General features: G+C 44.7%; 1 protein-coding gene and 1 long non-coding RNA gene across 3 annotated transcripts in view; both read left to right on the top strand.

The window, feature by feature from the left end:
• NXT2 (nuclear transport factor 2 like export factor 2) overlaps positions 1-4,749 on the top strand; it is a 16,291-nt gene extending 11,542 nt beyond the window's left edge. The window contains exon 4 of the mRNA XM_073641119.1: positions 4,269-4,749. Coding sequence (XP_073497220.1) covers positions 4,269-4,450 — 182 coding nt within the window. The 3' untranslated portion in view covers positions 4,451-4,749. The remainder of the gene's footprint in view (positions 1-4,268) is intronic.
• A 6,900-nt stretch (positions 4,750-11,649) lies between these two features.
• On the top strand, positions 11,650-59,414 carry LOC141154744 (uncharacterized). 2 transcript variants are annotated; one of them, XR_012247469.1, is made up of 4 exons: positions 11,650-12,868; positions 31,574-31,687; positions 55,546-55,590; positions 55,681-59,414. It is a non-coding gene; the product is annotated as an uncharacterized lncRNA (long non-coding RNA). The 2 variants fall into 2 exon arrangements; XR_012247468.1 differs by having other exon boundaries at positions 55,546-59,414.
• Positions 59,415-72,089: the final 12,675 nt, after the last annotated feature.

Genomic DNA, 72,089 nt, shown 5'->3' on the forward strand with positions numbered 1-72,089 from the left:
ATGTCCCAGATGTGCTCAATCGGATTCAGGTCTGGGGAACGGGCGGGCCAGTCCATAGCTTCAATGCCTTCATCTTGCAGGAACTGCTGACACACTCCAGCCACATGAGGTCTGGCATTGTCCTGCATTAGGAGGAACCCAGAGCCAACCGCACCAGCATATGGTCTCACAAGGGGTCTGAGGATCTCATCTCGGTACCTAATGGCAGTCAGGCTACCTCTGGCGAGCACATGGAGGGCTGTGCGGCCCTCCAAAGGAATGCCACCCCACGCCATTACTGACCCACTGCCAAACCGGTCATGCTGAAGGAAGTTGCAGGCAGCAGATCGCTCTCCATGGCGTCTCCAGACTCTGTCACGTCTGTCACATGTGCTCAATGTGAACCTGCTTTCATCTGTGAAGGGCACAGGGCGCCCGTGGCGACTTTACAAATCCTGGTGTTCTGTGGCAAATGCCAAGCTTCCTGCACGGTGTTGGGCTGTGAGCACAACCCCCATCTGTGGACGTCGGGCCCTCATACCACCCTCATGGAGTCGGTTTCTAACCGTTTGTGCAGACACATGCACATTTGTGGCCTGCTGGAGGTCATTTTGCAGGGCTCTGGCAGTGTTCCTCCTGTTCCTCCTTGCACAAAGGCAGAGGTAGCGGTCCTGCTGCTGGGTTGTTGCCCTCCTACGGCCCCCTCCACGTCTCCTGGTGTACTGGCCTGTCTCCTGGTAGCGCCTCCAGCCTCTGGCTACTACGCTGACAGACACCGCAAACCTTCTTGCCACAGCTCGCATTGATGTGCCATCCTGGATGAGCTGCACTACCTGAGCAACTTCTGTGGGTTGCAGAGTCCGTCTCATGCTACCACGAGTGTGAAAGCACAACCAACATTCTAGTGACTGAAACATCAGCCAGAAAGCATTGGTACTGAGATGTGGTCTGTGGTCCCCACCTGCAGAACCACTCCTTTACTGAGGGTGTCTTGATAATTGCCAATAATTTCCATCTATTGTCTATTCCATTTGCACAACAGCATGTGAAATTGATTGTCAATCAGTGTTGCTTCCTAAGTGGACAGTTTGATTTCACAGAAGTTTGATTTATTTGGAGTTATATTCTGTTGTTTGTGTTCCCTTTATTTTTTTGAGCAGTGTAGTTTAAGCTATCAGACAATCGTAGGTTCAAGTCCTTCAGACTAAAAAAAAAGTTTTTAAAAATTTGAATCACCCAATTTTAAATATACTTTTTTTAATTCTTTATTTAGTGAATTTTAATACAACAATCAGAAGTGTTGATAAACATCAGATAACAAAAATTAAACCATAAACAAAACAAGTACAAACAGCAGCATGATAATTACTAAGATCCAAATTAAAATTTCACAAACAATTGAAGGCTTTGATCAAAATAAGCATCATAAATTTTTGATGTCCATCAAAGCGACAGAATTTAGTTATAATAAATTATATATATAATATATATATATATATATATATATATATAATAATGTGTGTGTGTTTCACATAACTGCTCATGGCTGAGCAACCATGAGCATTTATGAGCATTAAATTTAAAAAAAAAAAAAACGTATTCGGTATCGCAGTGTCAATAAAATGTAAAATGAATGGTGATTAGTGTTGAGCGAGTATGTTCTGTCCGAGTATGCTTGGGCCGAGCTCCGAGTATTTATAGCTGCTCGGTGATAAGGTTAAATCGCTCCCGTGTACATGATTTGCAACTGTTTGACAGCTTTATTACATGTGAGGAATGTGTAAGAAATAGACATTCCTCACATGTATTAAAAGGGAGCAATTTAACCTTATCACCGAGCAGCTATAAATACTCGGTGCTCGGCTCGAGCATACTCGGCGAAAGGGTTAATAGAACATACTCACTCATCACTAATGGTGATCATTAAAGTAGCATGCGCTAAGAATTGTGGAAAGGGGTTGTCTGGAACCAACGTATTAATGACCTATACATTGGGTCAGGTTGGCACCCCCACCAATCAGTTGTTATCTGCTCTGGTAATGGCTGGCTGTAAGCAATGTATGGAGCAGAGCTCCACAGCCCGTACAGATAGTGGCTGCGGCCCGGTCTTTACATGTACCCACCATGCTAGTGAACAATGTATGGAGTGCGATGTTCTGCTCTGTATGCTGCTGCCATCCGGAGGATAGGTCATTAGTATGTTAAACCCGGGCAACTCCTTTAAAGTGTTTTTTCTTTTATTTAAATACTGAACTAAATTCAAGGAAATATAGCTTTAAAGGGGAAGTCCACTGCTGAGACAACCACATCAATTGAAAGAATTACAGTAGATACCTCCTGCATCGGCGGTGATGTGACTTGTGTTATGTCCAGGCTGCAGCCAATGAGCAGTCGCTCGTCAGCAGCCTCCTTTACTACTTTGTCAGAGCGGACATCTCCACTGACGACAAAATATTGATGAGCGCTCGCTCATTGGCTGCTGCTGGCACGTGACACAACAAGTCACATCACTCTCTGGGACCAGCGGTGCTGTTTATTTTAAGTGGGATCCTGTATTGATTAACTAGAGGTTGTTAACTACTGAGCAACCCCTTTAATGCCTCTTACCTGCTGCATAGTTACCAGCCATTCACCCTCTTTCAGTGTACGGTTACTTGGCTTAAGCGGTCTGCCAGCACGATACCTGCTGGAACTTCAGTTCCTTTAGTGCAGTGGCAAGTAGAACTTCAACTCAAACAGAAATCCCTCCTCTGTTTTCTTGTATGACTTGTGACAAACAAGAGAAATCATGCTGACAGACATACTGAGACGAGAGATCCAGTTGAGACATGGAGGAGATATGGGCTGACAGTGAATATATTGAAACAGAAGAGAATGAGCTGAGAGGCAGCACAAATAGTTCGGGTCAGTGTCCCCTGTTTGATCCAATTCTTTTACAACCCCATCTGTATCTGTAAAAAAATGAGATAAAAATTCCTTAGTTCAAAATCACATATCCCACGCATTTTAAACCCCTACAAGGGTTCTTATCCCAGCAACGGTGTAATTTAAGAGCTTAAAGGAGTATTCTCAAGTTGCTAAATTGTTTAATTAAAACAGCATGAAAATAAGCAAGTTTGCAATTGACTTTATTTTTTTCTATCTGCTGTCATTCTCCTGCAATGAGAGCTTTTATCTTTCGTAGTGTACAGCTGGTTCCATGGAGCTCGGCCACTATTGACAGCTGAATGTGTTACAGCAAAACTTGTGCTGAGCTTTATAGTTCTATTAATACTACAACTCTGCTACTCACCAGAACTGTCAATCAAGGAGCGCCTGCCCACCTAGAAACCAGAAATTGAGAAGACTGTTCGAGACAGCAGAGTTGTGAGATGCTGAAGAGATATCTTCAGAATACCCTTTTAAATAGCTCATACAGGAGGTGACAATCACAACGTTCACCTCCAACTCAACTAACACAACTTTTACAATAACATTTTTTATTAACTGTTATACTAGCCATGTTATGTATAATTGAATGCCACCTATATCGACTACAGTATATTGGCTGCACAACCCATAAACTGAACATTACCGAATCAGCACAGAATCAAGGCTCATCCCAATAAAATGCAGCTTTCCCTTTCTGAAATATGCCACCGTTTTTTAGAACAGCATGCAGGAGACACATCACACTTGGCAAAGGGAAGTATATTGGGTTTTGCTGTGGAGACTGGGGCTCCCTTGGAATTAAACTATAGGAGTGATATATCATGCTGTTACTAAAGTATGTGCTTCTTTTGCCTTTAACTTAGAAATGCATAGCTTACATTTTCTTTTTGCTGCCTTTACATCATCCAGTCAGCAGCTATTATGTTCCGTGTCACCTCCTGTATTAGCTATTAAGATGCATATGAAAAGAATTAGTAAGGCACCAGTCACACTATGCAGCCTTCAATTGTCGAGCACTAATTGCTGCATTCTGCATATGAAAGAGTGTTAGCCTGAAAACCACGTAGACAGGGCACTAGCCGTGTGCATGCGAGCCAGGTGGTGCAAATTCCATATATAGTGAAACCTGAGCCGTCAAAGCTATAGAAATGAAACAGATAATGCACTCACCAACAGTGTTGCTTGATAATAGTCCTGTTTATTTGGGATTACACATGCGGAGTGGTGGTGCAGGTTCTGGGGTGCGGGGGTGAGAGGTGGGACCATCTAAGTCACACACAGCCAAGCAGATCTAGCCCTAGATATTTGTAGAAACTGGAGTAAATTTACTTGTTTCTTTTTCTTTCTTTCTTTTAAAGAAATGGCTACTCAAGGACAGAAGACTGTGCTGGTGGTTGCACATGGATCTGTCAAATTTGAAGGAAATAAGCATCACTACTTTAACCAAATTTTCCTCCTGACACTGCACACCACACCATCAAACAGCGTGTGGAAGATCGCAAGTGACTGCTTTCGTTTTCAGGATTGGGCAAACTCCTAGACTGGGGCTGTGTGACATGGAGCGTCGGAGCCGGACTGGATACAAGAGACTTTAATATGAGCAAAGATTTCTGCCTTCAGTAGAGCTGATTTAAAAACTTGAAATTTTTTTTTTTTTTTTTTTTTGTACAATAACTTGACAATTGTGTGTTGTTTTTTTTCCCCCTCATTGCTGATTGTACATGGTGTGAATATTTCATGTTTTCCTTATCAATGTCCAAAACATGAAATTTTGTAACACAGCGTATAATTCTTACTGATGTAATGACATGTTCAGAAAAACAACTATTAAGATACCAGACAAGACTTGACCATTTCATAGAACTTGTGGCTTTCCTGTCTTTATTACAGTTTATCAATTTCTATCGCAAGTTGTGTGTCCTACCTATGAAAATCAAGTGTATAGATGAAATCCATTCTTAGTGACAGCACCTGATGCACGAGGTCGGGTGCCCTGACACTTGGCACCTGAGATGTGAAGTGGCTAAAAACCAAATTAATTCTGTTTTCTGGGGCAAATTGCTGTATACCTGCAAACCAAACATTAACATTCAGTTTGCAATAGCACGTCTGGATGCAGTTTTTATGTGCCCGCTACATGTGATCATTATTGTACCGTTACCCTTGCTTGCTGTGATCATCTAGGAAGTTGCTTTCAAGCCCTGTCTCACTTTTGGGGCTCTGTCATTACTGTGACACCCCTTTTTTTTTTTTTCCTTTTTTTTTAAAAAAAATTCATTTCTGACAGGTGATTTTTAGCTGGTTATCAGTATTTTTTTCTGCACATTTTAGCCCTAGGAATAAATCAACTCTAAAAATAAATGCCATTATTGATGTGAATGAAGAAATTTTTTTTGTAGCATTTGGAGAGGCAAAGCAGGGCTTGGGACTATAAAGGTATGTTTACACGTCACGTTTTTGCTGAGTGTGATGAACCCGTAGCCGCCATCTTGGTAATGATAAATCATATCCAGGGATGGCCACACTTCAGCAGCCCCCACCCTTGGGACCTTCTGTTAAAACGTCAACTAGATAGTTTCCCCCCATCCAGGCTCCTGTAAGATAAGAAGCCCCAGGGCCTACTTAACACTTGAATGCTAGGAGCTTCAAAGACTTCGAGAGGAAACACAGCCAGCAGGGGGGGGTGCTTCGTCCATCTGTAACTGACCATTTGTCCCATAGGACTAGTTTCTTTGTCTGTCACAAGCATGGAGGCATAAGATATAGAAACATGAATAGTACACGCATGTTGCGTGGGATGGGCCAATAAAAAATATCACGGCGTCCCGGAGCCATTGCGTACACAAGCCTCCGCGGTAGACGTTGGTACGTGCTCTGGAAGCCAAGATATAGCGCTGAGCCATTCCTGAGGACCGTATGGTATCATAATTGATATCAAAAGGTCGGTTACGGCGGCCCGAATCCATGGGAACCCCTGGGGGTATCCTGAGACCATCCCAGAAGAAGTTATTGGGTTCCTTAGAATTTGGGCTTCTGATCGAAGTTAGACCTGAGGGTGGAGACTGAGCCAGCTGACCTCACCAGCAGTGGGCAGGACGGGGCAGGTAAGATAGCAGGACAGACAAGAGACAAGGCAGTCTTGACCCAAGAGTGGGGTGCTGAACATCTGAGCACCAGCTGAGGCCACCAAGGGGAGGAGCAGTTTGACCATGCGGTGGTAGGCCTCAGTCTGTAACAAAGAACTGTGCCTGCGACCGCAGAATCCTCTCCCTGCGTCACAAGAAAATCAAGAAACCGGTAACTGATATGCTGTGGTGATTCTGTGTGTTGTATTCCATTGTTGTATAGTTTAGCCTGACCTTATACCTGTGTATATTTAGTTGTATATCGTGTATCTAGTGTATTATTATAATCAATTATCTCAAGTAATTGTGGGCCTGCCTTTTATTCTGCATAACGAACGTACGTCCGTGTGAGCTCGGCTCAAGCCAAAAACGCTACCCAGGGTTGGTTCCTGACCCGATATAGGCCCATTCACGGACTGGGCGTATATCTAAAATAGGGACTGGTGGCAGCATACCAACTGGGGATTGGGGAAGGCTGGTAGTGACGGTCGGAGGTTCAGATATATATATTCCTGGCGCGGCCAAGGAAGATATATATACCGCCCTCACTACAGAGGGCCCCGATATCCAGTAGGTTACAGGACAGTCTCTCTGGCGACCGCTTATCCTAGGTGCAGTTCCTTGACTGACCTGAGGCTAAGAGGGCGCTAGCGAGTTGTGCTGTGTAGTGACGTTACGGTTTAGTGACGTTGAAGGGATAACACACTACCGGGTTCCCTGCGCTGGTTGCAGCTACCTGGCACTACTTTCTCTAGGTGCAGTACCTTGACTGACCTGAGAGGTAAGGGGGCGCCAGAGAGCTGCACCCACCGGCCGGCTTTCATCACATTGGTGGCAGCGGTGGGATTGCAGAATAATAGTGTTGTGGGACCCCTACTCCCAGGCACTAAAGACTGCCAGTGGTAACTTCCACTGCTGGAGTCTTAAGGTCAGCCCAACGTTAGACGGTCAGGCTAAAAGTATAACAAGGTGTGTGCAAACTCAGGGTTGCAGCGGTGTCGGTTACCAAGATGGCAGATGGCACCAGGAGCAAGACCCTGCAGGAGGCTAATGCTACGGTCCGTGTGGCAGGAGGGGAGGACATTGTTACTCATGGCGAGGAGGAGTCCAGCCCGGGCACCTCAGGGAGCCAGTCCCCAGTATACGGTCCCGCAGTGGGCTGCCCACCACCTACCCAGCCCAGCCTGTCCAGATCACAAGCCCTTTTACAAGCGGCTATGGCAAGTCTCCAGTCTCATGGCGATGCCGTCTACAAAACCCTCCTGGCAGCATCAGAGAAGGCAGCTGAGGAGGAGCGCAAGGCAGCGGAGGAGGAGCATGCAGAGCGGGCTGCGGAGCGTGAAGCTGCAGAGCGCCGGGAGGCTGCGGAGCGTGCAGAGCGAGCTGCGGAGCGCCAGCACCGACTGGACCTGGCCCAGCGGGGGCTTCCGCTAGAGCAACCAACCCATCAGGAGACCAAGTCGTCCAAAGTCCGAGCTGAGGACTTCCCTCTACTGGAGAAGGATGGGGACCTGGACTCCTTTCTGGTGGCATTTGAACGGACCTGTCTTCAGCACCATCTGGCCCGGGATCAGTGGGCCAGATACCTGACCCCCCGTTTGAGGGGTAAGTCCCTGGATGCCTTGGGGGACTTACCTGCCGGGGAGGTACAGAACTACGACTGCATCAAGCGGGCCCTGATTCGGCAGTACAACCTCACTCCCGAGTCGTACCGCCAGAAGTTCCGGAGCCTGCTGCGTGGCCCCAAGGACACCTGGACCGATCATATGCGGGCGCTGTTGAGAGCCGCAGAGCACTGGACCTCGGGTCTAGCGCTTACTACCCGCCAGGAGGTCCAGGAACTGTTCGTCACGGAGCAGTTCTTGTGGAACTGCCCAGAGGACCTCCGACAGTTCCTCCGTGACCGAAAACCAACAGGGGCTTCTGCTACAGCCTCCCTGGCAGACGAGTATGCCAATATCAGGGCGCCTGAGCTGAAGAAGTCTGCCAGCAGCACCTGGAGAGGGGGTAAGCCCAATCATGCCCCTGTTTCCCCGGCCCCTAGAACACAAGGGGTGTATCCCCCTGTTGCCCTCTCCAGGCAAGGACCAGACGTAAGACGTTGTCATCTATGCAACAAACCAGGACACTTTAGGGCTGAGTGTCCCCAGCGCCAAAAGACCCCATCCCAGTCCCAGAGAGCGCCCAATGTTTTGTGTGTGGGAGGGGGTGGTGGTAGGTCCCTGGACAACATCCAACCCGTCACCATAGGCCGTTCTGCGGTCATGGGACTGCGGGACACTGGCGCTGAACGAACACTGGTACGGCCTGAGGTGGTGTCCCCCCAGGACTTGGTACCAGGAAAGACTCTTTCCGTCTCCGGGGTTGGAGGCGTGGAGCCGGCACTTCCCGTTGCCATGGTGTATTTGGACTGGGGTGCCGGGAGGGGGATGCGGGAGGTGGGAGTAACGCCAAATATTCCCGCAAATGTTTTATTAGGGACCGACTTGGGGCATCTAGTATCGCAGTATGTACCCTCTGAACCCCCAAGTTCGGCCCCCCAAGAGTGTATTGATTTGTCTGCTGCTAATGCCAACCATGTTGTATGTAGTGTGCGTCCTGCTGAGGAGGAGGGAGTGAAACCTGAGGGTAACACCTGCACAGACACAACACAAACAGGGTTAGTGAGAGCAGGTGGGGAGTGTGGAGATGCCCGCAGAGGTGCTCAGCCGGCGTGCCGTGACCTCTTGTCCTCCGGTGAGGGAGGGGGCGGGCAGGATTCTGTAGAGGGAAGCTCAGGGATGGAGAGGGGGGCAGCTACCGGCAGTGTAGGGCTCCCAGGGGTATCCAGGCTGCTGAGTATAGGCCCACTGCAGGGGGAGGAACAGGCCATGGGGGGTGGGGGTGTCCCAAGAGAGGAGCCGCCAGGTAAGACCCCAGGGCAGGAGTTCCCCACATCCGAGATGTCCAAAGGCCTAGGAAGCCTGCCTGATCGGACGGCTTGGTCAGAAACAGAGGGGAAGCGGGCACTACCCACGGTCACAGCGGCCATAGCCGCTGTCACCAGGAGCGCCGGAGCCCAAGGAGCCTTGCAGAGGTCCGACGGCTTCCCCACTTCTGACCAAGTGTCTGCCGGGTCAGACAGCGGCCAGGTGACATGCCCGGAGGGGCTGACGGAGGATGTGGCAGTTTCGTCGATTCTGGCCACATCAAGTCAGGAATTTCAGGCTGCGTTGGAAGCAGACGACAGCCTGAAAGCTCTCAAGGAACAGGCGGCACAGCCTCCCATGGAGTCAGACTGCGAGCGTGTGGTCTGGGACCAGGGACGGCTGTACCGGGTAACGGTCCAGCAGGGTTCACCGGAGGCGTGGCCCAGGGACCGACAGTTAGTGGTACCCTATCCGTTCAGGGCGGAATTGCGGATCGCACACGAGATTCCGATGGCCGGACACCTAGGGATCGCTAAAACCAAGGCCAGGATAGCTCAGCATTTCTACTGGCCTGGGATGGGAGCCGCGGTGGGTGCCTACTGCCGTTCGTGTGACACCTGTCAGAGGGTGGGGAAGGCGGGGCCGCGCCCCAAAGCCCCACTGGTAACTCTGCCAATCATCGAAGAGCCTTTCTCGAGGGTCGCTGTGGATCTTATTGGACCTCTGTCCACTCCCAGCCACTCCGGGAAATGCTTCATACTCACGGTAGTGGACTATGCCACCCGGTACCCGGAAGCGGTAGCTTTGTCGTCCATTCGGGCCGACAAGGTGGCTACCGCCTTACTGGAGATCTTCTCCAGAGTGGGTTTCCCCCAGGAAATGCTCACCGACCGAGGGACCCAGTTCATGTCGCGGCTGATGGAGTCCCTCTGTAAGCAAATGCAGGTGCAACATCTGGTGGCCAGCCCGTATCACCCACAGACTAATGGCCTGTGTGAGCGGTTCAATGGCACCTTAAAGCAGATGCTTAAGATGTTGGTCGACTCCCACGGGAGAGACTGGGAGCGTTACCTCCCACACCTCCTATTTGCTTACCGGGAGGTTCCGCAGGCCTCAACGGGGTTCTCCCCCTTTGAGCTCCTGTACGGGCGATGGGTACGGGGCCCCCTGGCTCTGGTGAAGGAAGCATGGGAAGGGGATTTGGCCACCCCCGAGGTGTCGGTCATCGAGTATGTCGTGCGCCACCGGGACAGGATGATGGCCTTGGCAAAGCTGGTGCAGGACAATATGGCCCAGGCCGACCAGAAGCGGTGGTACGACCAGAATGCTTGTGAGAGGACCTACGAGGTGGGTCAAAAGGTGTGGGTACTGTTCCCCGTACCACAGAACAAGCTTCAGGCAGCCTGGGAAGGTCCCTACTTCGTGCACCAGAAACTCAACGCCGTCACCTATCTGGTCACCCTGGATCACGCCCGTGGAAGGAGGAAGGCCTTCCACGTGAACATGATGAAGGCTCATCATGAGCGGGAAGCGACTGCCCACCCAGTGTGCAACCTTCCCGAGGAAGGAGAGGTAGAAACCCTCCTGGATCTGCTCACCCAAGCCAAGGCGGGTGGGTCCATCGAGGATGTGGGGGTTGGCCACCAGCTCACGGAGGACCAACGGTCCCAGCTGGGGACCACCCTGCACCCCTTCCGGGGGCTGTTCAGCAGCCTGCCCGGAAGGACTGAGATGGCTGTCCACGACGTGGACACTGGCGATCACCCGCCGATCCGGCGTTCAGCATATCGGGTCTCTTTCGAGGTGCAGGGAAACATGCGCCAAGAGATAGACGAGATGCTGAAGCTGGGGGTGATCCAGGCATCCAGCAGCGCGTGGGCCTCGCCTGTAGTCCTCGTTCCAAAAAAGGACCGAACTACACGGTTCTGCGTGGACTACCGGGGGCTCAACGCTGTAACGGCCACCGATGCGTTCCCCATACCACGCATCGATGACCTGCTCGATCGGATGGCCGGGGCTAAGTACCTGACCATCATGGATCTGAGCCGGGGGTACTGGCAGATTCCTCTGACCCCCGCGGCAAGGGAACGCTCTGCCTTTATCACCCCTTTTGGACTGTACGAGTCCACAGTGATGCCTTTCGGCATGAAGAATGCCCCTGCCACTTTTCAGCGGATGGTCAATACGCTGCTTGAGGGACTTGAAGGGTACGCGGCTGCGTACTTGGACGATATTGCAGTCTTCAGTCCCACTTGGGAGGATCACCTAGAGCACCTGCGGCAGGTGCTCGGTCGGATCCACCGGGCAGGCTTGACCATCAAGCCGGAAAAGTGCCAGCTGGGCATGAGTGAGGTCCTCTACCTGGGTCACCGGGTAGGCGGGGGGTTCTGAAGCCAGAACCTGGGAAAGTGGATGCCATCGCATCCTGGCTCACTCCTAGGACCAAAAAGCAGGTGATGTCCTTCTTGGGGACCGCCGGGTACTATAGGAGGTTCGTCCCACACTATAGCACCCTGGCCAAGCCCCTGACGGACCTCACCAAGAAGAAGCTGCCCGTCGCAGTCGACTGGACAGTCGCCTGCGAGACAGCTTTCGGGGCACTCAAGGCCGCCCTAAGTAGCTCCCCTGTACTGCAAGCTGCCGACTTCGACCGGCCGTTTGTGGTACAGACCGACGCCAGTGACTTTGGCCTCGGTGCTATGCTAAGTCAGGTCAACACGACAGGCCAGGAACATCCTGTCTTGTACCTGAGCAGGAAGCTACTGCCCCGGGAGGTGGCTTACTCCACGGTGGAAAAAGAATGCCTGGCAATTGTATGGGCCCTGCAGCGTCTGCAGCCCTACTTGTACGGGAGCCATTTCACCGTGGAGACGGACGACAACCCCCTCAGCTGGTTACACACGGTCTCTGGGTCGAATGGCAGGTTGCTACGCTGGAGCCTCGCTCTCCAGCAGTACCACTTCTCCATTCGCCACAGAAGAGGCCGTGACCACGGTAACGCTGACGGGTTATCCCGGCAAGGGGAGGGTGCAGAAGGACGCACGGGGGAACACAGGAATGTGCTACCCCCTCGCGCCCTCGTATAGGGGGAGGTGTGATGAACCCGTAGCCGCCATCTTGGTAATGATAAATCATATCCAGGGATGGCCACACTTCAGCAGCCCCCACCCTGGGACCTTCTGTTAAAACGTCAACTAGATAGTTTCCCCCCATCCAGGCTCCTGTAAGATAAGAAGCCCCAGGGCCTACTTAACACTTGAATGCTAGGAGCTTCAAAGACTTCGAGAGGAAACACAGCCAGCAGGGGGGGGTGCTTCGTCCATCTGTAACTGACCATTTGTCCCATAGGACTAGTTTCTTTGTCTGTCACAAGCATGGAGGCATAAGATATAGAAACATGAATAGTACACGCATGTTGCGTGGGATGGGCCAATAAAAAATATCACGGCGTCCCGGAGCCATTGCGTACACAAGCCTCCGCGGTAGACGTTGGTACGTGCTCTGGAAGCCAAGATATAGCGCTGAGCCATTCCTGAGGACCGTATGGTATCATAATTGATATCAAAAGGTCGGTTACGGCGGCCCGAATCCATGGGAACCCCTCGGGGTATCCTGAGACCATCCCAGAAGAAGTTATTGGGTTCCTTAGAATTTGGGCTTCTGATCGAAGTTAGACCTGAGGGTGGAGACTGAGCCAGCTGACCTCACCAGCAGTGGGCGGGACGGGGCAGGTAAGATAGCAGGACAGACAAGAGATAAGTCAGTCTTGACCCAAGAGTGGGGTGCTGAACATCTGAGCACCAGCTGAGGCCACCAAGGGGAGGAGCAGTTTGACCATGTGGTGGTAGGCCTCAGTCTGTAACAAAGAACCGTGCCTGCGACCGCAGAATCCTCTCCCTGCGTCACAAGAAAATCAAGAAACCGGTAACTGATATGCTGTGGTGATTCTGTGTGTTGTATTCCATTGTTGTATAGTTTAGCCTGACCTTATACCTGTGTATATTTAGTTGTATATCGTGTATCTAGTGTATTATTATAATCAATTACCTCAAGTAATTGTGGGCCTGCCTTTTATTCTGCATAACGAACGCACGTCCGTGTGAGCTCGGCTCAAGCCAAAAACGCTTCCCAGGGTTGGTTCCTGACCCGATATAGGCCCATTCACGGACTGGGCGTATATCTAAAATAGGGACTGGTGGCAGCATACCAACTGGGGATTGGGGAAGGCTGGTAGTGACGGTCGGAGGTTCAGATATATATATTCCTGGCGCGGCCAAGGAAGATATATATACCGCCCTCACTACAGAGGGCCCCGATACCCAGTAGGTTACAGGACAGTCTCTCTGGCGACCGCTTATCCTAGGTGCAGTTCCTTGACTGACCTGAGGCTAAGAGGGCGCTAGCGAGTTGTGCTGTGTAGTGACGTTACGGTTTAGTGACGTTGAAGGGATAACACACTACCGGGTTCCCTGCGCTGGTTGCAGCTACCTGGCACTACTTTCTCTAGGTGCAGTACCTTGACTGACCTGAGAGGTAAGGGGGCGCCAGAGAGCTGCACCCACCAGCCGGCTTTCATCACACTGAGGTATGCGTAGCATTTTACTGTCTTAGAAAAGTGAATCATCTGCAATGTTGTGCACACGCTGCTTATTGTTTCCTTGCAAACTTAACGCAGTTTCAACCCTCCAGCATGGCTAATTCAGCCATTCTAATAAATGGGGAAAATGCATAAAAAAACAGTTTTTTTTATGCAGCATTTTCCCGGCCGAGACACTCTTTACTACTGCAGCCCTAATACACTCCTCAAAAAATAAAGGGAACACTCAAATAACACATCCTAGATCTGAATGAATGAAATATTCTCATTGAATACTTTGTTCTGTACAAAGTTGAATGTGCTGACAGCAAAATCACACAAAAATCATCAATGGAAATCAAATTTATTAATCAATGGAGGCCTGGATTTGGAGTCACCCCCAAAATTAAAGTGGAAAAACACACTACAGGCTGATCCAACTTTGATGTAATGTCCTTAAAACAAGTCAAAATGAGGCTCAGTATTGTGTGTGGCCTCCACGTGCCTGTATGACCTCCCTACACCGCCTGGGCATGCTCCTGATAAGGTTGCGGATGGTCTCCTGTGGGATCTCCTCCTAGACCTGAACTAAAGCATCCGCCAACTCCTGGACAGTCTGTGGTGCAACGTGACGTTGGTGGATGGAGCGAGACATGATGTCCCAGATGTGCTCAATCGGATTCAGGTCTGGGGAACGGGCGGGCCAGTCCATAGCTTCAATGCCTTCATCTTGCAGGAACTGCTGACACACTCCAGCCACATGAGGTCTGGCATTGTCCTGCATTAGGAGGAACCCAGGGCCAACCGCACCAGCATATGGTCTCACAAGGGGTCTGAGGATCTCATCTCGGTACCTAATGGCAGTCAGGCTACCTCTGGTGAGCACATGGTGGGCTGTGCAGCCATCCAAAGAAATGCCACCCCACACCATTACTGACCCACTGCCAAACCGGTCATGCTGAAGGATGTTGCAGGCAGCAGATCGCTCTCTACGGCGTCTCCAGACTCTGTCACGTGCTCAATGTGAACCTGCTTTCATCTGTGAAGAGCACAAGGCACCAGTGGCGACTTAGCCAATCCTGGTGTTCTGTGGCAAATGCCAGCGTTCTGCACGGTGTTGGGCTGTGAGCACAACCCCCATCTGTGGATGTCGGGCCCTCATACCACCCTCATGGAGTCGGTTTCTAACCGTTTGTGCAGACACATGCACATTTGGGGCCTGCTGGAGGTCATTTTGCAGGGCTCTGGCAGTGCTCCTCCTGTTCCTCCTTGCACAAAGGTGGAGGTAGCGGTCCTGCTGCTGGGTTGTTGACCTCCTACGGACTCCTCCACGTCTCCTGGTGTAGTGGCCTGTCTCCTGGTAGCGCCTCTGGACACTACGCTGACAGACACAGCAAACCTTCTTGCCACAGCTCACATTGATGTGCCATCCTGGATGAGCTGCACTACCTGAGCAACTTCTGTGGGTTATAGAGTCCGTCTCATGCTACCACAAATGTGAAAGCACAACCAACATTCAAAAGTGACCAAAACAGCCAGAAAGCATTGGTACTGAGATGTGGTCTGTGGTCCCCACCTGCAGAACCACTCCTTTATTGAGTGTGTCTTGATAATTGCCAATAATTTCCATCTATTGTCTATTCCATTTGCACAACAGCATGTGAAATTGATTGTCAATCAGTGTTGCTTCCTAAGTGGACAGTTTGATTTCACAGAAGTTTGATTCACTTGGAGTTATATTCTGTTGTTTAAGTGTTCCCTTAATTTTTTTGAGCAGTGTATATATAGTACAATGCCAAAGATTTCACTTCTTACATTACATGAGCGATATCTATAGTAAATTCTACAATAGCTCAGAAACCGGTGAATACTTACAGTGCAGACCGGACAGTATAGTCCTCCATACAGTATTATAGGCCCCATATAACGCTCCATAAAGAATACTGGCCCCCATATAATGCCCCATGCAGGATGTCATTCCCCCCCATATGTACTGGGAGACTAGGTCACAGATATATGGGGGAGACAGGTTGTGGGTGGCTTTGTATGCCATGGTTAGGGTTTTGAACTTGAGTCTCTGGGCAATGGGGAGCCAGTGAAGGGATTGACAGAGGGGAGAGGCCAGAGAATAGTGGGGGACAGGTGGATTAGTCAAGCAGCATAAGGAGTTTAGGATAGATTGGAGAGGACGCGAGAATGTTAGAAGGGAGGCCACAGAGCAGGAGGTTGCAGTAGTCAAGGCGGGAAATGATGAGGGCGTGCACTAGTGTTTTTGCAGAATCTTTGCTGAGGAATGTGCGGATGCGGGAGATATTTTTGAGTTGGAGTCGGCAGGAAGTGGAAAGGGTTTGGATATGTGGTTTGAAGGAGAGATCAGAGTCCAGGGTTACCCCGAGACATCGAGCTTGTGGGACTGGGGAGAGCGGGCCGCCATTAACTTTGATGGATAGGTCAGATGGGGGGGGTTGATTGGGGTGGGGGAAAGATGATGAATTCAGTTTTTTCAATGTTAAGTTTTAGAAATCTAGCAGAGAAGAAGGATGAAATAGCAGACAGACATTGTGGGATTCTGGTTAGTAAGGAGTTGATATCGGGTCCAGAGAGGTAGAGCTGTGTGTCATCAGCATAGAGGTGGTACTGAAAGCCGTGAGACTCTGAGCTGTCCCAGGCCAAAGGTATAGATGGAGAAGAGCAGGGGCCCTAAAACTGAACCTTGGGGGACACCGACAGATAGGGGGTGAGATGAGGTGGTGGTGGTGTGTGTGAGTGGGAGATGCTAAATGTCCGATCTGTTAGGTATGAAGAGATGTAAGATAGGGCCATGTCCTTGATGCCAAGAGATGAGAGAGTCTGTAGTAAGAGGGAATGGTCGACTGTCGAAAGCAGATGACAGGGCCAGGAGGAGGAGGACGGAGTAGTGTCGCTTGAATTTGGCGGTTAGTAGGTCGTTGGTGACTTTAGTCAGGGCAGTTTCAGTGGAGTCATGCAGTCGGAAGCCAGATTGTAAGCGGTCAAAGAGGGAACATGAGGAGAGGTGGGAGGACAGTTCAAGGTGGACGTGTTGTTCCAACAGTTTTGAGGCATAGGGGAGAAGTGATATAGGGCGAGAGCTAGTCGGAGAGGATGGGTCAAGGGAGGGCTTTTTGAGGATAGCAGTGATTGAGGCGTGTTTGAAACATGAGCGGAAGACACCGGTTGTTAGTGACAGGTTGAAGAGGTGGGTTAGGGATGGGATGAAGACTGTAGCAAGGTTAGGGATGAGGTGGGAAGGGATTGGGTCAAGTTCGCAGGTGGTGAGGTGTGATTTGGAAAGTAAAGAGGAGACAATCTGTAACAGCGGAGAAGTTGGGTTTGAAGGAGGAAGGTTGAGTAGATATGAGGGGCTGTGGGGACTTTAGGCAAAAGCTTTGTCTGATGTCAATCTTCTGCTTGAAGAATGAGGTAAACTCTTCAGATAAAAGGAGAGGGAGGAGGTGCTGGGGGATGAATGAGAGAATTGCAAGTGTTGAATCGCTGGTTAGCGTTGTGAGAAAGGGAGGATATGAGAGATGAGAAATAGGTTTGTTTTGCTGCTGTGAGTGTGGACTTGAAAATAGTGAGGTATTGTTTGAATGCGATGAAGTGCTCATTGGAGTGGGACCTTTTCCATCTCCTCTCAGCAACCCTGAAGGCCTGTCGCAGTTCTTTAGTCAGGTTGGTGTGCCAGGGTTGCCTATTGAATGAGCGAGCTTTGGTATGTGTGAGGGGGGTGACCGAATCGAGAGCTGCAGCTGTTGTGGTGTTATATAAAGCAGCAGCAACATCTGCGTCGTGTAAGGAATTTATGTCTGTAAGAGGGAGGAGGGATTCAGAGAGTGAGTGTAGGTCGAGGAGTTTGAGGTTTCTGCGAGGGTGCACAAGTTTGTAGATTGGGGACTGTGGACCTGGAGAGGAGAGGGCAGAGAATGTGATTTTATAGGGCAGACTATAGCATTAGGTGAGGGGCATTGTGGGAGCTGCTTGTGGCTAAATTAGCAGCTGATCAGCACTCCAGGAGATGGCTGCATGACCAAAGACAAAGCAAAGACTATGGCTGGCTACACCCGGTAACACCTTCACTATCAGATAATGTCTGAAGTGAGGGAGGGACAGACATGTATCAGTGAGTATTGAATGGAGTGTAAAACAGATGACATATAGCAGAAATTTATCAAGTAGAGATATTGTTCAGCAAGCAGTGATTGTACTATTAGGTTGTTTCAGGGAAACAGATCAGCAGATGACATATACAGCAAGTAGAGATATTGTGCAGCAATATCTGTTCAACATAAACTAGTGCCCTGACACCCCATTCTGGTGGGCTCAGCCTTTCTATGTAATACACCCACTACCGGGGCTTAGACAAAAACGAACTGTCCACTGTAGAAGACTGTTTCTTCCAAAGTACAAAAAACTTAGTTAGGCTGTGTTCACACGATGCGTATTTCATGCGTTTCCGCGGCGTTTTTGCAGTTGCGTAAACGCCGCGGAAACGCATGAAAAACGCATGGTAGAAGGGCAGCAATGTTCCCCAATGGAAATTCGCATGTGCTGTGCCCATGATGCGGATTTTTCCGCAGCGTTAACGCTGCGGTCAAAAATCCGCAGCATGTCAATTAATTTTGCGGAAACGCGGCGATTTCGCCGCCATTGACTTGCATTAGAACGCGCCAATTCCGCAAGACAGCATTTGTACTTGCGTAATTGGTGCGTTCTAATGTGCGGATGGTACCCGGGTGTGGTGGAGAGGAGAGTCTCATCCACACCCAGGTACCATTGAAAAAGCTGTAAAAAGAAGAATAAAATAAAAAATAAATGTATTCTTACCATCTGTCGGCCCGCGCAGCGCTCCCGCTTGGTTCCCGGCACTTGCAGTGAGTTGTAGGACCTGCGGTGACGTCAGAGTCATGTGACGGGTCACGTGACGCTGACGTCGGCAGGTCTTTCAATTCAAAGTTGCCGGCAGCCGGGAGAACGGAGTGAGCAGGACAGCGCGGGCCATCGGAGGTAAGTATATACACTCTCTCGGTTCACACTGTATAAATCCATGCTGTTTGCATGGATTTACAGTGTGACCTAGTTGTCAAGCACTTTCCAGGTGATGCTAACATCGCCTGGAAAGCGCTTGTCAATCTGCATGCGGAAACGCATGTGAATCTGCATGTGGATCCGCATGTATTCTGCAGGAAAAACGCATGCACAATCTGCATGCGTTTTTTCTGCCAGGGAGATGCAGAAATGATGCAGAAATTTTCTGCTTCATTTCTGCATCGTGTGCACATACCCTTATAAACATTTAGATTTATTTACCCTGTGTTTTGGGAGTAGATCTGGTACTGTGTATTTCGCAATGACGTATGATTTATCTTGAATGCTTGGAATTTTTCTGTTTTGTCTAAATTTCACTTCTGAGAATTGGAAAGTCTTGCTCCATGTTTGTATAACGTTACTGAAATCAGTACACAATGTTCTCGAAGTTTAACACCTTGACGGCACATAGGGCATTGTACTTGTATAGGTTCTATGAACTTGGACCTACTTCTAAATCTGGCCATACTGTGTATATTTGTTTTGCTGACTCCAATCATTTATTACTAATCAATATACATGCACACTCTGTTCAGCTGAGCGTTCATATATTCTGAATGGAGGGAGTGGAGTGAATAGCTGATAGACACCTCTAGTAGATAGTTGGTCAGAACCTCCAATAAGAGATTTGGATGGCATTAATCTTAAGCGTATGGTCAGCTTAAGTGTTCAAAGGCAATTCGACAGTAGAATTTCACCCCACAAACTATTTGCACATGTAGCTCTTTCAAATACAAGTCCAGCAATACCTTTACATAACCAGTCTGTTCCTCTGTTACTGGGACATCAGTGTTTAAATTGACATGAAGAGCTATTGTAGATCTGAAGCCTCCGTCACTCCAGTGCTATCCCCCGCCCAGTGTCATATTCTCCTGCGTGAATAAGAGCTATTGTAGATCTGAAGCCTCCGTCACTCCAGTGCTATCCCCCGCCCAGTGTCATATTCTCCTGCGTGAATAACAGCCTTTATACTATGTGACTTTACACAAAGGAGCCGTCAGTCAAGCAGGAGGCGGCGGCGCTAGGTGGGGAATAGAGCTGGAGTGACACAGGCTTCAGATCTACAAATAGCTCATCAGCCTCATTTGCATATCAGTTCAAATGCTGATTTCTCTCTAATGAAGGAACAGACTGGCCAGGTAAAGGTATTACTGGACTTGTCTGTGAAACAGCTAAATGTGCATATAAATATTTTGGGTGGGTGAAATTCTGCGGACAGATTCTCTTTAAATCACTGAAGACGATGTTATATTGAAAACATAAGGAGAACTGAATAAACTAGTTCATATCATATATCTCCACAAGAATTTCCAGCAAATAAGTACATTTATTTTTGTTTATACTTTTTACTATTTTGTGCCATTCCTTTAGCATCCGCAGTAAAAAGAATAAATATACAGTTACGTAATTACTCCAGAATCCAGTCTGTTATTTTTATGGCGGATAAATGTTTCCCACTGAGATAATTTCCTCGAAGGGTGGGCTAATGATGAATCAGTAACATTATATGTCAGGAGGGAAAGAATGTACAGCTTGATATTTGTCCGTCTCTTTGAATTCTTTAAGTGTTGCACAACAGCTGCCAAAAATATGCACTGAGAGTATACAGACATTCACAAACATTTTCAAGAAAGCCATTGTTTTAATTTTTATTTCATAAATCAATAGTAAACATGAAAATAAGAAACTTTGTAATATATCTTATCAAAGAAATCTGCTTCTTTCACCTCCTGGATTGATCTTTCACTCTCAATTAATGGGTAAAATCGGTATTCTTTGAAGATAGATTTTCACATTGCTGAGATAGAAGATGACAGTTGGTGCTTTTAAAAATCTATGGAAGAGGAAGGAGCTGGAGGTGGACACAGATATTCTACTGCAAGTTCTGCTGAAATGACGGTATGTGCATTCAATTTTTGCAGCATAAATTTCTGCATCTCTTGGCAGGAAAAATGCTGCGTAAAATAGACTCTTTTTTTACATGCGTTTTTGTTGCAGATTTTTCCCTACTCATTAGTATGGGTGAAATCTGCAGCAAAAACACTGAAAGAATTGACATGCTGCAGATTGAAATCTGCAAGGTAAAATAAGCAACGTGTATATGAGACGTCATGAATCTCATTCACTTTGCTGGCACAAGTAAATCCTTCAAGTTTTGTGACAAATCTAAGCAGAAAAAAACATCTGCAATATGTACACAGGCCCTTACAGTTCTCCATAGAACTTTATAAGCACTAACTGTCAACTATCTCAGTAATGGGAAAATCTGATACAGATTTTACTAGTGAATTGAGAATTTTGAGTATGAATGCATAATATAAAGTTTCTAATTTTCACAAGTCCTATTAATTAAAAAATAAATAAATGAATGAAACGATGGTTACTCTTTAAAAGTCCTGTTCTTCAGTCACCTGACCTAAGAAATGGCAACTGGCTGAAGAAGGAGCCACCCCTCGTTCCCTCTAAGCTTCACCCCTCATCCATTTGCAAGTGAAAATGGAAGATATTAGTGAGAAATTCACGGTGTTCTCTCCAACTTTTCTACTGCTTGTGTTTGAAACAGGTAGAAAATCCTGCAGGTGGCAGACAGTCTCTACACGTTTGTCTGTTTAGTTGTATAATTCATTTCTAGGCATAGTGTTCTTTTAACATGTAAGGGCTTGTTCACATGTTGCATTTCCGCCTTGGGTAAAATGTAACATGTGTGATTTCTGAAATCTCATGCACATGCTGCTTTTTTTCCTTGCAGATTTGAACCTTCAAAGCATTTTTTTTTTCAAATCTGCAGTATGTCAACCCTTTCAGAGTCATTGCAGCGTTTTTCACCCTTTCAAGTGAAAAGAAATGCATCAAGAACACACATTTTGCACAGACTTTTTCTCACCAGCACTCAAAAAAAACTGAAGACATATGAAAAAGGAGATATGAAAAAAAAGCTCTATGTATATTTTTTTACTAAACAGCGGATAACATTTTAAAATTTAAATCTATTGCAATGAAAACCTTTACGCTATGTGCCCACGATGCAGAAATGTTCCGGATTTTTTCCTGAGCGTTTCTGCATCTCCCTGGCAGAAAAAACGCATGCGGATTGTACATGCGGATTGTACATGCGTTTTTCCTGCCAGGGACAAGCGGATGTGAAGCGTTCTTCACATGCATTTCTGCATGCGGGTTGGCAAGCGCTTTCCAAGCGATTTTAGCATCACTTGGAAAGTGCTTGACAACTAGGTCACACTATATAAATCCATGCAAACGGCATGGATTTATATAGTGTGACCGAAAGAATGTTTAAAAATAAAAAATAAATCTATACTTACCTTCTGATGGCCCCCGCAGTCTTGCTTCGCTCCGTCCTGGCTTGCCGGCAGCTCACGGTACACTACACTGAAGGACCTGCCGTCACATGACTAAATGACGTCAGCGCAGGTCCTTGAGTCCACCGCGATCTGCCGGCAAGCGAACACGAGTGCACCGGGGGCCATCAGAAGGTAAATATAATATTTTTTTTTTATTTTATTCTTGTTTTTACAGATTCTATGGTACCCGGGTCCGGAGGAGAGTCTCCTGTCCTCCACACCCGGGTACCATCCGCACATTGAATCGCATGGATTCCGCATGTACAGATCCAGTGATGCGGATTCCATGCGTTCCAATGCAAGTCAATGGCGGCGCAATTTTTTCCGCAATGATAATCCGCAGCGGAAATTTCCGCCGCATGTGCACAGCACATACGGATTATCATTGGGGAACATGGCAGACCTACCAAGTGTTTTTTAAGCGTTTCTGCAGCGGAATTGCCGCTGCGGAAACGCTTAAAAAACGCATCGTGGGCACACAGCCTAAAGGGAACCCGTCTTAAGTGTCACTGCCTGAATCACGAAGTTGCCCGGGACTGCAGTGGACAATCAGCTGAGCAGATATTTTTTTACCCATTCATTAGAATGTGTGTCAAAAGCTGCAAAGACACAGAAAGAATTGACATGCCGCAGATATGAAACTGCTTCAAATCTGCAAAGAAAAATAAGCAGCGTGTACATGAGACTTCAGAAGGCTCATTCATTCTGCTGGTACAGTAAGGGTACGTTCACACGTCGCGTTTTTCACACAAAAAACGCGACATATGAACGTACCCTTAATCCTTCAGATTTTAGGTCCATTAAATAAGTGTTTAGAAAACGGATTATAACACCATAAATATTATCTGGTGCAGTTAGAAGGTGGATGGCTTCCGTCACCTTTTACAGCTATATCTGTGTCTGCCCCCACATATCTGTCATTAATTATGAAGAATACATTGTTTTCTCTGCTGCAGATACCATTCACTTTTCTGCATTATTCCACAGCTTTATGTAATAGGATTTACTGTGCTGCCTGCTCCGGGGTTGACATACAGCTTTACACTTCCATTATTCTTTTCATGCTGCTGAATACAGCTGCTCTCTATTGCTTTTTAGCCTCCAGCATTCACAGTTGTTACATAAAAAAAAATTGTAACACCTGGTCTGACTTCCATGCTTTTCCTTTCTTCTTTACAGATGGACTCTTAAGTACAGCCAGGGGTTATTAAAATTCCCAGCAGTAACCATGTAGTTATATGACTAGAATACAGAATTGCAAATGGGACAACACGCTCCTGACTGCATATCATCAGAATTAGAGGCGTAATCATGGAGTCGCCTGACTATATAAAGTGTGAAGTCACATGTCCAGCCCATTTAACCCCTTTACCCCCCAAGGCTGTTTGCACGATAATGACCAGGCCAATTTTTACAATTCTGACCACTGTCACTTTATGAGGTAATAACTCTGGAACGGATCCCACTGATTCTGAGACTGTTTTTTTTTTGTGACATATTGTACTTAATGATTGTGATAAAATTTCTTCGATACGACTTGCATTCGTTTGTGAAAAAAATGGAAATTTGGCAAAAATTTGGAAAATTTTGCAATTTTCAAACTTGGAATTCTTATACCCTTAAATCAGAGAGACATGTCCCACAAAATAGTTAATAAATAACATTTCCCACATGTCTACTTTACATCAGCACAATTTATTTTTTTTTTTATTTTGTTTGTTAGGAAGTTATAAGGGTTAAAAGTTGACCCGCGATTTTTAATTATTCCAACTAAATTTCCAAAATCCATTTTTTAGGGACCACATCACATTTGAAGTGACTTTGAGGGGTCTTTATCACAGAAAATACCCAAAAGTGACATCATTCTAAAAACTGCACCCCTCAAGGTGCTCAAAACCACATTCAAGAAGTTTATTAACCCTTCAGGTGCTTCACAGCAATTAATGGAATGTGAAAGGAGAAAAGTAACATTCCATTTTTTTTCACTAAAATTTTATTTTAGACCCAAATTTTTTTATTTTCACAAGGGTAACAGGAAAAAATGGACCCCAAAAGTTGTTGTGCAATGTCTCCTGAGTACACCGATACCCCATATGTGGAGAAAAAACATTGTTTGGGCACACGGCAGGGTTCAGAAGGGAAGGAGTGACGTTTGATATTTTCAACGCTCCTTCCTGACTGCCAAATATCAGGGCCTTGATCACTACCTCCTGGAACTGAAGGTACAACGTAGCAGTCTGGTCTGGGCAGGTACTGTCAGAATTAGAGCCTCCCCTTAAAATGGATTAGGGACTCATCCACGCAGATGTCCCTTTGGGGCACGTACACTTCACCAAACTTGTTGCTGAAGTGCTCAATGACCGGCCGAACTTTGAAAAGATGGTCAAAGTTGGGGTCATCTTGGGGAGGACACTGTACATTATCACTGTAATGCAAGTATTTCTGGATGGCCTCAAAACATTTACGGGTCATTGTCATTCGGAACAGTGGAATGTTATGCAAAATGTCAACACTCCTATTCCAATATCTCCAAAGTTCTGGCTTCTTCAGTATCCCCATGTGAAAGACCAGGCCCCAAAATGTCATAATTTCTACTGCGCCTACAGGAGTCCAGTTAGAAAATGAGGAAGAGCGGTTTTGTGCCAAAAATTCCTGGGCGTACAAATTAGTTTGGCCCACCATGAGGTTTACAAAATCCTCAGACAAAAAGACTTTGAAAAAGTCCATTTCTGTGAGGCCGGTGGTGTCCAATTTGATTCCTGATTGCGCCACAAAATCAGGAATAAGTGGCTCATAATCTTCGGGGGGTGAGGTCCATACGGGGGCAGTAACAGTGGGTCCTGGTTCCATTTCTGTCCTGGGGCATCTGCATGGCTCAGCATCACTTGAGGAAGAGGAGGAGGCGGAAAATAAAGGAAGGTGGGATCCTCTCCCTCACTGTTAGTGTCAGGCAAGGACAGTGTATATCTTCGCTGAATACCGGGTTTGGGATGAGCGGGAAGACATTTTTTTTTATGTATGTGGTGTTTGTGTGAGTACCAAATTTCATTCAGTTGTGTGTGTGAGTGCTTGGTGTAAACTTTTTTTTATTTAGAAAAGAAAAAGATAAAAGAAAAAAAAGCAACAACCGGAGGTTGATCACTGATGTGCGTCATTGATCAGCTCTCGACGGCTATAGGACGGCCGCACGGATGATTCTTTTTTTTCCTCGCTGACACAAACTCAATTCAGTAAAAAATACTGTAGTAGATGCCGATTACTACGATATATTTTTTACTCTTTACTAACTAATCAATTCAGTAAAAAATACTGTAGTAGACGATTACTACGGTATATTTTTACTGTCACTAATCTAATCATATCAACTAATCTAAATTATTTTTTTGGATTCTTTTTTTTACAAAAAGCAAACAAACAAGCGGAGGCCTGTCAGTGATCTTTGTTCCTGACCAGCGCTCGACGGCTGTAAGGACGCACACATAGATGTGGTGCAAAAAGGGGATAAAAAAAAAAAAAGACATGGAAAAACAAAAGTCCTTGCTAAAAACGTGTACTAATCAGTGGTGTATGTCTGATCAGCGGTTCGGCGACTGCAGGACGCACACACGGAGAGGTGCAAAGGGGTGTGGGGAGAAAAAATAGTAAAAAAAAAAATTGTGGAAAACAGTGAGCACAAGTGCGAATCAGTGATTTGCATCACTGATCATGCTCGGGCGCTGCAGGATGCACTAAAAAAAAAAAAAACTGCCAAAAATCAAGCGATCAAGTACTGATCAGCACTCGATGGCAGAAAGGGGGGGTGAGGAGGGGGAGGGTGGATGAGGAGAGATAAGGCAAGGATCAGGAACTCCTCTTTCTTCAGCAGGAAGAGCGATGAAGAGGCAGCAGCAGTTGTGATGCCACAGGCTTCTGTGGCACCACAAGGCCCAGCATGGCACACAGAATTGAACAGCCAGTCATAGCGATTGTAGTTGTGGGGGGAGTGGCCACGACCTGGGGGGACGACGTCATCTACCCTGAGATAAGTTGGCGCCGGAATTTTAATGTGATCACCGCAGCTGCGGTCGCAGTGCTGCATTAAAGATATGACGTATCCATACGTCCAAGGTCGGTAAGTACCAGTAAACCTGGACGTATGGATACGTCTAAGGCCATAAAGGGGTTAAGGTCCATTTACACTGCACGATTATTGTAAACCAGCGTCCTAGGAATAGTTGATGAAAATGAATTTGCGTTCTGGACCACCTCTTTAAATGGGGTTGTCCAGCCTTGGGGTACAAGTCTGCAGGCACTCTATTTGACTGCAGACTTGTGAATGCTCACAGCATGTACACTGCGCGTTGTCAAGATTCTCCAGCACTGGGAGCGGGCACATCACCGCAAGTATGTGATTTGCTTACATGCGGTCACATGCCAACTAGCCGTGTGTGGCCTCACTCAATACAAGTGAATTGAGCAACGCTGGACACTTCTAGTCATAATGTGGCTGAAACTATGCAAATCACATACTTGCGGTCACATGACCGCCCAGTGCAGACACCGAAGAATCCTGGCAGAGTGACTGCAGACTTGTATCCCAAGGCCGGAAAACCCATTTAAGTGAGGTTTATACAAATATTAGGTGGTGTCAATGCAACATTTACGTTTATGTGGGATGATATTGCATAATTATTTAGCCAAACTACCTCCCATCCGGATTGTAAACACATGTAGGCGATGTATTCCAAACATATGGTAATAGACGGGCAGACTGTATGCAGAAGGCTATGGCATGTGTTACCAAAAAAAAGGAGATTGCTCTTTGTTTTACATGATCATACATATCTCCAGGCTTCCTTCTTTCGGGAGGTTACCATGGATATAGGTTTGCCCGTTTCCTGTGCTAATGTGCCTCTGCATTCCTCTGAAACACAAGAATAGGTTTAGTCAAAATATCATTAAATATCCACAAATAGAAGAAACCACAAAGGGAAAATGCAGGCTCATTACTCTGCTAGAAAGCTCGTCTCTGAAGAAAACACTGGGGGTACTATGTAAAATACTGGAATAAATGAAAAGTTTGTAACTATTCATGCGCCATTGCTTCCTAGTGAATAGTAACAACACATCTGCAAGCTATGAAATGTGTACAGTTCTCGATGTAATTCTCTAAAGCTGCAGTTTTTCAATTACTGTATTTTTTGGACTATAAGATGCACCGGACCATAACACGTACCCCAAATTTTGGGGTGGAAAATAGGAAAAAAATATTTTTTATAAGATGGGGGTCTGCCTTATAGTCTGAATAGGTATCTTACCTGGGGGAAGTTGGAGCGGGGGTCACAGGACATAGGGTCCTTCAGGAAGCCGGCGGAAGAGGATGAATGCTGTGGACCCTGGATGCGAGAAGCCGGTGCTCCAGCAGCTGGGAGGTGTGGTGGTGGTGAAGCAGGATCGCAGGGCCCTCAGTGCCCTCCCTCAGGAACCTGGCGGCTGCAGCAGAAGAGGTGAGATGCTGCGGGGCCGGGGCCTGTGGTGGGGCCTAGGCCTGTGGTGGGGTCTGGGGCCTGTGGTGGGGTCTGGGGCCTGTGGTGGGGTCTGGGGCCTGTGGTGGGGCCAGGGCCTGTGGTGGGGCCTGGGGCCTGGCTGGGCCTGTGGGGGGGCTGGAGCCTGGCTGGGGACTGTGGTGGGACTGGAGCCTGGCTGGGGCCTGTGGTGGGGCTGGAGCCTGTGGTGGGGCTGGAGCCTGTGGTGGGGCTGGGGCCTGTGGTGGGGCTGGAGCCAGGCTGGGGCCTGTGGTGGGGCTGGAGCCTGGCTGCGGCGTGTGGTGGGGCTGGAGCCTGGCTGGGGCCTGTGGTGGGGCTGGAGCCTGGCTGGGGTCTGTGGTGGGGCTGGAGCCTGAGGTGGGGCTGGAGCCTGTGGTAGGACTGGGGTCTGTGGTGGGGCTGGGGCCTGTGGAGGGGCTGGAGCCTGTGGAGGGGTTGGGGCCTGTGGTGGGGCTGGGGCCTGTGGTGGGGCTGGAGCCTGTGGTGGGGCTGGAGCCTGTGGTGGGCCTGGGGCCTGTGGTGGGGCTGGGGCCTGTGGAGGGGCTGGAGCCTGTGGTGGGGCTGGGGTCTGTGGTGGGGCTGGGGCCTGTGGTTCGGATAGGGCCAGGTCCCGGGCCTGTGAGCGGAGTGCGCTGCTGTCCGGTGGCCGCGGCTGTGCAGTGGTGCAGCAGAGCGGTGGTGGGTGCTGCGGTGAGGCTTTCCGGTGGCCGCAGCCATCTTCATGAAGCTGTGATCCACAGAAAAATGGCCGCCCGAGCTCCCAGACGGAGGCCATTTTCCTGTAGATCACTGTGAACCCACCACCGCTCTGCCTCGCCACCGCAGCGCTGCACATCCACTCGCCTCGCCGCCGCACAGCTGCTCCACCTCGCCGCCGCACCCACCGCCGCTCTGCTGCATCGGCCCTGCGATCTCGCTACACCACCAACGTAAGTATCTGGTAAGGTTCGGACCTAGCTCATTATAATTTTCTGATCCCATGTATGCCGTATTTTTCGGACCATAAGACGCACTTTTTTCCCCCAAAATTTAGGAGGAAAACGGGGGGTGTGTCTTATGGTCCGAAAAATACGGCATACATGAGATCATAAAATTATAATGAGCTAGCTAGCACTCAGAGACGTTAGTGGTACAGACGAGTGAAACTTTTAAAATTCAAATTAGTCTACTTTGCCAAATTTTCCCCCAAAATTTGCGGCACATAGATTTCTGCGAATTTTAATACTGAAAAGCTTGAAATTGCTCGTAAAATACTCGTAGGTGAGAGAAGAGGGAGAACCTCACTGACCATAAGAGCTTACACTCTACAGGCGGGAAAGAGAGAACCCCACTGACCATAAGAGCTTATACAGGGTGATTCACTCACTACTTTACCCAGAAAAATAGTTTTAAAGGGTTACTCCAATCTCCAAAATCCGATCCCAATATGTAGTAGGTGTAATACAGCCAATTAGAAATGTAGTATAGTTCTTCTGATTCGCTATGTCTCTTTCCTCATGTGCAGGCATTGCAGGGCCTTAGATATCCATGGTTACGACCACTAGCAACTAGCTGTCACTATATCAGTGTAGTGTTCCTCCTCTGAGGTAAGAACAGTGTGATAGTCGTGACCCAACCTTTGCATCCAACACCACATTGCTCCACCAGAGGGGGCTAGAAGGCACTAGGTGCTGCTTCCCTGTTTATAGGGAGACTGGGGAACCAAGAGTTAGTGGGTGAGGGTGGAGGACTTACAAGTTAGTTACACTTTAAATTTCATATTTAATAAAGAGCCATCTTTTGTCCAGGTTTTTTGTCTGTTCTCTGATCGTTCTTTGACTGACAGCAGTAGTCAAGTCTTGGCACTGTGACCTCCCTCCCGGAGCGCAGATCCTGTGTGGGCCTGCATCGGATGGAGACGCAGCCCTCACACCCCGGCCTTGGGTCGAGGGGCAGGTTGTAGAGTGGGCATGTCTCAACCTGCCAAGGACCAGGACCAAGAAGGCCCGGAGCTTAAGAGTGTGGCTCCATAGCAAATGGATCCCAGGCAGGATGCAGACGGAGCGGAGTACGCCACCTGTCCTAGCCAACCTGATATATTCAGAGGGAGTCCGGCTGCAAAAGGGGTACCGGCCCCCGATACCCGACCTTGCTACTCCATGTCCTGGTCGGGAAAGCCCGGTAGGCCCTGAGGATCCCACCGGGTATCGGACGGAACGGAGCTGCCACCCGTGCCCTGGTTCTGAGAAGAGCTCAGAGGGAGACCCAGCCTATTTGCACACACACGGACAGGAAAGGATTCGGCCCGTAGTTCAGGAACACTCTGGTGTAGGGACTGAATGCTGGACTTACTCGGAGCTTGTCGGACCCCCGTCCCTGGTGACCACAGGACTCCGCGGGGAGCAGGGAGTCACCTTCCTCATGCCATCTATGTGAGTAAAGCCTTGGAAGTTCACCACTATGGCCTCCGGACTATTATGCGCCACTCCGCGCGACGCGGGGCCCGTACTCCTCTACTACTACCCCCTCCATCCTGTCCCTCTGCCCTGAGGCCACGCTCCGCCTGTGGGGAGTAGTAATAACGTTGGCCGCCATAACACCATGCCTCAGTGGACTGCAGCGGCGCTGGTGGCCCTTCACCAGGTACCACAGGTGGCGTAGTCATTAACCAGCCACTCAACCCAGATAAGCCCACACCATCTTTTTTAACTGTGACGGCCCTGAGCACGGGTCGGGTCCGGGCCACGGCTGCACCCCATCTCTCCATCGTAGGACCCGACTCCGAGTCCCCCATCTCCCAGGGTAAAGAAAAGGGCTTTTCGAGTAGAGGCGTCACAACCCCACTGATTGTGATAGATACTGTGAGACTTGGGAGAGACTGGATTGAATTCCAGGAATCCGATGCCTACCGCCTTTCATCAGACTGATGTGACCCACCCTTTTCTCCAGTGCATTTCTTCTCTGTACTGATTATGCTCCGCGCCTGGCTGCACTATGTATGGTTTCCATTGGATTTTAGTAACTTCATAATTGTAATACTGATGGCTTAAAATGTTCCTTTCCCTTCTCTCCTTTTTCTTCTTATAACTTGATGTTTTATTGGACGTTAGACTATATATATTCTAGAATATATTGATGCTGATATTGTCCTGTTTATTCTTCTTTTTTGTATTTTTGTAACTGAAAATTATATAACCTTTCAAAAAAAATTGAATTTTGAAAAAAAAAAAACTATACTACATTTCTAATTGGAGGTATTTGCTAATATTATTATTATTACACCTACTACATATTGGGATAGGATCTTGGAGATGGGAATACACCTTTAACTTCTAAAAAACGGTCGAACGTACTGAAATTTGGACTGTACATACTTTGGTCCATGAGAAGTGAGAGTGCAATGAACCTCAGCGATGAGAAACCTCTTTGCACCAAGTGGTCTCGCCGACTTGTTGCCTCACCGGTTGTCTCCACGCCTTTCTGAGTGTCGGTAGTTTGGTGTGTGGTACTTGCATTTCACTCCTGCCAAATTCCTTTTTTATTTATTAACAATGTACACATACAGTTTGGAGGAGTGTGTTTTCATTGTGAAAACTTATTGGAAAACGGAGTCCTTAAGTGCCAAAGTGAGTTTCCATATAAGTTTGCAGGTTGAAATCTGCTGTCAAAATCATGTAGTCCAAGGCACTGTGGCTACCAAGATATCCTGATGTAACACTGCTGGATTTTTTCCTTTGGGGCCATTTGAAAGGTCGGGTGTACACTAACAAGCCACGAATAATACAGGCACTTAGAGAAAATAGAGCGAGAAATTCGGGCTATGACACCAAACGTTCTGTGGAATATATTCAACAATATGGAATGGTGCGTGCAGACATGCTTGTATGTGAAAGGTGAACATTTTCAACACCTGCTTTAAAACATCAGGTTCTCAAGGTACGTACAGTCCAAATTTCAGTACGATAGATTGTCTCTTTTAGAAGTTATAACAATTTTTCCAGGTAAAGTTGAGAGTGAATTGCCCTGTACTTTACAGGAGAGAGACAGAGGGACCCTGATGACCATAAGAGCTTATACTTTACAGGAGAGAGAATTACCCAGTGACTCTGGAGATGGAAAACGACTCTGACGTATAAACTGTGATCCACTGGGCACCGCTGATCTATGATGGCCCTGGTACTGACCACCACTGTACAAGGTATGATAATCTGTAGAGCATTATGGGGAGGCCCACGCGGCAGCGCAAAATCACGTTAGACCGCTCTCTGATGCTTCAGCAGTGTAGGGAATGGTACTGGAAAAGTTGTTTTGTTTTTTTTTTGGAAACTGGGAATTGATTCTCAAAATTTTCGAATTTGCATTTTCAAGAAAGACTTGAAAGCAATCATCCGCGAATTGATACGCTCATCTCTAGTTAGTAATATCATATTGGTCATATATGAAAAATTATTCTGTTTAATCACATATAGACCTGATAGAGAGAACAATGCGATTTTAACTCATGACTAGCAAACAATGTCAGACAAGTGTTTAGCAGGACGAGAATCGTGAACGAAATGGATGAACAGCGATCATTACATCGTAACATTCACACAGACAGACAAGTTGAAGTGTAGTTATATGTTCAACTTTCAAGTCCCATAAGTGATACTAATTATTTTGAATACATAAACTATTGTACAAATATTTCTACTGATACTGAACAAATAAAATGTAAAGGAATTAGCGATATAATGTTCGATAATCAATTTCACACCTTTATATGAATAGTAACATTTGCAATAATAATGATAAACAATGTGACACGTATATGTTGTCGTTCCATTACTCAAACTGCTACTGAACAATCAAGCTCAGAACATGATCAACCAATCTCTGAGAGCTGTACCCATTTAGGACCTGAATTTCCACTTCTCTGTTCTGCTGGTCCAATCTTCAGATGAACAAGAATTATTTTGCTCGCATAAACAATTTCATGCACATCGAAGCGTTTTTGACACAACATTCAGTTGCTCAACGCAACCAGATTACACAATTGTCATGAGCAATGGGTTGTTAATTTTAGATTCTGAATGATCGGCCAGAGTAAAGGCGCCTTTACTAATATGACTTGTTTATCAGCTCTCTACTAAATCCATGATAAGTGAAGCTGATCAATGTGGTTTAGTCTGGTTTAGTCTGAAATCAACATTCAGCTCAATGTAGAAGCTGAATGTGATCATTAATCTGTGCTCTACTGGGGAGGGAATCATTATTATTGCAATTAAAAGAGTTTTCTAAGATCAGAAAAACGCGTTCTGCTTTTCACTACCAGAAATCACTCCACTTTTACCCATGCGCTGTGTCTGGTATTGCAGCTTATCCCCATTCGTGTGAACTGTAATAGGAAACAACTCGAAAGTAAACAAGAATCTGGAGGTTTCTGGAAATAAGAAAGCAGGAAAAATGTCAGCACAATTAAACTGCATAATCAGCGAAGGAATTCTGCAGTTAGAACAACTACAATATTGTATAGAAAAGACTGTCTCCTAATAAAAGTCATGCACATATGTTGTTATACTGTACGACAGGTGCACTGTACACTAAGGCATCTCCAAAATCCTCTTATAGGTTTTGTTTCATTAGAGATATTGGTGGTATAAATTTTTTAGGATATGTCTAACTACTGAGGGTTCGATCACTATGACCCTCGACAAAGAATGGAATTACACAGTATAGACTGTTGAATCCACTGCAATAAGAGCCACTCTTTTCATGGACTCTCCACATTGGCTAATAGAGTGGAGGATCACATGACATCCATATGTCTTCTGATAGAGGTCTCCTGGTGCCACCACATCAGTCAAAGCAACTTTACATATTCTTAAAGGGAACCTGTCCAGTGATTCATGCTGCCCAAACCGTAGGCAGCCCGACTGCAGCCAAGTATATTATTCTCAGAAATGTTTCAGCATTGAAGAGCTGACCAGAGACCATAGCTGGAGATGAGACTAGTCCAGCATATCCCCCCAGCTGGTGGCTGCTTTGAAGAACCTAGAATATAAGACATATTTTCAGTTGTTTCACACTTTTTTGTTAAGTATATAATTCCACATGTGTTAATTCATAGTTTTGATGCCTTCAGTGTGAATGTACAATTTTCATAGTCATGAAAATACAGAAAAATCTTTAAATGAGAAGGTGTGTCCAAACTTTTGGTCTGTACTGTATGTACCTGCTGTATACCACCCCATACATATGTTCAGGTGGCAACTAAAATATGCACCAAGTATATTAAAAAGATAGGCTATTAATAAAAAAGTAGTGGCCTATCCATTTGAATAGGGGGTGGATCTGCAGTACCTGTCTACGGCCTCTATAGAAATGGTGGATCGGCTATGTTTTGGCAGCATCTGAAAACGCTCGAACAGCTGATCAGTGGGAGTGTCGGGTGTCACGCCTCCATTGATCAGCTATTTATCGCCTATCCTAGGGATAGGCCATCAATAAAGTAGTGGCCAACCCAATTAATTACAGTGCTTCCCAGTCTGATTGGCTTATGTCTGTGTGTGGTCGAAAGTGGAACACATTTGTCTTGAAAATGGCAAAAACTGAAATTTGATGACTTCACGGCTGGCATGAAGAAATGGCATGTGTTACATACATGTTATTGCAGTTAGAATGGACTGAACTTACTATTACCTTACCGCTATTTGTCTTTGTATATCAGGCTCCTGGCTTGAAAGTATAATGACTCATGGGCATGATAGGTAAGTTTGTAAAAGGTGTATTGTTTTATTTATTATCTCATGGAATATAAATATTTATTCTTCAATAGGTGGAAATGAGCACCAGGCACGAACATTTACTATTCATATTGCTCTCAGATCCGCGACGTTAATGATGAACTTTACTGAAATGATGAATTGTCCTATTGTAATGTGTTATTTGGGAGCCCTTGTGTCTCCGCTCCTCAGAGTTGGGGGTAATGAATATATTTTTTCTGTGGGTAGATTAGAATTTGCTCCTGATAAATAGATTGTTGGGCTCCAGAATCTTTTTGCACATGTGCTCTCTTCCGTCTATATTCCCCCAATGCCTGCAGGAAACGTAGTGTGAAACTCCTTCAAGAAGAACAAAATTTATGCAATACAAAAGGAACCTGAATCCGTGTCTCCCTGGGCAACATATTAAATTGGGGGATGTAGGCATGTCAGTAAATATACAGTGGCTTCAGAAAGTATTCAACCCCTTGGCATTTTTCATATTTTGCTACCTCACAACCTGGTATTTCACTTTTTTTTTTGAGGGTTGGTATCAGTTCATGTAAAGAACATGCCTACAACTGTGAACATTTGTTTTTGTTTTTTTATTGTGAAGCAAACAACAAATAGGACAAAATAACTGAAAACTTCAGTGTGTATAACTATTCACCCCCCTAAATTCAGTACTTTGTAGAGCCTCCTTTTGCGGCAATTACAGCTGCAAGTCACTTTGGATAAGTCTCTATGAGCTTTCCACATCTTGCCCCTGGGATTTTTGCCCATTTCTCAAGGCAAAACTGTTGCAGCTCCTTCAAGTTAGATGGTTTCCTCTGGTGAACAGCAATCTTCAAGTCTGACCACAGATTCTCAATTGGATTAAAGTCTGGGCTTTGACTAGGCCAGTCCAAAACATTTACACATTTCCCCTTAAACCACTTAAATGTTACTTTAGCAGTATGCTTAGGGTCATTGTCTTGTTGGAAGGTGACGCTCCGTCCCAGTCTCAAATCACAGACTGAAACAGGTTTTGCTCGAGAATATCCCTGTATTTCACACCATCCATCTTCCCCTCAACTTGGACCATTTTCCCTGTCCCTGCTGCCAAAAAACATTCCAAAGCATGATGCTGCCACCACCATGTTTCACTGTGGGGATGGAGTTCTTGTGGTGATGAGCTGTTTTGGTTTGGCACCAGACATAGCGTTTACCTTGGAGGCCAAAAAGTTCAATTTTGGTCTCATGTGACCACAGCACCTTCCTTCATAAATAAGGAGTGTCCCACGTATTTTGGCAAATTCAAAAACGAGCCTTACAGTTTTTGTGTGTAAGGCTTTTTTATTCTGCCCACTCTGCCACCTCTATGGAGTGTTCGGCTTATTGTGGTTGTATGGGCAGACACTCCAGTCTGCTTGGGAACTCTGCAGCTCCTTCAGAGTTACCTTTGGTCTCTGTGCTGTCTCTCGAGCTTTGTTTCCCTCCTGCCTAGTTTGGCTGCGTACTGTGCTGCAGCCTTGTATTGCGCAAGCAACGGTGAGTCACTGAGACTTCTGCTCCACTGGCAGTACGCAGCCAAACGGGGCCAGAGGGAAACAAAACGCACTCCATGGGAGCGGCGATTTGCACATGCGCGGGTGGGAGGCAGAGCAGTGCACGTCACAGGGCCCTGTGACGTGCAGGAGAGGGGGGGGGGAATATGGTAATTTAGCACAGAGGTGGGGTTTTTGGCGGAATAGTAAGCAGGTCGAAGGGGTTTGCTGTTTGCTTGTCGTCCCCCGGACGCAAAGCCTCTGGAAAACAGACTTTATAAAACCAGATTTTTCTGCAATCAGACCTCCGCTATGGGCCATACAGGTAAGTATAGATTTACTTTTCTATCACCTGTATGCCCATAGTAGAGGCCTGATATCACCCAGGGGGGGTGCCACATTCCCTTTAATAGTGTTGCAGCCTCTGTGGCCTTTCAGAAAAGGTGTGTATATACTGACAGACCAGCGGGACACTTAGATTGCACACAGGTGAACTTCCTTTCACTAAGCATGTGACTTATGAAGGTAATTGCTTTTACCAAAAATTTTTAGTGACTTCATGGCAAAAGGGGCGAATACATATGCACATGCCAATTTTCATTTATTTTATCCCATAAATTTAATTTTTGCCTATATTTTTCTCACTTTAGCAACTTAGACCATTTAGTGCTGATGCATCACACACAAATCGGATTACAAAAATATTTAAACACACGTTGTAATGTTAAAAAATATAGGTAAAAAGCCAAGGGGGCAAATACTTTCGCAAGCCACTGTAAATGTCAAAGTAACATCCAAATAAATACCAGGAACAAAAATTACCTGGAACATCACACTGGCTCCAAGGTCTTGCCTGCTTCCAACAGTGCATCCTGGCAGGTGCCATTGTAACAAGATAATAAATGTTATTTACTTCCCCGCTCAGATGTTTTCATGTTATAACTGACTGGTGTATATTAACTAGGTTTGTTCACTCTGATAATAATACACTGCTCCTTTGTTTTCAACATTGTATAGTGTTAATAAAATACTGCAGGATTTTTTCTGAGAATCAAGGCTATGCGTGGAGGAAACTGCTTGGCAGCCAAAGATTTCTCACACTTGTATTGATACACACGATAGTTGGGAATGAATCTCTTTTTTTTTTTTTTAACGTATTTCCAAAATGGTGATAATAGCAACTCTGATTACTCCCTCTCTGGAAAAAAAAGATGCTAAATAAAAGAATAAGGCTGTGTGCCCACGATGCGTTTTTAATGCGCTTCTGAAGCGTTTTTGCAGCTGCGGAAATGCATTAAAAACGCATGGTAGAAGGGCAGCAATGTTCCCCAATGATAATCCGCATGTGCTGTGCACAAGCTGCGGAAATTTCCGTTGCAGATTATCATTGCGGAAAAAAACGCAGCACTACCAATTGTTTTGCGGAAGCGCTGCGTCTTCGCCGCCATTGACTTGCATTAGACCGCATGGATTACGCATCACTGTATATGTAGATGCGTAATCCAAGTGTTCTAATGTGCGGATGGTACCCGGGTGTGGAGGAGAGGAGAGTCTCATCCACACCCAGGTACCATTAAAAAATCTGTAAAAAAAGAATAAAATAAAAAATAAATGTATACTTACCTTCTGTCGGCCTGCGCACCGCTCCTCCTTGCTTCCCGGCACTTTGCAGTGAGTTGAAGGACCTGCGCTGACGTTAGAGTCATGTGACGGGTCACGCGACGCTGACGTCGGCAGGTCTTTCAATTCATTGCTGCCGGCAGCCGGGACGGAGCGAAACAAGACAGCGCGGGCCATCGGAGGGTAAGTATACATTTTATTTTTTTATTTTTACCACTCTCTCGGGTCACACTATATAGATCCATGCTGTTTCCATGGATTTATATAGTGTGACCTAGTTGTCACAAGCACTCTCCAAGTGATGCTATCGCCTGGAAAGCGCTTGTCAATCCACATGCGGAAATGTCAGTGGGTAACTGCTCCATTTCCGCATGTCCCTGGCAGGAAAACGCATGTACAATCCGCATGTACAATCCGCATGCGTTTTTTTTCTGCCAGGGAGATGCAGAAACGCTCAGGAAAAAATCCTTCTGCATCGTGGGCACATAGCCTAAATGTCACTGCATGATAAAGGCAAGAGATGTAGCATTGTTCATGATAAACAAAAGTTCCAAAGTTACCAAAATACTTGCATCAGATCTAAAGCAGTTTGTACAAGCGGCAATAAAAATGATCAATTGTTTTATCTTTTACTCACAGACAGATGAGACCTGTAAAAGATGGAGGGAAATAACTGAGCAAACTAATGTAATAGGACTCATTAGAAATCAGGTAGTCAATAGAGACCTGATAGTGCATCTGTAAAAAAAAACAACCAAAAAAACAGATTTGTAGAGGCAAAAGCCTGCATGTATCTATCAGCTTAAAAGGGTTTTCCCACGAACACAGTATAATTTAATCAATAGATCTTGAAATAATAATTTCCACAATTGGATGTTTTTAAACAAAATGTCCCAGTGCTGAGATAATCTTATAAATGTGCCCCTGCTGTGTACTGTGTAATGGCCGTGTCTGACCGTACAGGAACATGGTCTGATCATACCACAGCTCCTGGACAGGGGAGGAAGCAAAAGAGTATACAGACAGGACAGCATGAGAAAACAAATGATGTACTATGTACTAAAAAGAGTATGAAGAATGTAGTCGCATGCCACGCAAAAAGAAAAAAAAAGGACAAAAGAGGAGCAAACAAAGAACACTGGGAGATTTCAGCTCTGAATGCTGCAGAACAGGGGCAGACAAACCATTGGTGCAACATGTGCAGCCGCACAGAGACCCAAAAGGTGTATCTCCAAGACAGCAAGCTGCTTCTGTCACAAACACATAAAGGGGTACATTATCATGAACTATTGGATTGCTAAGGGCCCATATACTGTTCTTGCCCAGGGGCCTCTTCTGTTTGTGTCCACCTCTGCTGCAGAATATGAACGCATGTGTGGAATACAACAGTCAGACCCTGAGAAGTAGAAAAGGAAAAGCAATATAAGGAGCGACGGCTCACTCCCGCTTGTCATTAAATTGGACGAATGCAATCCGATAAAAAAAAAAAATCTGATTGCATTCGGTCCAATGTTAATCAATGATTCTGTGCTATGCGTTGTTTTTTCAGCTCCGATCAGATCAAGATCGGACTGAAAAAAAAAAAAAAAGCAGCATGCGAAATTCGGATCGCACGCACCCATATAAGTTTATGGGTGCGTGTGAAACATTGCCCTGCACTCGGATGTCACCCAAGTGCAGTGCGATTCCCGCAGACGCCGGCAATGGAGGAGATGGGTAGGGGGCTAACTTTATTAGTAAAGGAGCCATCGTAAAAATCTCCTTTTAATCTAATGAAATGTCTGTCCTCCCTCTGTACTACACAAGGAGCATTATTGTAGCATATTGTTGAAACAGCTAAACAAAATTGCCGTAATCCATCCAAGATTATATTAGCTGAACGGTAGATACTCAATTGGGATCTTAGCCTTACCTGGATATGGACATCTTATGGTGTGTTCACATGTCCAGTAATCATCCATTAGAACAGATCCAGCAGAAATCCTATGATAAAAAAGTTGTACAGACACAACTTTTGTCCACCTGAAAAAAAAATGATTTCAACTGGATCTGTTTTTTTAACATTGTAGTCTATGGAAAACTGATCCGTTAATTAGCCATTTATTTTTCTCCCATTTGAAAAGGATCAATTTTTTTGTTTTACTTGAGGTTGAAGAATACAATACATAGTAAACATATACTACTGGACATGTGAACTTACAAGTAATCATTCATTTGAAACTTATCCAGTAAGCAAAAAATGGATATTTTTTAAAATGAGAGAAAAATGGATGGCTAATCATAGAATGGTAGAGTTGGAGGGGACCTCCTGGGTCATCTGGTCCAACCCCCTGCTCAAAGCAGTATTCACTAAATCATCTCAGACAGATATCTGTCCAGCCTCTGTTTGAAGACTTCCATTGAAGGGAAACTCACCACCTCTCGTAGCTCCTGTTCCACTCTAACTATCACCCTAACTTGATCACCCTAACTATCAAAAAGTTTTTTCTAATATCTAATCTGTGTCTCCTCCCATTCAGTTTCATCCCATTGCTTCTAGTCTTTCCTTGTGCAAATGAGAATAAAGATGATCCTTCTACAATGTGACAGCCCTTCAGATATTTGTAGACAGCTATTAAGTCTCCTCTCAGTCTTCTTTTTTGCAAGCGAAACATTCCCAAATCCTGTAACCGTTCCTCATAGGACATGGTTTGCAGACCAGTCACCATTCTGGTCGCTCTTCTCTGAACTTGCTCCAGTTTGTCAATGTCTTTTTTAAAATGTGGTGCCCAAAACTGGACGCAGTATTCCAGATGAGGTCTGACCAAAGAGGAGTAAAGTCCGATAATGACTTCACGTGATCTAGACTGTATGCTTCTGTTAATACATCCCAGAATTGTATTTGCCTTTTTTGCTGCTGCATCACACTGTTGACTCATGTTCAGTCTATGATCTATTAGTATACCTAAGTCTTTTTCACATGTACTGTAGCTTATCTGTATTCCTCCCATTCTGTATATGCTTTTTTCATTTTTATAGCCCAGATGTAGTACTTTGCATTTTTCCCTGTTAAAAACCATTCTGTTAGTTGCTGCCCACTGCTCCAGTTTATTTAGATCTTTTTGAATCCTCTCTCTCTTCTCTAGTATTAGCTATCCCTCCTAGCTTTGTGTCATCAGCAAATTTAATCAGTTTACCCTCAATTTCTTCATCTAAATCATTGATAAAGATGTTGAACAATACAGGTCCCAGGACAGAGCCCTGTCGTACCCCACTTGAGACATTCATCCAACTGGATGTGAAGCCATTTACGACCACTCTTTGAGTCTGATCACTAAGCCAGTTATGAATAAGCCAGTTAATTAACGGATCAGTTTCCCATAGAGTTTAATGTTAAAAAAAACTTATTCAGCTGAAATCAAGTTTCTTTCAGGTGGTCAAAAAAAGTTGTGTCTGCACAACTTTTGTCAACAGATTGCTGCTGCATCCGTACTAACGGATGATTACTGGACATGTGAAAATATCCTAATAGGTCGGCTGTAGTAAGATTCTGCAAATTATATTTTTGACTTAACATCCTTTACCTTATTCCTTCATCTGGAAGATGAGATGATACAAGTTACAGTTATATGAAAAAGTTTGGGCACCCCTATTAATCTTAAGCTTAATGTTTTATAAAAATTGGTGTTTTTGCAACAGCTATTTCAGTTTGATATATGTAATAACTGTTGGACACAGTAATGTTTCTGCCTTGAAATGAGGTTTATTGTACTAACAGAAAATGTGCAATCTGCATTCAAACAAAATTTGACAGCTGTTGCAAAAACACCAATTTTTATAAAACATTAAGCTTAAGATTAATAGGGGTGCCCAAACTTTTTCATATAACTGTATGTTACTCTGGGCATCTGGAACCATGCAAGCCAAACAGACACTTCCTGGGCCATTAATAGAAAATGTCTGACATTGCACTGATGCAGTTATAGTCTGTGCTTACAGATTCAACCATTATAAAAGCACTCCTCCTCCCATCAAGTTTTTATCCTCTTAATATATTGCAGTCATCATATTATACGGCACTGTGTACTTACAATTGCTCATTTTGCCTTTCTACCCCGCTAATTCTTCTCTTTTCCATTAAGTCTATGACAAGTTTTGCTTCACAGTAAAACTACTACTATTTGTGATATGAGAGTGTACAAACTTCCTCTAAAAGGATTTTTTTTCCCAAGTGATATTCTGAAAACGAAATTATATAATGGTTACACAAAAAGAAAATACTTGGTATGAAAGTTAAAGAAACTGCACATCCTAATATCAAGAAGCGAAGAAACAAACTTGGTTCCTGGTATATGGACTTAGAAGTAATTGTTTGGTTTAGTAAACAAATTTTAAGACTCTGAACAGGACATTCTGGAGCATTAAGGAGGGATCCCACATCGCAGATCTTCATCTGCCAGAACAAAAGGCACCTTCAAAGAACACCTCTTATGGTGCATTGACACTTTTTCGGTTTTCAGAAAAGCCATTCCTAAGAACACTAGTTCCCAATAACCATGAAACCAATCACCCGTCGAACAAGCAAATAGCTCATTAGTCTGGTCAAATAATCTTTTGGTTTGCCTTGAAGATCTTTCTCGGCGGCACATAGTCCTATATAAACAGGACGTGCTGCCGAGAACAATGGCAGCCTATGAGCACAGAACAAACTATTACTGATCATTTTGAGCGCATCTTAAGTGCAGTTAGCCTGTCTAAATTAGCAATTACATGACCCCGACCAGCAAACATGTTGCCGATCGGCAGTTGTGTAATGCCGCTGGTTGGTCGGCTGCTGTGAGGGCACATTTACTCTCTTGTGAGATTCTCTAACAGATTACAGCTAATTTATTTTACTCACTTCTATAGCGCCATTAATTCCACAGCGCTATATAGACATCATTATCGCTGTCCTCATCGGGGCTCACAATCTAAATTCCCTATCAGTATGTCTTTGGAGTGTGGGAGGAAACCGGAGAACCTGGAGGAAATCCACACAAGCACAGGGAGAACCCAGGACCCCAGCGCTCCAAGGCTGCAGTGCTAACCACTGAGCCGCACTGCCCAATAGTGTGAGCAATGTATTAATGTATTTTTTTGGGGTGACTCTCCCAACAAAACAAAATTGAAAAAAGTGGACAAAAAGAGTCCTGGTAATTTATCTACATTGTTAGGGAGGACAATCACACATTTTGTGCACAATAACAGCACCTGCTCGAACTGTTCATCTGTGACCAGTTCTCCAAAGCAAGAGCTGCTGCAGGAACAGCAGGAGACCTCTTCTTAGGACATTCAGGTGCTAAAATACTGGTGTGATTTAAATGTGGAAACACTTTAATGTTAAAAATATACAGCACAAAACAGCACTGAGCGGGGTTTTGTTACTCTTTAGCCATTGCAATAGATGTATAGGATGTCATAAAACTGACAAAGCTCATATAATGTCACTTAAGAGAAAAGTGGGGGAAAAATGCACCAGTAAAAGCAGAGGCTGTGAGGTATGGTGCTGGCCAGTGCTATTGGGGGAGGGGTGGGGATTCTGTCTGAAACACAAGTGGTTGCCATTCTCAGCTTAGTTAAAACTTTCATTGCCAGAGTTTCTCTTCACTGCTTTAAAGCCCCCTTCACACAGTACCTTTTTGCTCAGTTTTTTTTTTTAACCGATCAGAGACATCAGTTTTAATCCTCTCTCTACAGATAATTCTAAATGTATCTAACTATGTTACCATGGGCTTGTTCAGACAATCATATTATATATCCGTGTGCTCTCCGTATGCAAAACAGATAGCATATGGACACCACACTGATCAGCGCAAGTCAACAGTGTAGTTCACATGGTCTATGTGTAAAATAAATCCTATTAAACTGAATGGGTGAGTTTAAAAAAAATGGACGACGTGAGGACAACGTCTGTATGGCATTTGCTTTTTACAGATCCGTTGCATTTATTTATGCCATTATATTTTAAAATTGTTGATGTACAAAACAGAAATATAAACGACAATAAGGTTGAAAAAGATTGATGATTTTACATACGTTTTTCTGAATTCAGCCTAAGTAGTAGAGGACAGAGTATGAATGTAGGAGGAGTACAGATGCAAAAATGTAATTTTCCAAAGTATAAGCAGCCAGGTGTAAATGACTGAAATACTGTCCACTTCCACAAAATATCTGGATGGTTTTGTATACCACAGTGAGAAGATCACAATAAATGCCACACAAGTTTGCACCTTGGTATCCCTGTATATCAATTATTTTACACTGTGAATAGCAGATCTAGGTTCTTCATCTAACCAAAAAGGGCTCACTCAAATATCTTTGATTTAGATCTGTTTCTAAAAAAGGTCTTAGTCAATTTTATCTGTGACAATAGTCACTTCTAAAAGAGGAGTGGGATTACCCTTTATTGTAAAGTCCTAAAGAAAAAGAGGGTCCAGGGTGTGAGACATAAGGGGGCAGTTAATGCTTGTGTAAACAATAGGGCTCCGTGGATGGCTGCAGTTTCTCCATCACCCTTATATGCTTTGTTTTTCCTGCAAAGACACAATAGGAAAATTCAACATAAACACAATGGTTTTCATAAACTCCACAGGAGGTTCTCTGATAGGGCAGACTCAATGAGATCAGCTACATTAATAACAATCTCCTACATTTCTTTCACTGTATCAGAATTTTTCCACTACTAATTTAACCCCCTTTCATTTGTCTTAATTCTCCCTACCTAATACAACTTCTCTAATACACATTTATTACCTGCCCTGCTCCTGTAAGCTCATCTCTCTGTGGGTTACACACTGCTCAAAAAAATAAAGGGAACACTCAAATAACACATCCTAGATCTGAATGAATGAAATATTCTCATTGAATACTTTGTTCTGTACAAAGTTGAATGTGCTGACAACAAAATCACACAAAAATCATCAATGGAAATCAAATTTATTAACCAATGAAGGCCTGGATTTGGAGTCACCCCCAAAATTAAAGTGGACAAACACACTACAGGCTGATCCAACTTTGATGTAATGTCCTTAAAACAAGTCAAAATGAGGCTCAGTATTGTGTGTGGCCTCCACGTGCCTGTATGACCTCCCTACAACGCCTGGGCATGCTCCTGATGAGGTTGCGGATGGTCTCCTGTGGGATCTCCTCCCAAACCTGGACTAAAGCATCCGCCAACTCCTGGACAGTCTGTGGTACAATGGATGGTTGGTGGATGGAGTGAGACATGATGTCCCAGATGTGCTCAATCGGATTCAGGTCTGGGGAACGGGCGGGCCAGTCCATAGCTTCAATGCCTTCATCTTGCAGGAACTGCTGACACACTCCAGCCACATGAGGTCTGGCATTGCCCTGCATTAGGAGGAACCCAGCGCCAACCCACTCCAGCATATGGTCTCACAAGGGGTCTGAGGATCTCATCTCGGTACCTAATGGCAGTCAGGCTACCTCTGGCGAGCACATGGAGGGCTGTGCGGCCCTCCAAAGAAATGCCACCCCACACCATTACTGACCCACTGCTAAACCGGTCATGCTGAAGGATGTTGCAGGCAGCAGATCGCTCTCCACGGCGTCTCCAGACTCTGTCACGTCTGTCACATGTGCTCAGTATGAACCTGCTTTCATCTGTGAAGAGCATAGGGTGCCAGTGGCGACTTTGCCAATCCTGGTGTTCTGTGGCAAATGCCAAGCGTCCTGCACGGTGTTGGGCTGTGAGCACAACCCCCATCTGTGGACGTCGGGCCCTCATACCACCCTCATGGAGTCGGTTTCTAACCGTTTGTGCAGACACATGCACATTTGTGGCCTGCTGGAGGTCATTTTGCAGGGCTCTGGCAGTGCGCCTCCTGTTCCTCCTTGCACAGAGGCAGAGGTAGCAGTCCTGCTACTGGGTTGGTGACCTCCTACGGCCCCCTCCACGTCTCCTGGTGTACTGGCCTGTCTCCTGGTAGCGCCTCCAGCCTCTGGACACTACGCTGACAGACACAGCTGATCATCGGCGGTCGCGTGACCGGTCACATGACTCAATGACATCATCGCAGGTCCTTCACACCACCGCGAGACATCGGGGAGACTGCATGGAGGGGAGAAGGAGACCGCGGGCCATCGGAAGGTAAGTATAATCTTTATTTTTTACCATTCTTATTCTTTTTTTTTTTTAAACTGTTACTTGGTCACACTGTATAAATCCATGTCGGTTGCATGGATTTATATAGTGTGACCAAGTTGTCAAGTACTTTTCCAAGTGATGCTAAAATCGCTTGGAAAAGCGCTTGATAACCCGCATGCAGAAATGCATGCAAAAACGCTTGACAAATGCTTCTACCTGGCTGGAAAAACGCATGTAAAATCCGCATGCGTTTTTCCTGCCAGGGAGAAGCGTAAAAAATATGCAGCATTTCTGCATCGTGGGCACTTACATAGTTACATAGTTAGTAAAGCCGAATAAAGACTTGCGTCCATCAAGTTCGACCTGTAAGTTATGTGGTTGCTAAAGTTGATCCAGAGGAGGGCAAAAACCCCAAATGATTTGGCCAATCTTCACCTGAGGAAAAATTCCCTCCCGACTCTGAAACCAGCAGTCAGAATAAATCCTTGTATCAACCTACTATTTTATTTTATTTTTAAGTATATGCTGAAATCTGCCTGGTATCTAGAAATGCATCCAGTCCCCGCTTGAAGTGGTTTAGTGAATCCGACATTACCGTCTCCTCACTCAGTGAATTCCATATTCTCACTGCTCTTACCGTAAAGAACCCCTTCCTATGCTTGTGCTCGAACCTTTTCTCTTCCAGTCTTAGTGAATGCCCTCTTGTTACCGTAATATCCCTCCTTTTGAACAAATCCCTGGCAAGGTCTCTATACTGTCCCCTAACATATTTGTACACATAGCCTCAGTGTTCCCTTTATTTTTTTGAGCAGTGTATATCCTTCTGAGTAGGAAAAAAAAAACCTTGGCACCAAAAATGTCAAAAGCACTGGTATATAATTATCTGCCTCACAGTATTATGCAAACTGGTACTCCGGGATCTCGGATGCAAACCTGGAGAAAACAGTCCATGTAAAAAGAAAAAAAAGAGGTTACACTCACCATCCCTTTAAAAGTCCTTTACTGCATTGCAGTTAAAAACATACAGGCAGGGGAACTAACTGGATCAAAGTCGATTGACAGCTGTTTCACGCTTCCTGCGCTTCAAAGGGTCCTAAGGTCCTTCTATTTTGATTCTGGCTCTGCTACTTCCGATCTGGGGACCGGAATCGGATGAACAGAGCAGGGCACATCACTGGTGGGGAAGGGGCTACATCTCTGTGCTCAGATAAGACTTAACTCTCCACTCTGCCTGAGTGCTGCTTTAAAGTGCCGTTCATTCAGCTGACAAGCGCTGCGATGTGCTGATCATTAGAAAGTATATCACAGGGCTTTTCAACTGAAGGCACAGCACTTCAAAGCAGCATTCAGGCAGAAGAGAGTGAAGCCTGTTGTGAGCTCGGTCATACATGGTGCCGACGGAGTGTGCCGAAGCTTTGAAGTGCCGTGCCTTCAGCTGGCAAGCCCTGTGATACTTGCTAATCAGCACATTGCAGAGCTTGTCAGCTGAACAAATGGCACTTCAAAGCACAGAAAGAGAAATGGAGTAGTTTATACGCTGAAGAATATTCACATTCCATTAATTTCCGACACCAAAAATGTCTGACATCCTGTAAAGCAAAACAAGACACTTTTTTAAAAATGTTTATTTATATGGTAACAAGGTTACACGTTCAGAAAAATAAGATGTAATGGATAATATTAACATTACATATATCAGAGGATCCAGTCCATTGGGCATCATGAGCCGTTTATTGTTATCTGGATGTCGCTTGTGTGCACTGCATCCTGGCCTGAGTGCGGCCCTTATCTCATGGATGCCCCTATTTCTAATTATACAATTACGGAAACCAAAACGACAAAGAACTAAAAACTCTGCAAGAAAACTAATGCAACAATGTAAACATTTTTTTCTATTCCTCTCATATCACATTCACCAGTATCCAGGAAGCTGAGATATGGGCCGTTGTTTCGGAAGGTCCTTACATTGCTTTTATATGTGTTGTTATTGTTTATAACTCAGTAGGGGGTTTTGGGAGAAAAAAAAAAAGTTCCATACTTTCTGTTAAAATGTATCATGCTATACATTTTTGCGCTTTATGCTGGTAAAATTGATACCACCCCAGTGATCTTTATTTCAAGGTCCCATGCTGCCCTTTGTCAACACTGGATGTGGCACTATCCCTGCCCACAGAAATGAAGATGGCAGCAGTTCATGCCACCTATAAGTGACTGTTACGAGACTTCATTTGGTTTGAAATATATTTTTATATTTGTATGTGGGAGTTTGCGCAGTCTATGTATTATATGCAAGAACGTTTATTGTATAGTTTTCTCAGATGGTCAGTGCACGCTTTTTTGCGTTGGCGTGTTTCAATATCAGTTCTTGCAGCAAAACCGGTGACGCATCCTGTTCTAATATTCAGGACTGTGCAAATATATTCTCTTTTTTGTCTCCGTCAATTGTGGCGCAGGATCCATAAGTGTTCTACAGATGCGCAGATATACAGACCTTGGAGACAGCTTGACATGCGGTCACAACAGTATAACAAGTGCCACTGCCATATTTGTTTCTGTGGACATGTAGAACAGCATGTCCAGTGATTACACAGGAAACCAGGGCCTTGAAGTAAAAGCTCGGAAGTGGTAGAAAGTTACTTACCATAAAACAACCATAAATTACCATTTATTTATTACAAATGTTGTCAGGTGGACAGCCCCTTTCAGGAAGAACCACAAATGGTGACTAAGTTTAAAAACACAGGGACAACTGAAGCAGCACTATAGTAAAATAACTTACAGCATCCTATATCTTAGTCTACTGGGAAATTGAGATTAAGGCTATGTGCCCACGATGCAGAAATGCTCAGGATTTTTCCTGAGCGTTTCTGCATCTCCCTGGCAAAAAAAACGCATGCGGATTGTACATGCGGATTGTACATGTGGATTGTACATGCGTTTTTCCTGCCAGGGACAAGCGGATGTGAAGCGTTCTTCACTTGCATTTCCGCATGCGGGTTGACAAGCGCTTTCCAAGCGATTTTACCATCACTTGGAAAGTGCTTGTGACAACTTGGTCACACTATATAAATCCATGCAACCGGCATGGATTTATATAGTGTGACAGAAAGAATGGTAAAAAATAAATATTATACTTACCTTCTTTTTTTTACAGGTTCTATGGTACCCGGGTCCGGAGGAGAGTCTCCTCTTCTCCAAACCCGGGTACCATCCGCACATTGAAACGCATGGAATCCGCATGTACAGATCCAGTGATGCGGACTCCATGCGTTCCAATGCAAGTCAATGGCGGCGAAAATGCTGCGCTTCCGCAAAATAATTGGTAGTGCTGCGTATTTTTCCGCAATGATAATCCGCAGCGGAAATTTCCGCAGCTTGTGCACAGCACATGCAGATTATCATTGGGGAACATAGCAGACCTTCTACCAAGTGTTTTTTACGCGTTTCTACAGCGGAAACGCTTAAGAAATGCATAGTGGGCACACAGCCTAAGGGTGCATTTACACTACCAACCGCCACCATCAAACAACCACTGATCGACTACATGCAAGCCAATCATCGGTGGTTTAATAGTCCATTTAAACAGGCCGACAGTACTTCCATGTGCATGGAATAATCATTAATACAACCGTTCTGTGCGAATAAAATACCATTGTTCTCAGCAGCACATGTCCAAGCTAAAAAATAATTTAATCCAAGGAACGAGCATGTTGTTTGGAAGAACAACTTGTTTCTGCAGGCAGATAATTGGGAAATGAGCGCTCGGAGGAACACTTGTTTCCACAATTATCGGCCAATATAAATATCCCAGAATTATGGGAGGGAAGGGGAAAAGAGTAAGAAATCAGAGTTAATTGAAGATACAATTGATTTTACAGGTTTAGGTGAATTAAAGGGGCTTTTCAGGACTTTGATATTGATGGAAGTTCCTCAAGATCAAAATCAGATTCGACAAGTCCAATCTGCTGACTGAAATTCTCAAACTTTTCATTTAGGTAGGCCATATACCAAAGGTGGTGTTCACAACTGATTCAGATGCTTTCAAACTCGATGAGAGGAATGGCACAATTACTTTTTTTTTTACGGTAAACTAAGGTATACTAATACATCATCCAGAACTCAGCTTTTACATTTTAAGTAGAACTGAAAAACAAAATGTCAGGCTCATCTGCCGTCAGAAATCGGCAGCTCCTGGAGCAGAAGAGGATAGTGTTTGCTTTACTGTAAAACTCATTCTACAGCATTCAGCCGTCATGTGAAATACCAAAAGTATCAAAAAAGTCCTTGAGGAATAGAAAAGTTTTCATTTCCAAGGAAAGCAGATCAATATTTACAGAAACAAATCACTAAGGACTTTCCATGTGAATATCACTGAACAGATCTGCTTGTTTCCTCGGTCATACAAGACCGCATTGACTGCAGTAACATAACTGTATGAAACCATCAATATGGTGTCAAATTGCTCCAGAAACCACATAAGACTCTAGGACGAGTTACAGAAAGAGACCATAAATATTGACAACATATTAGTCACAGGAACTAATGGTGTCGTCCAGGTGTAACATACGAAAGCATGTAAATGTACGTCCTCCAGGAAGTAATACAGCTATGGATACGGACAAAGGTTTATTATGAGCAGATATGTGGCTCACAAACGGTTAACTGTGCCTTGTTCTCTATATACACATCTTTTACAGCAAATGTTCACTTTCCATACTCTCCCTGTGGTGGATCTCATCCAAGGGAGCAACGTTCTTCGCATTTCGTCCCCATTCTCGCTCTATATATAGATGGTATGGGTCGTCTTTAGATTCTTGCTTCCTTGATCTGGTGTAAGCAAAAATAAGTCCCCCAGCCAAGCAGCCATAAAAGATCATTATGAGCAGGATATACAAGTAGGCGACATCGCTGTCATTCTTTGCTCGGGTGCTGGTGCCATTGACCCGCTCCAGCTCCTGCATCATTTGGACCAGCAGCTTCTTGAGCCGTGATGCATCCGTACAGTTAAGGTTCATGGTCGAACTTTTTGTAAATCAAGAAGGTTAAATTCGGAAAATCCACAAAAGCTTCAGAGTACTGGTAATCTGTTACACGGAGGAGGCGGCGCTATCCTTCTCTTCGCACAATGACACCTGTGGACAAAAGTTACAGATCTGTCATTGCATAACATACAAGCATATTACTTAAGGCCAGTGCTATAGTCTAGATCAGCCATCGCCACACTGTAAGCTTCAGAGCGGAAATCTACCAACGTGACTTGGTGTCTAAATGTCTGTAGATTTATTGTCAAATCAGAATACAGTAATTGCATCTGACATTATATTTACTGTTTTCCAATGACTGGCAGAATAGCTAGTGATTGCAGCTCTGGAATAGAATTCAGCTTTAACACAATAAAATGTAAAATGCATCTGAAAAGCAGCTTTTTATAGTATGTTTATACAGTATGTAAACTGTACAATGGTATGTAAAGGCAGGCATACCCTTAAAGGCTATATTCCCACAGCTGTGTTCCTGCTTCATGTAAATGCCAGATATTTAACCACATAAATACTATCCATTAACGGAATGTGGGAAAAATTTCTAAAGATTTTCCAGGAAAGCTATTTTCCTGCCTATTATTGGCAGGCTTCAATCTAATTGTACCACCAAATGTGATTTTTTTTTTTTTTTTTTTTTTTTTTTACACACACAGCGGTAATACAGTTGTGTGACTACAACTCACTTTAGACAGGAAAGTATATTCTAAAAAAGCTGTACTGGGTCTACTGACTATAATAATCTGCGGAGATGCAGAATACATTGCCGCCTTCTGTATAGTGAGGGCGAGTTCCCATATAGTAACCACTGCACGGCTGCGATGCCCTGCGCAATTCATTTGAAAACAGCAGTTAGCACAGTGTTTGGCTGCACCACATCGCAGTCATACGTTTACATACACTTAGCGTGCAGACATACATGCATTTATTACCTCCACAGATTCCAGGTCAACAAGCTCTAGTGTAAGAAAGTTGCTTTACAAATGACAATTTTTCCAATAGAATTTTACAAATCGTTCAATTAAAGCGAATCTGTCACCAGGTTTTTGCTACCTCATCTGTGAGCAGCACAGTGTAGGGGCAGAGACCCTGATTCCAGCAATGTATCACTTACTGGGCTGCTTGCTGTCATTTAGGTGAAATTAGTTTTCTCTGCTGCAGATCTAGCAGTGCTCAGAATGCTGAGCTCTGTATAACCCCCGTCCACACCACTGATTGGCTTTCTGCCTATGCACAAGGTACACAGAAAGCTGCCAATCAGTGCCGACAGGGTTATAAAGAGCTCATGAATATGGAGGACTACATGGCAGCAGGTTTACTAGTCTTCTAGCGATAAAACAATGATTTTATCAGCAGGAGATCAAAACTACAGTAAGCAGCCCAGTAAGTGACATATCGCTGGAATCAGGGTCTCTGTCTCTACATTATGCTGCTCTCAGATTAGGTGGCAAAAGCCTGGCGACAGATTCCCTTTAATTCATAATTCACTATAGAAAGAAGGGGCCACATTGTCAGATTGAACCGACACAATAAAACATCACAAAATAAATATGTAATAGGTGGGAGCCCTAAAATTGAAACCAAACTTATCAGGAAGACCGAGGCCCCCTTTTCATCCATTCACAATCTATAAAAGGTAGAGACAATGGAGTCATCTTACTCCACTGCAGTATATGCAGACATTGCTGAGTGTTTTCTCCCATAAACTACAAGGGTTATGGCAGCACTCATGCACGGCCACTTCTGTAGCAATACTCCTAGTACCATGATGACTTGGTCACAGACATGGCCACAGCGTGCAGCATTAATAGTTACCCATCCCTATGGTGCTACCTGATGCTCCTCTACTCTCTAACATGGACAGTACATACGAGCAGCCACCAGACTGTCCGGCATGTCTACCTCCAGATAGTTGAGGGCTGCACAAAAAGGTATTGAGTGCCACATGTGGCCCCCAGGCTGCAGGTTGTGCTCCCCTGCCTTAGATCTTGCTGCTGTTGGATGGCTATGTATTACAGCTGGGCTTTAGCCATGATCTCGTATGTACAGTGGGTAGAACTCACAATGTCAGATATTAGTCATGGTACAGGAAATAGCACCAGCTCAAGTCATATACATTGTATCTGTTACGTGTTGTTAGAGGGTTAAATCCCTATTGCTCCAATGCTAATCACCTGTGCTTACTTCTCTGCAGCTCATCACTTACTAGCTACCCACTTGACCACTGCAGCCAGTCACTGGCCTCAGCAGCCTTGCACCGTAGAAGACACTTGGGTAGACCACAATATAATCAGCTACATGTAAAGTTAGAGACTGGCGGGGACCACTAGAGCCGCGGGGGTTTAAACAGATGAGTAATGTTTGTTTTAAATCATTCCCTCCCTTTACATAAAATAATAATATCCTGAACCACCCCATTAATTAATGGGCGCAACAGCAAGATGATGTACGCAATTATCGCTTTTAGCTCAGGTTAACTACATCATCTCGCCAAACTCATTGCTTCCTAGATCAGTGAAGTGGGGGCACGGGGTGCTTGCAATAAAATATCAATGTCTTGAGAAGTCGCTTGGGTTCAGATGGCAGGAACATCTTATTTTCATAACCTAATGCTTTTAAAGGGGTAAACAATCGCCCTAATCGTAAAAGGGAATATGTGTATATACCAGCTGACAAATGCACTTAGAAAGTAACATGAGCCCCTGTGAGTGTTGAGGGAAGACAAAAATGTGGATTTGCTAATCACAAAAAATGGATCAAAAATACTTTTCGGTGCTGTTCTATAATCTGGACACCAGCAATACAGCAGGCAAATGTATCTTTAAATATTACAGTATAGTGCAAAAGCTACATGTTTACCAATGATCAGAACAAAAAAAGTTATAAAGTCATTAGTATGAAAACTTCCAGCAGAATTCACTGGTTTTCACCCATTCTACTCACATTCACATTATAAGATGTCTTTCTTGCAAAAGCAGATCTGTAACATTTTCCTACACGTAGTCCAGTAAACACGCACAATGCAGACACATAGCATGTCCATACAGCTACCCAGATGTAAAGGAACAACTCCCACACCCACCCACCTCCCAACCCCCAAAACAGGCTCAAAACACAACTCATACTGTGCAGTAATACAGAAATGCATACCTCAAGCATAAATTATTGCACACACGTTCCAATATATAATAAATATAGCAATACTTATACTTACACTCTCCTGGATAAAGATCAGAAATCCTGTATACCATACTTGCCCTGTTAGTGGATTATACACTGGATGGAGGCACAGCAGCTGCCTATGTTATAGCGACATATCCCCAGTCTAGTGATGTATAGTAACTCGCAGAGAACTATTATAAGAACCAGATGAATCCGGAGCTCCAGGATGCAATAAAACCCTATCCGCACAGCAGATCTGTTCTAGTAGAAAGAAAAGCATGGCCGACTGCAGGATGTGAGACGTACCGATAAGTAACACCGAAATCTGCTCCGCTGAGGGCTCACAGCACAATGGGGGGCATGTGTCTACACCAGCGCCCCTATGAGTTGTAGCAGCATTCGCAGCCTATTATAATCCAGTACCCTGATCTGGAGGGGGTGAATTTCAGCTGTAACTTTACAGTAAACCTAAATAAAAATAATAGTTGAGAATATGCTCTTCAAGTTGGTCTCACCGAGAAAGGGAGCCAATAAATGCAAAAGATAAAAGACTAAAAATCCACTTCATAATATCAGGTCTGAATCAGATCGTTGGATTTTGGCAAGTTCTTCATCATTTCTCTATCTTCACCAATCTCAGAGCTCCTGTAGTGTTTTCATTGATGATAGCTTCATGGTCTTCAGTCTATGGTTCACGATCTTGTATATGAAGAGACTACAACAGGGCACGTCAGAAAAGCAAAACCATTTTCCGACACCAACGACATTAGGCTCTGACTGCAACCAACTTAGAAATATTTTCCACAAGTGAAGTCTGTTAGGTACAACCTGGTATAGTTTAGTAACTCCTCTACTTCCCAATCATGTGTACTTCCTTGGTGAAGACATGCACCTACAATAGTGAGACTCATTCAAAGGTGTTTTTTTCTCATTCATCACAGTAGTGGATCAGATATTCATCAATGGTTAGTCAGTGTGTCTGCTTTTACCATCAGTTTTATCATTTTATACGCAAAAAAAACAACAAAATTGATGGAGGTTTCTAAAGCATCTCCTGAGGCTAAGTTCACATGAGGGTAAAAAATAATAATCCAGAAAAAAGTGATAATTTATCTGCATGGTCTTAAGTAAGGCATTCGTTTTTGCACACCATCATTAGAGTCGGTGCGAATTTATTTGCGCATCCCGTTCCTTCGGCCATGACCGTGGTCTATTGCTGCTGGAATGGGAGAGAGAGTATCGGTTCTTATCTGCCGATGTCCGCGGCTCTTCTTAGGATTAATAGGTCTAGCATGGTGTCATCGTTGTGGTGTGATGCACAAGTGACGTTGCACCAGCCCAGCAAATCAAAAGAGAAGCCGGGGACGCCAGCAGGAAAGAGGAGGAACTCTCTCCCATTCTCACGGCCACACACCACTGCCGTGAAAGGATTTGCACAAACTCTATCAGCAGTGAATAAAATTCACAAGACCAAGAACAGTTTCTTATGTGAATAGTGGCAATGTATTTGTAAAAAGCAGATGCTCTATGGTTCAGCTCTATGGGATCCGATTCATAGACCTGAATAGAGGAGCCTCATCCCAAGTATGGAAGTCTAGTGCATGCAGAAGCTTTTTACGTGGACATTGGACGCATGTAATAAGGCGGTCATCTGAACAGCCCAATTGAATAACTGATGAAAACACAGTTGTGTGAACATGGCCTAGAAGTCAGTGAAGAACAGATAGAACTATAAAGCCATCAATGTGTTGTCCAAGTTTTCCATAGACCTGTAGACTTTCATTGGCACAATCAAGTGATCTGAACGTGAATCAAAAATTTACTTTTTTTTTTTTTTGCAGGACACCATCAGCAAATGAATTAAAGACAAGTGAACAACCCCATAGGTAAATTGGGTGCGTGATTGATCTGGGAATATAAGAGAACACAAATGAAAAACGAACGTCTGAATGAAACGCTGTGGATATTTTCTGCAGATCTGTACTGGAAAAACCCAGTGTACAAAGGCAGACAAGTGGATGAGATTTCAGAAACCTCAACGATATCCTGTGGCAACTGTGCTGCTCTGTGGATTTTTATACAACCACCATGTGGAATTCTCTTGCATATTGTTCCTGATTTGTTGTGGATTTTCCTCATTGACTCAAATTGTGCAAAGAAGGGAGGGCTGCAATGATGTAGGTTTTGCAGCAGATGAGATCCATAAGACGCTATACAACCTCAAAAATCACATTTTTTTAGTGAAATCTGCAAGAAAATCTGTAGCAACAAGTTGTGCACAATTTGGTGTGGACTCGGCTTTCAGATTCCCAGGGTAATTGTTTGCAGATTTACAGATGAAATTATGAGCAGAGCTTCCAGCCCATTTCATCCTGCTGTAATAATGGACTGGTGCCCGCACAATAGTCACAACCAGTTGCTTCAGGTTATTATTATTTTCTGTGCACTGGATCTTCAGCATAAAGTGCAGATTGCTATGATACGTCACCTTTCTCCAGTATAGGGTGCAGCACAATGTGCCCCTGCCTGCGCTGTAGGCTGGAATTTACCACACTAAAAAGCTCTACCACAGAAAAAAAAAACCTTCCACATAAATGTGAGATCTGGAAAAGTTACATTTTGTTTTTCACCATCCTGTCCTGCGTGTTGTGCATCATTCCTTCCTCTGCCTGCAGGCTGGTCACACTGGCAGAGTACAGGCTGCCATCAGCAGCTCTACCCTGTACAACCTCCGGTTACTGGGAGACCCAGCATTTCTTATATAGAGATATATGGCCCTTACCTGCGGTCCAGTCACATAGAAGTAGGTTTGATGCACAAGTGCACACACGTCCTGTACCGCACATGGTGCATGCAGCGGATGAATGAAGCCCCTCCAGCAGCGCCGCCTGCAGCCCCAGCTCGGAGCTCACCTCCCTCACACCGGGGGCGGCCGTGCAGGGGCTGAGGATGGTCACTTGTTCTCCTCAGTGATGGAGGGAGGCGGGCGGTGTGTAGTTGTGATGGAGACGGGCTGCAGCCTGTGAGCCGCCCTCTGGGGGTCTGTGCCGCTCATGTCCTGACCTCCCAGTGCAGATAGCACACACACGTCCTACAGTCTGTCCTCATCTATTTTGGCAGGAGTCTTGGACCATGAGAAGCCCATTGAGGCTATGTGCACACGATGCAGAAATGCTGTGGATTTTTTCCTGAGCGTTTCTGCATCTCCCTGGCAGAAAAAACGCATGCGGATTGTACATGCGGATTGTACATGCGTTTTCCTGCCAGGGACATGCGGATGTGAAGCGTTCCCACTGACATTTCCGCATGCGGATTGACAAGCGCTTTCCAGGCGATTTTACCATCACTTGGAAAGTGCTTGACAACTAGGTCACACTATATAAATCCATGCAAACAGCATGGATTTATATAGTGTGACCCGAGAGAGTGGTAAAAATAAATGTATACTTACCCTCCGATGGCCCCCGGTGTCCCGCTCACTCCGTCCCGGCTGCCGGCAACAGTGAACTGACTCTGACGTCAGCGCAGGTCCTTCAACTCACTGCAAAGTGCCGTGAACCAAGCAGGAGCGGTGCGCAGGCCGACAGAAGGTAAGTATACATTTATTTTATTCTTGTTTTTACAGCTTTTTTATGGTACCTGGGTGTGGAGGAGAGTCTCCTGTCCTCCACACCCGGGTACCATCCACACATTAGAACGCGCCAATAACGCAAGTACAAATGCAGTCTTGCAGTATTGGCGCGTTCTAATGCAAGTCCATGGCGGCGAAAACGCCGCGTTTCCACAAAATTAATGGACATGCTGCGGGTTTTAGAGCGCAGCATGGGCACAGCATATGCGGATTTCCATTGGGGAACATTGCTGCCCTTCTACCATGCGTTTTTAATGCGTTTCCGCAGCTGCAAAAACGCCACGGAAACGCATTAAAAACGCATCGTGTGCACACAGCCTAAATCTATATACTCCTGACAAGAAAAAAACAAAGAACACCTTCCTTGCATAAAACCTAGAAGAGATTTGAAGGCTTCGATTACACCAGGGAGGTCAAACTCCGATACCCAGAGGGCCAAAATTAAAAGCCTGGACAAAGCCGCAGGCCAACCTTGATATTTATTAAAAAATGTCTACAATTGAGGAAGATTTTCCTTATCACCAAATATAACTATAAACCTTTTCATATGGAAACAAACTTAAAGGGGTTGTCCTGCGAATAAAGTACATTTTAATTAATAGATCATAGAATAAAGTATTGGAATAATCTAATATGTTATGTAAGAGGAGTAAAAAGCATAAGGCCCAATGGCCAAATTTATAGTAATAACAAAGGATAAAAAAACTTGATTAATACAGATAATAAAGTATGATGCAATCAAAGTGCCGCCAAACACATGATACCCCCACGATGAAGTCCTCCATAGTACCCTCCATAAGCACGGTATGATGACCCTACTGTAACCTCCTCTCTCAAGCCACCCGGCAAAGTATGGTGACCCCATCACAATATGATTCTCTAACTGTAATCCTCACACAGCTTTCCATACAGTATAAGGGGACCACATCTCAGTACCAATGCTTTCTGGCTGATGTTTTGGTCACTTTTGAATGTTGGTTGTGCTTTCACATTCGTGGTAGCATGAGACGGACTCTACAACCCACAGAAGTTGCTGAGGTAGTGCATCTCATCCAGGATGGCACATTAATGCGAGTTGTGGCAAGAAGGTTTGCTGTGTCTGTCAGCGTAGTGTCCAGAGGCTGGAGGTGCTACCAGGAGACAGGCCAGTACACCAGGAGACGTGGAGGGGGCCGTAGGAGAGCAACTACCCAGCAGCAGGACCGCTATCTCCACCTTTGTGCAAGGAGGAACAGGAGGAGCACTGCCAGAGCCCTGCAAAATGACCTCCAGCAGGCCACAAATGTGCATGTGTCTGCACAAACTGTTAGAAACCAACTCCATGAGGGTGGTATGAGGGTCCGACGTCCACAGATGGGGGTTGTGCTCACAGCCCAACACCGTGCAGGACGCTTGGCATTTGCCACCAGGATTGGCAAAGTCGCCACTGGCGCCCTGTGCTCTTCACAGATCAAAGCAGGTTCACACTGAGCACATGTGACTGGCGGGACAGAGTCTGGAGACGCCGTGGAGAGCGATCTGCTGCCTGCAACATCCTTCAGCATGACCGGTTTGGCAGTGGGTCAGTAATGGTGTGGGGTGGCATTTCTTTGGAGGGCCACACAGCCCTCCATGTTCTCGCCAGAGGTAGCCTGACTGCCATTAGGTACCGAGGTGAGATCCTCAGACCCCTTGTGAGACCATATGCTGCTGCGGTAGGTCCTGGGTTCCTCCTAATGCAGGACAATGCCAGACCTCATGTGGCTGGAGTGTGTCAGCAGTTCCTGCAAGATGAAGGCATTGAAGCTATGCACTGGCCCGCCCGTTCCCCAGACCTGAATCCGATTGAACACATCTGGGACATCATGTCTCGCTCCATCCACCAACGTCACGTTGCACCACAGACTGTCCAGGAGTTGGCGGATGCTTTAGTCCAGGTCTGGGAGGAGATCCCACAAGAGACCATCCACAACCTCATCAGGAGCATGCCCAGGCATTGTAGGGAGGTCATACAGGCACGTGGAGGCCACACACAATACTGAGCCTCATTTTGACTTGTTTTAATAAGGACATTACATCAAAGTTGGATCAGCCTGTAGTGTGTTTTTCCACTTTAATTTTGAGGGTGACTCCAAATCCAGGCCTCCATTGGTTAATAAATTTGATTTCCATTGATGATTTTGGTGTGATTTTGTTGTCAGCACATTCAACTTTGTACAGAATAAAGTATTCAATGAGAATATTTCATTCATTCAGATCTAGGATGTGTTATTTGAGTGTTCCCTTTATTTTTTTGAGCAGTGTATAATGGCCCCACATAGTCCTCCATACAGTATTATGGCCCCACATAGTTCTCCATACAATATAATGACCCTGCATAGTCCTCCATACAGTATTATGGCTCCATACAGTATAATGGCCCCACATAGTGCTCCATACAGTATAATGGCCCCACATAGCTCTCCATACAGTATAATGGCCCCACATAGTGCTCCATACAGTATAATGGCCCCACATAGTGCTCCATACGGTATAATGGCCCCACATAGTGCTCCATACCGTATAATGGCGCCGTATAGTCCTCCATACAGTATAATGGCCCCACATAGTCCTCAATACAGTATAATGGCCCACATAGTGCTCCATACAGTATAACAGCCCCACATAGTTCTCCATACAGTATAACAGTCTCACATAGTTCTCCATACAGTATAACAGCCCTACAGAGTCCTCCATACAGAATAATGGGCCTCACATAGTCATCCATACAGTATTATGGCTCCATACAGTATAATGGCCCTGCATAGTCCTCCATACAGTATTATGGCTCCATACAGTATAATGACCCCGCATAGTCCTCCATACAGTATTATGGCTCCATACAGTATAATGGCCCCACATAGTTCTCTATACATTATAATGGCCCCACATAGTCCTCCATACAGTACAACAGCCCTACATAATCCTCCATACAGTATAATGGCCCCACATAGTCCTCCATGCAGTATAATGGCCCCACATAGTCCTCCATGCAGTATAATGGCCCCACATAGTGCTCCATACAGTATAATGGGCCCCACATAGTCCTCCATACAGTATAATGGCCCCACGTAGTCCTCCATACAGTATAATGGCCCCATAGTTCTCCATACAGTATAATGGCCCCACATAGTCCTCCATACATACAGTATAATGGGCCCCACATAGCTTTCAATACAGAATAATGGCCCCACATAGTTCTCCATACAGTATAATGGGCCCCACATTGTCCTCCATACAGTATAATGGCCCCACATAATCCTCCATACAGTATAATGGGCCCCACATAGTCCGCCATACAGAATAATTGCCCCACATAATCCTCCATACAGAATAATGTCTGACTGCCTGTGGCTCACTGCTCGTGTTTCTGCCTGCCGTGCTAGAGGTCCTGGGATAGGACAAGCTTAAAAAAAGAAAGCAAATAAGTATATATAAATGCATCTACTGAGCAGAGATGATGGGACCCCGCCCAAATGTACTAAGTAAGAGGAGGAGATCTATACTGGGACAAATGGATGCCACCTCCCCCCATGGGCCCCTATGCAGCACATGCGGTATGGCTGCCCCTGCTCTGTACATTGTGTACATGTGGCCACAATAGGAGCTGCAAACAACTAATCGGTGGACGCGCCAGGTGCCAGTAATACACACGTCCTGCACAACCCGTTTAAAATCTGTTCCAATAATGGGCCAACAAGAGGTGGTGTAAGGCCACGGCCCCACTATCAGTATTAGGTCAGTATTTTTTCTGAGGAGTGGGAGCCAAAACCAGGAGTGGGTGATAAATACAGAATTGGTGACATTTCTATTATACTTTTCTCTGATTGTTCCTCACCTGATTTTGGCTCCCGCTCCTGAGAAAAAATACTGACCGAATACTGACCAAATACTGATAGTAGGGCCGTAGCCTTAGTGTCTAAAAATGCACCAGATTTACCATACTGCATGAGTCGCTATGATACATTTGGTGAATTGAGGACTGTCTAACCATGAAACACGTTTAGTAAGTCTACGCCTATGTGGCCGGTGTATTCTTTCACCACGCTCTCCTGACCCCCACACCATACACATGGCCGGACTGAGCTTGCATGTTTTCTGCATAGGGAGCGGAGTAAGCTGCTGGCCGTCATCTCTAGCAGCGGTATATCTGGAAAAATAAAAGGATGGTGTACAGAACATCAACGCCTGCTTCTTTTCTGTCCCAATATCGTATATCAGGAGACCCCCACACACGATAGACAGCTAGCAGGGCCTTTACATGGGGTAGCACATTTATCTGACTCATCCCCTGTCTATACACTTCTCCTCCCTCACTGTTTTGCAGTGAAAATGGTCTACAGGTACGAAACATGTGTAACCTGTTCAGTCTCTGGGCGTACTGGCATCGGGACCATGTTTTTATCGACAGCACATTGTACAGTCATTGCCTTGGGGGGTTTATGTAATTTGATTATGTTCCTAAGCAAATTACTATAAGCATTGTCCTTGAGGAGGTCCTCTCTAATAAGAAAACTAAAATACATAGGAGTTAAAAATCCATCACAGAAGTATCTGCTGTAGAAGTGTCTCTGCATTTGGTAATTACATACCTTGCAGATTCCTAATATACACTTATTATAATGTGCACCTTACAAAAGAGGAATCCAATATTGAGTTACCTTGATGTTCACCAGTCACCCCATGAGGCTACAGGCACATTGTCTGGGGATGTGAAGTAGCCACTGCTGCCTCTCTACTGTTTATTAGGAGAGGCCACCCGTGTGTAACAAACAATAATAATATATTGTTCCCCATTCTTTATACTGCAGCTGAACAATACTTGGGACATGAACAGAAGGGGACAGGACCCATCTGTGACTGTGCCATTTACTTCTAACCAAAACCATACCGTGTCAGACTCCCTTAAATCTTCAGTCCTAGGCACCCAATCTGTGCTGGCCTTTATTTCGTGGATGTCTACTTGGCTTCACAACCCACCACACTGTAAATGAGCTGTTAAACCACCTGCTGTCACCATTTCAACTGTCAGCATGTGACAGTTATACATGACACCAGGCAAGAAAAACACCCTTTACAATATTTCAGTGTCAAACTCAGGGGCGGACATACTATTGATGCAACCTGTCCAACCGCACAGGGGCCCAAGGTGTAAGGGGGCCACTTCTACCTCCAGAGCAGGAGGAATTGTGCATTATAATGAACTATTATTGGACTGCACAGGGGCGTCTTCTGTTTGTGTCCGCTTCTGAAACTTTAAAACAACCAGCATCTTCCACAATTTATGAGTTTCTTTTGGGGACTATATAAGATTTTTAAATATCCAACTTCAGACAGTTAAGACATCTACACAGAAGGGAACCACTAGATATTACTATTCTGGCAAAAAAAAAAGAGTAGGAATGCCCTTGGAAAGGGCCTTTTAAACTGGGCGATTATGTTGAAAGGAGACAATACATGGAGCAAAAATTCACAATCAGAAAACTGGAGGCGGCATGGACCGAAAGCATGCTGTGGAGTGTGGATTATTGTTCCATACCGCACACATTCGTAACAAAATTGTATTTCTGAGCCTTATGATAAAAGTAAAGTCTTTTTCACCCTGTCCATGACTGCAGCATGAATAAGTCTTTCTGTGCACAACAGAGTACTTAAAGGGGTTTTCCCATGAACAAAGTTAATTTTAATCAACACTTTAATCAATAGATCTTTGAATAATAATAATAATATCTTCCACAATTGGATGTGTTTAAATAAAATGTTCCTGTGCTGAGATAATCTTATAAATGTGCCCCTGCTGTGTACTGTGTAATGGCTGTGTCTGACCATACAGGAACATGGTCTGATCATACTACATTTCCTGAGCAGGGGAGGACGCAAAAGAGTACACAGACATTACAGCAGGGAATCACAGCTGATTCTTTCTGTAAGGTAAAACATTAAACACAGGCAGGGAAATGTTTTGCCTCACAGAAAGAATCAGCTATTATCCCATGCTGTAATGTCTGTAAATGACTCCATTTTGGAAACTAGACCCCTCAAGGAATTTATGTAGATGTGTGATGAACATCTTGAACCCTCAGATGCTTCACAGAAGTTTATAACATAGAGCTGTGAAAATAAAAAAAAGAAGTCACATTTTTTCCTCGAAAATGATCTTTTAGCCCCAATTTTTTTATTTTCACAAGGGCAACAGGAGAAATGGACCCCAAAATTTGTTGTGCTATTTCTCCTGAGTACACCAATACACTATGTGTGGGGGAAAACTACTTTATAGGCACAGTGAAAAGCTCAGAAGGGAAGAAGCGCTATATTGGAGTTTAGATTTAGCTGGACTGGTTTGAGGGTGCCATATCACATTGGCAGAGCCCCTGAGGTGCCAGAACAGCGGAACCCCCCATAAGTGACATCATTTTACTGACTACACCACTCAATGAATTCATCTTCCTCTTATACGTGGCCCCCATCCCCATCCTGGTATTCATGGCACCCCCATCCCTATCACGCTGCACACATGAAAAACAAAACAAACGATTCTAGTCACCTTCCTTCCCTCTGCTCCAGCGCTGCGTCCTTTTGTGATTCCAGCACTGATCTGCATGAAGCCACTACCATGCTCCCTCACTCGCCGAGTTGAGCTGCCCGAACTATGGGGTGTGGAGTAGTAAATGTTCATTTTCCTTAATAGCGCACACAGTGTCAGCCGCCGCTCCTGCAGTGGCTTGGCGATCACGTGTGCCCACAACTAAAGAGAATGAATATTCATTATTCCCCACGCTCATGGATGTAGAGAGTAGTGAATATTCATGCTGTGAGTTGAAGCTTGTATTGGGAACATTTTACATAACATTTGGGATCACATTTATCCTGCGCTCTACGCTGACCACTTATATCGGGGTTTCAATCTAAATGACGTGATTTAGATGAAAACCCTGAGGGATCCATTCACTATAATGAGGCAGAAGAGTTCTCTGTTTGGCCTCTGTTCAGCAGTATTCTTTTCAGAAGTGCACAAAACTGTGGCCGACGGCACTTTCATTCACGCCTAAAAAGAAGGACACCGTTGGATCACAATCCAGACGGCGTCCACGGTGCCTCCACCTGCCTTATTATGGGGGGTTCTGTCTGAATCATGTATTCGGGTTTTTATGTTTGGCTGCTGTCACACACTATTTTGAGAGCTATAATTTTTCCATATTTTGGCCGACAGTCATGTGATGGCTTGTTTTTTGCTGGACGAGTTGACGTTTTTATTGGTACCATTTTCGGGCACGTGACATATTTTGATCGCTTTCTGTTCCCATTTTCAGGGAGGTAGAATGAACAAAAAACAATTCAGGATTTTTTTTTTTGTCATTCCACGTGTGGTAAAATTGATAAGGCAGTTTAATTCTTCAGGTCAGTACGATTACAGCGATACTACATTTATATAGTTTATGTTTTGACCGTTTTACACAAAAAAAACTTTTTTTTAGAAAAAAATTATTTTTGCATCGCTTTATTCTGAAAGCTATAACTTTTTTATTTTTACGCTGACTGAGCTTTATGGTGACTTTTTGCGGGACAAGATGATGTTTTCAGCGGTACAATTTTTATTTATATTCGTCCTTTTGATCGTGTTTTATTCCACTTTTTTCAAGCAGTATGATAAAACATAGTTTGCTACATTTTTGGGATGTTTTTTTTTAATGGCGTTCACTGAAGGGGTTAACTAGTGTGACACTTTTATAGATTGGGTTGTTCCAGACGCAGCGATACCAAATGTGTTTTTTTGTTTATTTTTATTTGACATAAAAATGTGTATTTATTAGTGTAATTTTTTTTTTTATATTTTTATATATATATATATATATATATATATATATATATGTATATTTTTTTTTACTCTTTATTTACTTAGTCCCTCTATGGGACCATCACTTTTTTCATAGGTATAATGCATTGCAATGCACTAGCATTGCAGTCCATTATACCAATGCTAAAAGCATCTTAGACCATGCTGTGAGCATGGTCTCAGAAGCTTTCCATAGCTTGGTGACATGGGGGTAGTGATGAAAATACCAGGTTACCATCGCAATGATCGGGTCTTCTGCGATGACGTCACAGGGGCGTCGATCTGACGGCCCTCTGCCTGCCTCCTGAATGTTTGATAGCGCTCTATCGCAGCATTTAGGGGGTTAACAGCTAGGGGCGGTGCTGGCACCTCTCCTGAGTTTTATTGCAGGAGCTCAGCCACCAGCAGCGCTGAGCTCTGATCGGGCAGGAGGTGTTGATATTTCAGCATCTCCTGCGCCATCACGCTGTGATCTGTCAGTTTGACTGACTAATCACAGCGATATGGGTACAGTGACCAACGGCATGGGTCTCTGCATCTGTTCCCGTACCGCTCAGCTGTCAGTGACTGCTCAAAGTCACTTCAAAGTGACAGTTCCTGCTCCTTGCCATGCTATGCCCATCATGACTTTGAACTGACACCCGCTCATGACGCCCTATGCTCAACATTGAACGTAAAAGGGGTTAAAACAGTTCACACCTTAAGGAAAAAAAAAAAGTTAATTGTTGCAGTGTCAGACCTTTTTAAAACACATATAGTACACAGCTCAAAAAAATAAAGGGAACACTCACATAACACATCCTAGATCTGAATGAATGAAATATTCTCATTGAATACTTTGTTCTGTACAAAGTTGAATGTGCTGACAACAAAATCACACAGAAATCATCAATGGAAATCAAATTTATTAACCAATGAAGGCCTGGATTTGGAGTCACCCCCAAAATTAAAGTGGACAAACACACTACAGGCTGATCCAACTTTGATGTAATGTCCTTAAAACAAGTCAAAATGAGGCTCAGTATTGTGTGTGGCCTCCATGTGCCTGTATGACCTCCCTACAATGCCTGGGCATGCTCCTGATGAGGTTGCGGATGGTCTCCTGTGGGATCTCCTCCCAGACCTGGACTAAAGTATCCGCCAACTCCTGGACAGTCTGTGGTGCAACGTGACATTGGTGGATGGAGCGAGACATGATGTCCCAGATGTGCTCAATCAGATTCAGGTCTGGGGAACGGGCGGTCAGTCCATAGCTTTAATGCCTTCATCTTGCAGGAACTGCTGACACACTCCAGCCACATGAGGTCTGGCATTGTCCTGCATTAGGAGGAACCCAGGGCCAGCCGCACCAGCATGGTCTCAAAAGGGGTCTGAGGATCTCATCTCGGTACCTAATGGCAGTCGGGCTACCTCTGGCGAGCACATGGAGGGCTGTGTGGCCCTCCAAAGAAATATAAAGAAAAAAAAAGGGAAATTTCAGCCTACCATGCATAAGCCATAAGGGTCCACTGGTGCACGGAAATCCTTGGTAGCAAGTCCAGGGATGAGAAGCAGTAGGAAGTAGTTTAGAAAAACTCCAGCACCTTCTCCGTATCCATCACAAGAAATGTAAAGTTAAAACGTCCATTTTATTAGTTCCATTAAAAAAGCGCCATATGTAAGGCCTTGCATATGGCGCTTTTTTAATGGAACTAATAAAATGGACGTTTTAACTGTACATTTCTTGTGATGGATACGGAGAAGGTGCTGGAGTTTTTCTAAACTACTTCCTACTCCTCCAAAGAAATGCCACCCCACACCATTACTGACCCACTGCCAAACCGGTCATGCTGAAGGATGTTGCAGGCAGCAGATCGCTCTCCATGGCGTCTCCAGACTCTGTCACGTCTGTCACATGTGCTCAGTGTGAACCTGCTTTCATCTGTGAAGAGCACAGGGTGCCAGTGGCGACTTTGCCAATTCTGGTGTTCTGTGGCAAATGCCAATCGTCCTGCACGGTGTTGGGCTGTGAGCACAACCCCCATCTGTGGACGTCGGGCCCTCATACCACCCTCATGGGAGTCGGTTTCTAACCATTTTTGCAGACACATGCACATTTGTGGCCTGCTGGAGGTCATTTTGCAGGGCTCTGACAGTGCTCCTCCTGTTCCTCTTTGCACAAAGGCGGAGGTAGCGATCCTGCTGCTGGGTTGTTGCCCTCCTACGGCCCCCTCCACGTCTCCTGGTAGTGCCTCCAGCCTCTGAACACTACGCTAACAGACACAGCAAACCTTATTGCCACAGCTCACATTGATGTGCCATCCTGGATGAGCTGCACTACCTGAGCAACTTCTGTGGGTTGTAGAGTCAGTCTCATGCTACCACGAGTGTGAAAGCACAACCAACATTAAAAAGTGACCAAAACATCAGCCAGAAAGCATTGGTACTGAGATGTGGTCTGTGGTCCCCACCTGCAGAACCACTCCTTTATTGACTGTGGCAATAATTTCCATCTATTGTCTATTCCATTTGCACAACAGCATGTGAAATTGATTGTCAATCAGTGTTGCTTCCTAAGTGGACAGTTTGATTTCACAGAAGTTTGATTCACTTGGAGTTATATTCTGTTAAGTGTTCCCTTTATTTTTTTGAGCAGTGTATATTGCGTTAGAAGCAGATGTTGCATTTGCTATAAGGAAGAGGAACATATCACAGAAAGGTTATAAAACTTAATCAAGGCACTATGAATCAGCAGGTCACCATGTCAGAATAAAATGATTACAAAGTAACCAGTGTGTTCATCCTGTTGCTTTCTAGTGTAGTTCACACTTCGATTTCAAATTCCAGGAAATGAAAATCTTGAATGTGCCCTTCTCCTTTCAGTCTGTACCAGATGAAAGTTTCCCGATTACTTGTTGTGACGGTATTCCAGGAAAAGGCTCCTACTCATAAAATGCAAGCACTTTGGTATGTTACAGGAAAACACCAGTTTTGTACCAACCATTATATAATCCTGTGAAAATTATTTAACAAGGAAAATATTCAGAAAAAAACAAGTAGAACAAAATATTGTATATGTTAGGTACCGTATATATATATATTTTCTTAGATACTAGAACATGTAGCTCCACGATTAACACAACCTGGTGACAGATTCTCCTTTGTGGTCCCCCACCACTGCTCATGAGCCACACATGGCTTCCGGCTCAAGCAAAAGTCACTAATTTGTATCAGCGTCTACAGGGGCATTATTTCTTGTTGAGGGGTATCCTCAGAGGGAATTACTTGTTACGGTGGTAGTGAAATTACTTTTGAAGGAGACACTCAAGGAATTACAACCTTCAAAAAGGGGCTTCTAAGTTCCCTTCACTTTGATGTGACCCACGACCATCTCTCAAGAGTGGAATGTGGCTCTGAACGGTTGATGATCTAGTCTCCATGTGTTCCTTAAATATTACGGGGTTTTTTTTTTTTTTTTTTTAGAGCCTTTAAAACTTATGCACAAAAAAAAAAAAAAAAAAAAAAAAGGTGTTTTTTTTTTTAATAAAAGAAAAAATAAAAGTCTTTCCTCTTCAGTTTATACAAGGAATTTTCTGAGCATTTTTTTTCAGGTTCTAGAGCTTCAGCTTTTCAAAAAGACCTGGTGGTGAAAAAAAAAAAAAGAAAATGCACGTCACTTTGTGGAAGTGCAACAAATTCCATCAGGATCCAATGGATTCTAATTTTGGACAGCTTTAAAAACTGCCATCTGCACATAGCCCAAGACTATTTTCAAGTTTGAGTAGATGCCCTCCCAAATCAGCTTCAAAACCTTTTCCTATTCACTTCTATGGGAATTTCCCTTCACTGTTCATACCAGGAGTTTTTTTTTTTTTTGTTTGTTTTTTGGGGGGGGGGGGGGGTGTTTTCCTGTAGTTTTGATTTATTTTTTTCTCGCTATAAAAGGCAAAACGATGTCTCTTCATTGATCCAGATGATAAAATAAAAGTCTTAAAACTAGGCACTTTATAGTACAAACACTGCAAAAACTACTTCAGAAAAAAAATCTTTCAAAATGTTTTCTAAATAAAAAGTAAATATTCTTCCAGTTTCCACAGAAAAAAAAAGAAAAAAAATGGGCAAACTTTTAAACTTTTTCTTTAATCAGTGAACATGCTAATAATGAGCCTCGTTATTAAAATGCTGCATGTATGTACTGGTGTCGTGTAAACCTGCCAACCAGCCATCTAATGTGTATAGCGCCCGTCCGACAGATGATAGTGATTCAATTGCTGATCCTTTGCATACACGTTAACCATAGAATATTTCCCAATCAATCTGAATTATCTGGGAGAGAATATACCCAAAAATGTACTCTTTTACATATATTATTAGACTGCTCGTTAATCTCTTCTCTTTGGACAGAGGTTTTTCAGTTGATTAATAAAATATACAAGATAGATATTCCACCTACTCATCAATTAGCCATTCTATCTCTGGGAACAGATGATTTTCCATTTAAAGTAAGATGTATAATAATACAAATTTTCTTGGTAATAAAGCTGCTATTGTTGTCTAAATGGAAACAAACATGAATTCCCTCAATTACAAAATTTCTAGACAGAATTATGAACAATATTATGTTTGAATATACATATGCATTCAGAAATAACACTTTCAACATAGGACTTGAAATGGTCCGTATGGAACTCGATATATCCTCATAAATAGGAGTCCTTAAAAGCAAAACATATGATCAAAATTTGTATAATGGGAATCTAGAACATTCATTTTATGATTGAATAAACCAATGTTCTTTGTATTGTAAGGTGCAATTGGTTCAGGTTCAATTGACCTATTAGGAACATACATTTTTTATTTATACATATGTTCCTCCTTTCTACATTCTGTTTATCCCTTCCCTTTTCCTCCCATTTTTCTTGTTACATGTACTATTTCTATGTATATTTCCTTATGTGTATTGTAACCCTTTTCTTAAAATTATTTTTATTAATTTTTAAGGTAACACATGAACATTCAGCAGAGCCGAGCTTACAGTTGTGCTCAAAAGTTTACATACTCCAGCAGAATTTTTCCTTTCTTGGCCTTGTTTCAGAGAATATGAATGATAACAAAAGCCTTAGTTACTTACCGGTAACGGGATTTTTCGGAGCCCATGACAGCACCACGTGAGAGAGAGGATCCGCCCATCAAGGACAGGAAACCTACAGGTTAAAAAGGGCGGCCCTCTCTTCCCGCCTCAGTTTAGTTAACAGAGCATGAGAGTACCGCCAAGGTTAGTTACAACAAAACATAATCACATTAAGTACATTACTTTTCATCAATTTCCCACAAGGGTGCACAAAAAGAAATCAACTCTACGGGAGTGCACAACACCAGTGAAGGGAGGGAATATACGGGTGCTGTCATGGGCTCCGAAAAATCCCGTTACCGGTAAGTAACTAAGGCTTTATTCGGTCTCCCATGACAGCACCACGTGAGAGAATTACAGAGACGAAGGAAATTAGGGAGGGACCACAGCTTGAAGGACCCTTCTCCCGAAAGCGAGATCTGCAGTGCCACCCAGATCCAATCTATAGTGCCTATAGAAAGTAGAGGGAGAAGACCAGGTGGCAGCCTTACAAATCTCCTCAATGGAAAGCCCTGTCTTCTCCGCCCAGGAGGTTGACACCGCTCTGGTAGAATGCGCCCTCAATCCCTCCAGTATCTCTTTATCCCCTGAGGAGTATGCGAGGGAAATGGCCTCCCTGATTCATCTAGCGATTGTAGCCTTTGAGGCCTTACAACCCTTTCTAGCCCCCTGATAGCATATAAATAGGGACTTATCCTTTCTAAAGCCACGTGATACTTCTAAGTACTTTAGTACGCACCTCCTAACGTCTAAAGTGTGAAGCCTCTACTCCTTTTGATTTTTGGGCGGGAAGCAAAAAGTTGGGAGAACTATCTCCTGGGTTCTATGGAATCGAGTGGCCACTTTAGGAAGAAAGGCTGGATCAGGTTTTAATATAATCCTATCGTCCAGAATTTGCATAAATGGTGGGCATATTGAAAGGGCCTGTAGGTCACTGACTCTCCTGGCTGAAGTTAGTAGCCCTAACAGGACAGTCTTCAGGAAAATAATTTTGGGGGAGATTAAATCTAGTGGCTCAAAAGGAGGACTGGTCAAGGCATCTAAGACAAAATTCAAATCCCAGGGAGACATCTTTACTTTGGTAATGGGTCTACACCTAAAGGAAGCTTTTATAAAACGGGCTATCCAATAGTTCTCTGCAATATTCGAAGAAAATAAAGCTCCCAACGCAGACACCTGTACTTTCAAGGTACTGGTAGTGAGACCCAATTCTAAGCCCCGCTGCAGAAATTGCAGAATTTTCCCAATAGGGGGCCCCTCCTCCACCTTAACTTCTGCAAAGGACAGAAACTTCCTCCAGGTCCTGGCATAAATACAGGTAGTAACAGGTTTTCTGCTAGCCAGGAGAGTATTCACTACATTTGCGGGGAATCCTTTGTTGGTCAATAACACCCTCAAATTCCACACCGTCAAATGTAGACTCGGGGTTGGAGGATGGGAAAGTGGCCCCTGAGTGAGGAGGTCCGGAATCTCCGGAAGAACCCAGGGATCTGATATGTACATCTTCCGGAGACCAGGGAACCACGGTCTTTTGGGCCAAAAGGGGCATATGAGTATCACTCTGGCCCGGTCTGCCCTGATTTTCTTATCACCGCTGGGAGCAGGATAATGGGAGGGAAGGCATATGCCAGAGGAAATCTCCAGGGAACCATGAAGGCGTCCACTGCCAGGGGTTCTTCTCTGGGGTCTAAGGAACAAAAATTTTCCACTTTCCGATTGCCTCTTGTTGCGAATAAGTCCACAGTCGGAAGGCCCCACATTTCTACGATTCTGGAGAATATTTCCGTATTTA

This window comes from Phyllobates terribilis, unplaced genomic scaffold (assembly GCF_046119375.1).
Source record: "Phyllobates terribilis strain yellow unplaced genomic scaffold, ASM4611937v1 Scaffold_7__3_contigs__length_470593459, whole genome shotgun sequence".
Taxonomy (NCBI): Eukaryota; Metazoa; Chordata; class Amphibia; order Anura; family Dendrobatidae; genus Phyllobates; species Phyllobates terribilis.